Source organism: Protomyctophum parallelum, assembly GCF_964188405.1.
Source record: "Protomyctophum parallelum genome assembly, chromosome: 16".
NCBI classification, from domain to species: Eukaryota; Metazoa; Chordata; class Actinopteri; order Myctophiformes; family Myctophidae; genus Protomyctophum; species Protomyctophum parallelum.
In genome coordinates, this window is record NC_139711.1 from 30,149,572 (window position 1) to 30,221,660 (window position 72,089).

The following is a 72,089-nucleotide window of genomic DNA, read 5'->3' on the forward strand; positions in this document are numbered from 1 at the left end:
TGATCTGCAGGGTCTCATAGTTAGTGCTCACTGCGTTCGCAATCACTGCGTTCGCAATCAGAGGCAAATATTGTAGTTTTTACAAAACATACTGTACACTAACAACAACCGTGCGTCGAGATGCGACACATTGTGAACTAGTAGATCAGCTATTTTCCCTACTTTTGTGCGACAGTGCGACCCTCTTGTATGATGAAGTAGGGCATCCGATTATGAAAAGAAAAGTCTGGAGATACAAGGTTTCTGCCCGACATCAACTGGGCCTACATAAGGTCCACTATATATACACATAAGGTAGATTGATATATACATAAGGTGAGTGGTTGACATAGCAGTGGGATGGGATGGGACATAAAATAGCAGCAGATAGCAGAAAAAAAACCTATAATTTGAGGCAGTTAAATGTAGCGGATATACTTCCTTTGAGACATTTAGACCCTAATGCTGCTGGGTAGGACACTAGGTTGACAATGTCAGTAAAGTGCCAGTACTGTCTGTGGTAACATCTTTATTGCAGTTTGCATGGACACCGTTGCAATTACCTCTCCGTCAGGAGAGGGCGACAATTTACGAGTGTGGCTTTAACCCCTTTCGAGTTAACCTGTCATCCCTATTTTGTCACCGATGTGATGGTTGTGAGCATCATAATAGGTTATATAGGGCCTGCACTTGTTTCCGTATGATTACACCTACTTTAGTTGTTTTATTTGAAGTTTGAAGAGTAAGCAAGAATACAAATGGTGTGTGGTCATTTTATTCATCAGGGGATGAACAAACCTGAGGTCTAATATAACAGAGTCTATGAAGCATCATTTTTGACTACTCAAGCAGACAACAGTGACATGTCTTCAGAGGAGCTAGGAGATGCCGCCAGAGGAATTCTTGAATATGATATTTCCTGTGAATTCAGATACTGTATTCTTGGACTTGAATCATAGAGGTGATTAGTCACTGGCATGTGGAGAGGTATGCCTGCAGGCCTTATTAGTGGACACCGCTAAAAACGAATTTGTACTTTTTCATACTAGATGTTGACTTGTGATGTGCAGCTTTATAAAAGGAGGCAAACCTTTCGATGATATGGCTATATTATTCAGTTGTCCAGTTAACTCAAACATTTCCCTTAGCATCATTCACTGATGTAAATGTAATGCCAATGTAATGGATTTCAATATTTTGAAAAGGGTAAAAATGAAGATATTCCATAAAATAATAAAATTATCATTTTTTAACCAGAATTGCAGCTTAAATGCTATACATACAACCATGCTAACACAATGTATTGGGGCGGTTCTGGACAACCGTGGGTCCGACCTGACTGGGCCAACCCATAGCTCCATAGAAGTCCATGTATTTGGGCCTTCACCTAGACTGTATTACCTTAATAAACATGGTCATGAATACTTTCTGCTTCCAGTCACTATTTAAAGTCTCATTTCTCATGTCATAATATTATTTTTGGAAAATGATGGTCCCATTTATTAAACGAATGTCGCGTATGTTCTGAGGGGCGTGGCTACCGTTACAGTTTATGATCGGGAGCCACCCCGAAGTTCAGTCAAAATAAAAACCAACGAAGAAGAAGGGGGGAAGTCCCGCCTCGTTGTCTGGGCCAGCCAATGGCCAGCTGGGCCCAAAGGGAGCCATAGCCAATGGCCAGCTGGGCCCAAACGGATCTAGAAAGATGGCGACTTACAGTTCAAGGACTTACAGGCTTCATTTTCCGTCCATATCAGACCTGGAGAACGCGTGTGTCGAATTTGAAATCTGTGGGGTGAACGGTTCTCGAGTTACGTGGATTACACACACACAGACAGAGACTTGGTGCATTTATAGATAGATAGATAGATATTTTTCATAAAATAAACCAATACCATAAAATAAATGGAAAAGGGAATTGAAAAAAGGAGGACAATATCAGTCACCACCAAGCCTGCAGAATGGCTGGGCAATGTTGAAGACGCCGTCTCTACTGGTCAAAAGTGGTACTGCAGGCCCAGGTTACATTTATGAATGAATCGTGACGTAGGACGTGACGTAGAGGTACCACAAGAACAGTGTGAAGGGTACGATGATAGGAGCCAACCAATCATATCAACACTCGAGGGGTACTACCCGGAAGACTTCGTCGATTTCAATTTGTCGTGGCTTCAAAACGCCACTGCAGGGCAACTTCCACTGAAGTGAATAGCGGGGGTCGGGGCTAACGCTCCTCAATCCGCTCTCTAGTTATATTATAGCTCTATGGTCATCACCCACCAGAACCAGGGATGTGTGTTTTCAAGAGTTGGTTAAAATGGAGTTTGTAGTTATGGGTTTATAGGAATGGGACATATCTGATGAAAGGAATAAATATATTTAATCAAGCTACTTAAAAACTGTACACAAAAGCTACGAGTGTTTTAAAGTCACATATCGTAATGACTAATCGACTCTCAAATATTAAAATTGCCTAATGGGTGACGGTGGACATACTCATTCAAGAAATACCCCTTTAATGGAACATCAATACAGACAGTGAGCACATCAATCTTCCTCTACTCCCTTTTACACAGAAGTATGTGTACAGTACATGTTTGTCAAGGATTTCTGGGATCTCCAGCAGTACTAGTGTAAATAGTAGAAAACAGCATCTTCTTTCACCGTAACTCTTTCTCTCTGAACTCTGTGCCAGCTCCTATCTGATCAGCTGTCTGACGTTTGCCTTTGATTGTGGATTCATAGAGGCTTCAGAAAAGCCTCCTCTACGCAGTATCAGTGTTGTTTGCAAAGCTGGGAAAAGCTAGCATTGATATGAAGTTGTTGAAGGTCAGTTGTACTCTTATTCAGCTACTTTAATTCTTATGTGTCTAGTTTTATGTTATCTTTATGTCTAATGGATAGGAGCAATACACACACACACACACACACACACACACACACACACAACAAAGTGCACAGGTCAGTTAGGTTATTGTGGGCCAGCATCGACAATCAGGATGGAATAGAAAGATGTTTTACGCTCACATCTAGCGTTACAAAAAAAAAGCGGTGCAACTGTAGTGTGTGGGGGTCCCCGGGGGCAACATCCAGACCCCCAGGAACGCGCCCAGGGGGCTGGCCTGGTTCCGGCGAACTTTCCCATGTCCGAAACAGTCGAGAAATGACACAGTTACCGTGTGGGGGCTCCCGGCCTTTCAGGCTGCGGTAATTGAACAGTACGCAGACATTCTGGAATGAAGTGAGTAATGGCGGATTTGAGAAACGGAAGCTGCAAAAGCTGGGTTGAAAATGCAAAGTGAGTGACGTCAGAGCACAGGCACAGCACAGGACTCAACGGCATACTCCACATACCACTGTCTATGACTTGGCCACCCGATTGTGAACACACAATGTGAGCAGCATCTCTCAATTGTAATATAAGATGCAGGGCAGACTTTTAGTAGTAGTAGTGGTTTACAACATAAGTCTATGGTAGTTTGGTAACTCTCTCTCTCTCAATGGCTCTAGATAGGAAGTAGGAACTATTCAGCTGTGTTGTCTCATTTGGTTAAGACAAAGTACAACACTATACTGGTTTAATAGAAAATGTAATCCTATTCTCGTCAGACTGAAGTTATTATAATCCTTGGGGTTTAACTGTCCACACTTGATCTCTTTCCATTTCAATTTGTCACAGTAAAACATGAATAATACCACCGATTTTAGAAGATTGAGGATTAGCGAGGTGGGGACGAGGTATCACTTATAGGCCGGCTGTTAAACGCTACCACTGAACACCCGTCCTTGATTCATGTGGAGTGGAAGTTTGTACGTAGATTAGCGTCCACTCCGAAACTATAACACTGTGGTCTGTCATCCCGTTTGGATAGGCTTTTCGGGGTTTTGTTGTTATTTCAAGGTGGAGTCTTCATGCGTGCTGCTGGCTGCTTGTGTTAAACGGCTCGGCTCTTTTTCTTGTTTGTAGTGGAATGATGTGCCGTTCTGCTTTCGGCCAAGGGGATTTCCTCCCAAGCAGAAGCACTCTAAAGTTATTACTGTGTGCGGAGGAGGATGGCTGCTGCTCTGCCACGCTTGTTTGAAGTTCCCCCACAACATTTTTAGTATTGGTAACGCTCCCAGAGAGAGATATCACTTTGAAAACAGCCACGGCAGCAGCAGCAAAGCTCAGCAGGAGCATTCATTCGTTTCTCACCTGACTAAATGCATCTGTGCTGCATCACAATGTTTGCAACAACACTGTCAGTAGATTTACTAGTTAATTACAGAAGCAGGGAGTATTTTTTGCTTATTTTGGGGGACACTGTAGCCAAGTTAAAATATGGAGATTGGAGGTTTCTGCCCTACAGCAACATGTTAACACGTTATTGATCAGTAATAATTCCATGTTAACAGATGTATTGATATATATTGGTCAATCTACAGAGCTATTGATATGTAATGATTACATGTTAACAGATGCAGCCTACTGTGTTTATATCTAATGATCCCATGATCCCATGTACACAAATGTATTGATATACTGATTCAATGTTTACAGAGCTTTATACATGTAATGAAGTGTGAAGTGGTTTGGCTGCTGGGACTCGGGCGGTACTCCTATCCTCTCCTGCTGTTGACTCGCTGGGGCTTGTTCATGTTTAGCCCTGTGATTTATAAAGAGTAACACTGTAAGAGACAGATTAATAATAAAACCCTGTTTATACTGTATCTATGCACTCATTTTGTAAACTCCCTTCCACCTAACATGAGACACAGTTGTTTGTCATTCCAGATTAAGTTTTATAGCGTAGCGTAATATTATATTGAAATAGTGAAGGAATCTTAAAGGCAGTGCATGCTCTGTGCATAGCCTCTAGCTGTTGATAGCAGGATAGGCTATAAAGAATATTTAATAAAGATTCCCATGACACATGACTCCGATTGGAACTTAGATTTTAAGTCTTAGAATAAAGGCACTTATTCTCTGTTAGAAATTGGAGCAGAGGAATATTAGGACCAAAACAACAAGCCTAAACAATTCGTCTTCATTAATTATCTGTAGGCCTACTGTATTATCTGTAGTTTTTCTCTCATTGCATACACTCGGCTCAATTCAGTCTATTGCTGTTTTTACCACCAGAATAACAAACAACATCCTTTTGAGCCTTTAAGAATGTTCTGTGGTCACAGGCACGAATAATTAGTGTTATTCTGCAGAGTTGGACGCTCGCCAAAACCCCGCATTTCATCTGCCACTGTGAGCTAAACGTATACCCGGGGTCTACTGAACTGAAATGGCCAATAGACATGGAAGGTTTCACGGTAAATTCTTCTCGCGTATCGTTTTTCTCTCTCCCTGTCTTTAAGTCTCTCACCCTCTAAGCCCTCTTTTCTCTCCGTTCTCCCCCTGTTTTGTTTTGTTATTTTACCTGGAGGAGCAGGTGTGAGGCGGTGTGTAAAGGGGGGTGGGGTGAGGCCCGTGGAAAAACATTCGATTCCGTAAGCTTGTCATGAAGGAATCCAATGACTGACCTCTACATCTTGGCACACAATGACAAATAGGTTAGCAATTTTCCGCCTGACTTGGGGGCAACAAAGCAAGTTCCCACTTTCACTGGTGGGCTGAGAGAGAGAGAGAGAGAGAGAGAGAGAGAGAGAGAGAGTACTCATGACATACAGTATACAGTATGTGGACATATAGAGTGCATGTATATTCACTAGATTTGATCAAGTGAAAGCTTACATAATGACAATATGAAGTCATCTATTGTCACAGAATGAAACATTTGCTTTCCTTTCTAAACTAAGGGATCTGGTTAGATACAATGATATTTGTTTAATATCAAACATCTGTTGGCTCTTGTTTATTTTCTCTTACATGACATCATCATTTTGCCTACATGTATGGTACCTTATCATAAGCCATCAACCGTACTTCAGTTATATTGCATATTACATACAGTTATATTTGTGGCATTTAAATGCACACTTCAACTGAGAATCCTATCTGTGATTTTGATGTGAATGATTCATATTTAATATTGCAATCACTGAAAACATTATTATTTTCTTATCCTTTCCATTATTTAGATTTGTGTCGCTTGTGTCTCCAAGCTTAGCCACTTTTGGGTTTTTTTCAGAAAGCTTAGGCCAGGATTTAGAAGTGGGTTTTTTTTGTTAGTTTTATTTTTATCTGCCTCAGGTGGGTTAAATGGTTATAGTGCTGTTGTAGATTGTCTATTTTCGGTGCGACATCGGCGCAACTAAGTATAATTCAGGTGTTATACTTCATTGGACATAATCTGTCACATAATCATGTTTGCTTAAAATGTGTTGTGTGCCAGAGTCTAGGAGTTAGGAGGGTTTAATGATGGCTGCTAATTCCATGCTAAGCAGTGTTTTCACTGCTGATTGAATTGCTTCCAAAGCCAAGAAGAATGTTTAAAGTGGGAACTATATGGAAATGAACCAATTGACCCCCGCGCTGACCTCGTGGCTGTGGGAGCCAGTGGTAGAGGGAAGTGTCAGAGCTGCAGACATGCCATACATCACTGTCACAAACACACTCTGCTGACCCTGTCACACTGCTTCAAAGTCAGTGCAATTCACGTCAAGCATTTATTCACAGTATGCCTGTGTGTTTTGAGAGGAAATAGTTTTACTGTATGTCCTGCAACGGTCAAACAATCGTACGTGTGTGTGTGTGTGTGTGTGTGTGTGTGTGTGTGTGTGTGTGTGTGTGTGTGTGTGTGTGTGTGTGTGTGTGTGTGTGTGTGTGTGTGTGTGTGTGTGTGTGTGTGTGTGTGTGTGTGTGTGTGTGTGTGTGTGTGTGTGTGTGTGTGTGTGTGTGTGTGTGTGTGTGTGTGTGTGTGTATGTCTGTCTGAGTGTGTGTCTCTCTCTCTCTCTGTCTGAGTGTGTGTCTCTCTCTCTCTCTCTCTCTGTGTGTGTGTGTGTGTGTGTGTCCAGACAGGTCAGTGTAGCTGCATGGTGCGTCAGGGCGTTTATGTCCTATAGGGATGACCTGTCATGGTTCTGGGAGTCTAATTGATGCCTCATGCTTTTCAGGGGGCAATTATGGCCACCGAATGTCAAGAGCTAATTAGTGTCTTTGTAATGTGGACACATGGGCCTTTAGGGGGGGTGGGGGGTGGGGGACGCACAGACCGCTGTGGTCAGCAGATGTGAGGGGGTGGACTGGGTTGAAGTCAGGGGCCGGGGGCGCGGTGGTGTTGAAGTTTGGGCTTTGAAAATGAAAATTAATGAGCTGTGATGGTTGAAGACTAGGGGATAAAAATAGACATGAGATTACCCACTTAAGACCTATATAAATTGTTGAAATATGGGATCTACACGCTTGTAAAATTGTTTATATATATGGCCTAAAATAACATTTTCACTTATAATGACATGCCCAATATAAGGACAGCGGGTTGAAAGTGGTTAATGACTTATGTAGTTATTGGGTGATTTGTATACAGGCATAAGTACACGTGTGTAGAAAATAAGAGACAAGCAGTAATAGAACTAATTTGATGAGGTCATAGCTTGATCCTTTTTTCTTTAAAACCTTGAAAAATTTGTTTTCATTGTGATACCGATAAATAGCAACTTAAATTATATTATATTACATTGATCCAATTTGGAACACAAATTGAGTGATTGATTGTTAAAGTAAACAGGCTCTGGAAAATGGCCCACCCATCAGACCACTTAATGCAAGTGGGCGTTAAGTGGTCAGATAGATGGGTGGTCACTTTCAAGATTTTCAAGTGGGCCCTGATCCAGAAAGGGTTGAGAACCACTGAGATCAGCCACAGTTACAGATTAGATAATGTTATAGGCACTCAGAAACAATCATGGATTTCAGCCTGAACTACTTAAACCCTAGACTAGTGCGGCTGCCACTTCTACTTTTGCTTTACTAATACGTATCTCTTTCACTGAATGCTCGCATCACAATGCGGACTCTATGGTAGGCCTAGCCACGGTACCGGCACCCGCCCCTCTACACCAGAAAGCACAGGCTGGGCCAGGCTATGGTAGGTCTGACACAATTATTACATAATCGCCTAATCGCAATTATTTGTCATAATGAAATCCATGTTGAAATAAAATAAAATGTAAAAATTGTGGAAATAGCAGATCTACAAGCTCACAGCAATGCGTCTTTTATTTTTATTTTTTATATAAAATAATAAAATATGTCATATTTGCTCTGTGCAACATAAACGCCTTAAAGCCAAACAGAAATGTAATTTTGTAATGTAATTGTAATTTTTTATTTATGTTGTTCCACGACAAAAACACAATGAAATCGTAAATCGCAATAATCCGTGTGATAATGAATCGTCATGTAAATATCATAATCGTGACACAGCCTATACGCTAGGGTTCAAGTAATGTAGAACAATATGTATCATAGATACCGGTACAAGCACAGGTTTCCCGTGACTATAATGGTGTGGCTTAATTCATCAGATGGCAGCTGACATGTTTGTTGTACCAGCGCTGTTTCCTCAGGTATGTTCTGATGCCCCGAGATTAACAAAACACTGTCAGTCACTCTGCGTTCTGCAGCATGAGAGGGCCTTGTTAAAACCCGTGGCGGAAGAAGTACTCAGATTTATTTTACTTGAGTAAAAGTAGGAATACTGCAGTGTAGAAATGCTCTGTTAAATGTGAATGTGCTGTATTCAAAACTTTTACTTGAGTGAAAGTGCAAAAGTATATGCATCCAAGTACCAAAGTAGCCTAAACGCACCCACTTTTCAACAGTTGTCAAAAGCGAACTATAAAGAAATAGGGCATAAGTGGTTAATTACGTTTTGTAATAATAATCTAAATCTGCTAAGTAACTAATAAATAGAAAGTATACAATATTTCCCTCTAAAATGTACCGGAGTAAAGTACTCAAGTAAAGTAAGAGTACCTCACAATTGTGCTTAAGTGCAGTACTTTAGTAAATGTACACAGTTACCTTACATCACTTGTTAAAACCCACAGAGAGTAAATGCCCTGGCTTTCTATCCCCTTCAGCAACACCTAAACTTTGTTGTTTTCTGCACAGGTCTCCATGGAGACCCTGCAAACACTCAGGCATATTTTCCACAGTGGAGTTGACAGCTCGCGACGTGTGGTGTCAGTAAATCAGGTATGCACGCCTAATTGCCGTTTGCGGAAGGGCAGACCACAAAATCCTCTTTGCTATGACATTAAAACTGATTTAAGGAGGAGCACAATATGCAATGCATGTGCACCAAACAAGTGCCAAGATGATTTTATTCAGCCAATAAAAAGTAGGTGGGTGGGTGGATGGATGGGTGGGTGGATGGATGGATGGATGGGTGAGTAAAAGGATGGATAGGTAGATGGATGGGTGCATGTAGGGTGGTCTCACGTGGTCAGACCTATACCATCTTACGTCATTAGTTCCAGAATAAGTGTCAGAATAAGGTTTGATACATGGTACGTCGCATGACTTTCGACCTACAACTCACAACATGTCACGCATGTGACACATTGTGAGTTCTTAGATCAGCCAGCGTTTGGCATGTGACAACGTTGTGCGACGAAGCATGAATCGGTTCTGTCTACTGTAGTTGTACAGATTATTATTTAGAATTGTTTAGACTGATGCTATAGGTTCTTAGTTTACTCATGATCCTAGTTTACTGAGGCACTGCACTGTCTCTCTGCATTCGTGTTTACGTTGCTTATTGCAAGTCGCTCTGATTAAGAGCGTCTGCTAAATGTCTAATATAATAATATATGTTAATGACGTTTAGAAGATTTAGAACACTTTACTGGGGTCTTTGTGTGTGTAATACGTGGTTTTAGATATTTTAGATTTTAGCAGTGCATGTCCATGATGTCATGGACACTGGGCTTACTTCCTTCCTGTACTACAATTCCCATAATGCTCCTCCTTGTGGATAGGGGAAGGGCTGTCTTACTGAGACAACATGTACCGGTAGTAGAAATTGTTCTAAATCCTCTCAACGTCATTAACATAATTTTGCAAAAAAGGGTGAAGTGTCCCACGTTTAACAAGTCAGCATGTCCGGGTTTTGCTAGAGAAAAACTCAGGTAAGCCTCTGATTGGCTGAGCTGTAACTGAAGTTGGTGGTTAAGGAGGAGTAACGTGGTTGGTCAATATATCAGTCACATCAATAGTTCTGCTGTTCAATATATCTACTGTGACACTAGAATCTGATGGAGCGGGGCGATGGACGGACAACAATCGTAATATTTATTGCAGTATTTCTTTATATCTGAATATATCTCTGGACATGAACCTTTCAGGGTGTAAAATGCTATACTTACACTTCTACAGTAATCCCTATAAACAGCCTCACAGCTCATAATTTGTGAGCATGGCAATTTACTTAAGAAATAAACACACAACAAAGAGCCTGAAACCAATAGTTGCAGGATTCAAATGACACAAAGAGGTGCAGACAGCGTCCCTTAGCAAACACACTGTTAGAACCACGCACAAACGCACATCACGCACACACACGCATGCACACACGTGCGCGTACACACGCATGCACACACGCACGCGTGCAGCGCTGTTAGAAGTGGCTGTGGCTTTAGAACAACAGGTGAGTGTTGGCACCGCCCCTGTCTTCCTCAAGCCAGCCTTTCTAAATATAGAAATTATGCTCTCTGATAATTGGGGCCAGACAACAAAGCGTCCTGCTCCTACTGCTGCTATGAGCTGGCTTCGCCTCGCCACATCCCCGGCCGACAGACATCAGAGTGAGGGAACACCTGCACCCTCTGACTGGACTGTGAAGAGAGACATGGAAGATCACTGACTTCCACACCTGCTTTGCAGACCCAGGATGCGCACGCACGCACGCACGCACGCACGCACGCACGCCTGTATTACTATACTGGTGATGAGGGCATCAACATTTCAGAACGCCACTTTTAGCTCACGCTCACAATGCGTCGCATCCCTTTTTAATCCATTTCCCTTGTGAGGACCAGAAAAATAATTTCCTCACAAATGTCTGTTTCTCAAATTGTTCAGTACTTCTGCAGATATTTCGCCCTCTCACACACACACACACACACACACACACACACACAGCGCATCAACGCTTGTCGGTTAGGTTTCCTCAAGAGGCCTTTAAGGCCGCCGGCTGGCTGAGGAGGTGATGAAAGTCAGGGAGGTCCATTAAGTGTGTGAGATGGCCCCCGGAGTGGGAGCGGTTGAGGGGGGTTGAAGTGTTTTCAGCGAGGAGGAGACCACAGGCACAGTGTGCAATGAATGCATGCACAGAGGGAAACAAAAGCAACTGTCTGAGACCAGCTCCACTCCAAAACATCACCAAAGAGCACTTCTGGGCATCAGGTGTCACACGTCACGATTTCTGACCTTCAAAATGAAATTGTTGGTTGGGGGGGGTTGTGGGTGCATTCACACAATGTCTGTCCGTCATGAAGTGAATGGCTATTGGTGAGGAGTCTTGGTTTGAAATGTTAAGTCAGTTTGTGCAGGAAATTACTGACTCTTAACCTTTTCAATTTCAAGGACCCCCACTTTGATATGAATTAGGGCAGGCCACGGTCCCCCAATTTGATCAAATGTTTTATCTTTAATCTACACTGTAAAATCCTTAATGATATTTTAATTAACAAATCCATCCAATCCAAATTCTATTTGTACACCAACTAACTAACAAAATCCTAGTTGATGGAACAACTAACAAGTAAATTAATCCTGGTCCCTCTCAGAAGAACCCTGCAGAAACAATGCTGATGACACTCCCTAGCCAAGGGAGGAGAGGACAAAATAGAGCAAGGAACCATCAATACGACCCTGATTATTATTGTGCCAGTTAGTGTGTTTTGGTTATTAGCCGCAACACTGAAAGGCTAAAGACTTATGAATTAAGATCTTTTATTCTTTTGAATAACAACAAAAACTGTCTTTTGCATGTTGTAACCACAATGCGTGTGTTTACGTATACGTGGTGGACGGAGGGGAGGGGGATGTACGCCGCGAACAACGCAGGTTATAATAGACGCCTGCTGCTGTCATTAATGGAAGCAGAAGGAAGAGGTGTTGATGTTCAAGGTGTTCAGGTGGGAAAGTCCCCACAGTATCATACGACCAGGGAGGGAGAGAGTTGGCAGCACGGGAGACTTCCCATATCAAGACACCCGCTGGCTAACCATCACACAGATGCTGAGATCACAGGCCAGGGCTTTCATGCTTCAACACAGATCTCCTCCCAAGCGTAGAGGAAACTGTACAGAGATATATAAGATAGTGTTCTTTCAGTAATCACCCAGCTTCGGCTATTGTTTAAGGATCATAAGGCTCCGCAACCTCAGAATCCCATGTATCGTCCTCCGTGACATTCTTTTCTTTTGGTTGGTTGAGCGTCTCCATGCAGGCACTTAACATGCTGTATCTCTGCTCCCTTTGAGGACAAGGGCCCCTATAAATATGTTGGGCCCATCAATGGAAACACAGGGGATGTTGTAAGACAATCTCACTGTGAAACCTTTTCCACAACGAGGATTGGAGGACACAGCCTTTAATGCATTTAAGCCAGTGGTTCTCAAAGTGGGGTCTGGGTACCAGGGGGTCCCCAGCTATATGTGTTATATAGCATCAAAATCGGTTTAACCGGCCTGGGCCATGGCTCAATGGTCCAGGCACCGTGGCTGGTAATCCAATCTGGCAGTGTGCCGCAGGTTCGATCACGGCCGATTACTGCATGTCTTCCCCCCCATCTCTCTCCCCATTTCCTGTCAGCCTACTGTCTGTCCCTCCATAAAGAAATGTAAAAAGAAGAATCGGTTTAACCACTTTAACCCTAAATACATTGGCTATTTGAAAATAGCTGACCTACAAGGTCACAAGCTCATAGATCTTCGATCTCCAAAATATCTAGATTTCTTTTTTTATGTAATCTTGTAGTGTGTGGGTCCCTGGCACAACATATTTAATTTTCATATGGGGCCCGTGGCCAAATCCATATCAATTTGGGGGTCCTTGTCATGAAAACATTTGAGAACCACTGACTTAAACTATTGGCAAGATAAGCTTAGAAGTCAAAGAATACAAAAGGTTTGCGTGTCCAGAGATGTTCCGGCCACCTTGACGTTCATTGTTTAATAGCACTTTTTCAGTGAGTCTATCATTTTGAAACTGTCAACAGAGATTACTTAATCCTTATCGCTGTGACCTCCAGTTTTATACAGCTGCCAAGTGGCTGGGCTGGGAGTTAAAGGTCAGTTTTTATTTGGCCCTACATGTGTCACTGTGAGGCCACTACATTCAGAGGACTCCGAGGGAAAGCTTTGAAGTTTTTATGCATGCATGGGAACTCCGTCTTGTCTCTCAGCGTAATGGGAATCATAAAGAAGGACAACATTGGTCTCGTAACTTGGGTTTATACGTTTGAACTCACAGAATTTGAAAGACAAAGCGAACCATCAGAATACACGTTACTTTCAAAAAATCTGCTAAAACTCTTTAAAATTACACAGTTCAAAATGCATAGCTTAGCTGGGGGTGCAGTACCGGTGGTGAACAAAATCACAACAAAATCTTGTCAAATCAAAAGAAAGCAACAACAACCTGATATGTCTTCCATTTCAAACTCAAGTTCAGAGATAGTCAGCATTCTTTTGGTGTGTTTTATTGTTAGAGGACGACAAGCTACGTCTGTCTTTAGCTTGATTCTGTTCTTAAATAACATGTAACAGATGTCATCAATCATGACTTTTGATTATAATTACAATGTCCAAAAAATGTAATGAGTCCCTGGCCGTCCCCACAGGTTGTATAATATATATGCATCTGGGTTGAGCCGGGCGTCTTTTTAAAATGTCTGTGAATACATATTTGTCTGGATATAGTCATGACTTGTGGCGCCAGATTATGTGTGAGAAGGCTTTTCTCAAGGATAAAATACATTTGTCTCAGTCTTTACATATCACTGATACAATTCCTAGTGGTTTTCTCTATGCTGTATGTGTTTAACTGCAAAAATATATTCTCAAATAAATAAATATATATCATAAATATGTGTATCTAAAAAAATGTAATAAATTAAAAAAAAACGTTACATTTTGCTCTTTTCAAGCAACTCTAATCACAGGTAAAAGAAAAACATGAATTCCTTCAAAGTCCTTCGGAACAAACGGCAGTCACAGCAGTCAAATAAAAATACCACTCCAGTGATGGGACAGATTCCCATGGTTTCCATGCCAACTGAGAATCTGTCCAACAGACGCATCTGACCCCGGCGCCTTGGCTCCGTTTGCCGTGCAGCATCTCTCTCTCACTCTCTCTCTCTCTCTCTCTCTCTCTATCTCTCTCTCTCTCCATGCTCTTCTCCTATTCCACACAGGTACTCTTGGGGTCGGCAGGCCTCTGAAACAAACGACCCCCTCATGCTTTGGCGTGCAGGTTGACAATGTCAGACATTCTAGACTGTCTTCCTGGCCGCTGAGAGATTGGCCCATGCATTCCGAGGAGAGGCCTCCCTCCTCCTCCTCCCGGAACCCTGGCCCCCTCCGGTGGCTTTACGGTACAGAGTGGGCTCACCAGCTCCACTGTCCCCCCCCCTAGCCGGGAGAGCCGCTGCCGCATCCCGGTAGGGTTCCACCTCTTATATCCGCTCGCCCCGTCAGGGCTGTAAGCGTTAGCAGCTATTCCTGTTCCTGACCCAGACCAGCGCTGGTTCTGGAACGGGCCTCAGCTGTGGCCCAGGATGTCTCTGTACAGCTCCGGCACGCGCTCCGGGTCCACGGGCCGCGGCAGGAAGTGGGTGAATTTTTGATGCCGACGGGACTTGGCCCCATCGCGCGCTGTCCCGTCTTTGTTCAGCGCCACAAAGTAGCGCGTCCCCTTGTCGCCGTGCTTGTACAGGTTGGACGAGTAGGTGTTGTACCAGTTCTCCTCAAACTGCTCCCGGAAGACACACTCCGCCGTCAGCTTCTCCTGAGAGGTGCACAACAAAATTAATACGTGATAATATACAGTCAGTGTGTATAATAATAACCTACACTTCACTGGGACTCGACCGTAAGTTGTGAAGCATGACTTTTCAGAATGTGCATTCATTTGTTTCAATGTTTTCCTGTTTAGACAAATGATTTATTCTCCATCCACAGTCTACCAGTGGAAAATGTTGTTCATAGCAGATCTACAAGTGATTTATTCTCCATCCACAGTCTACCAGTGGAAAATGTTGTTCATAGCAAATCTACAAGCCTATTTCCTATTTTCAGCTAACTCTCTCTCTCTGGTGTAGAGCAAAACACTATAGCAGATCTAGTATAGAGCCCTGGGGGACCCCAGTCAACTAAGTACATAGGGCTTATGTGGTTAAGACTGAGTGATAATTCACTGCATGACGGTGTCGCTCACCCAAAACTGATTTTCAAGCTAACAACGATGTTAGCTTGACAGTAGGCTACAGTATGATCTTTTTTGTTGAGTGCATGACACGGGTGTGTTGAAGTATATCGTCTCTGTCATGCAGGAACCTCTTATCTGCATGTTCTAACTTTTTGTGTTTATTTTGTAAATTAATGCCCTACTTAATCATATTATGCGTCAGTAGTACGTTTACTACAATAAGTACTATAAGTAACAATTTTGAGGCGCTTTTACTTTATGTGAGTATTTCCAAATTTCTATACCTCATACATTCCACTACATCTTGGAGGCAAATAATGTCATTGTACTCAATTACACAATTATTTGAAAGCTTTAGTTAGGCTACTATTTACTTTTCAGGTTTTGATAATTATTACAAAACATACTCAACCAATTAAGCCCTGTTTTACACAATGGCTATTCGGAAATTGCCTACAAGCTCATAATACACTGCCTCACAACGCATTGTGAGCTTCTGGATCGAAAAGGTTGGACACATTTTGAAAAAACGTTACCAGTTTTACTTTGGTATACATTAAGTATATTTTGATGACAATACTTTTGTACTTTTTACTCGAGTCAAGATGGGAAAGCATGACTTTTACTTGGAGCACTTCTACATTATATTGTAGGCATACTCTTACTCAAGTAAAAGTACTTACGTAAAAAAGAGTAGGCTACTTTTGGTATACTTACAGATCCATACAGCTCTCCTTTGTCATTCATACCCAGGTACAATCCACTGTCCACTCCTCGAATGCTTATCATCCCCACCGCCAGGCTTATGAATTCCAAAATACCTGCAGAAGAATACAGCGGTTGTTCTGGATGTATTTTCACAAGGATGAAAGACTGCATGTCCATGTAGGCTGGGCGAGGAGCCCCATCCAAAACCATTTCACAGCAGGGAAGCACTTTGTTGTTGCAATAAACTGAAGCTAATGAATAAGTAGCCTAAAGCTGAAGGGGAACATTATTTTATAGGCTACGCCAAATATTAAATAAATACATAAATATATAACAACAATAATAATAATAATAATAATAAATTGGATTTAAACGATTTAAGCTATTTCTAAAACATTACCAAAGCGGCTGTGGTCCTTCCTCGTCCCCTGCACTGTGCCGTCCGGCAGTATTTCCAGGTGAAAGCCAGTCCTGCAGTACAACTGTCTCCTCCTCAGGATCCCCTTCAGATGCATTAGATCCGCTGCGGTGCTGCGGGACAGCCTCTCCCCGGGGATGAGGTGCTCATACCCGGGGAGCAGTGACGCGCCGCCACCGCCTCCGCCGCCGCCACCGCCACCACCACCACGACCACCGTCCCCGAGCGCGCTCATCAGGAACTGGGACCCGAAGCCGAGGTGTCCAACCCCGGCATCCATGCCGTGCAAGAAGCCTCCAACTTCACCCAGAGCAGCAGCAGCAGCCATCGCCTCAAACCCTCCCTGCGCGTCAAGAGTCGGAGGAGGATACAGCGGATAAAGTTCAAGAGTGGATGTCCTGGATGTCCTTATGCCTGGTCGCCACTCGCCACTGTCACTTCACTGCATGTTTACTCCCACATGAGGTACTTTATAGCATGTCCTCCTCGTTGTGCAAAGGCAGACGGACTGCTCTGCGTTCTCCTTGGCATAAAACTCGCGATCGTGCGTAAAAAAGGGAGGAAAAAGAGCTCCACAATTGTCACCTCTCTACTGTCGTTACGTCTTCATCGGTGTACCAAACTGTCACACTGATGATGATGATCAGATGATAGCCCCCGTTTGATTCAACTCTGCTTGCGTCGCGTGTACCTGTGCATAGCGAGATGCGGGCAGCTCAGTCAGTGTGCGTCTACACAGCCGCGGTTTTCGTTGCGTTCTGCGGCTTAGGACCGTGTAGGACAGTGTAGGACAATCACAGTGTGGGACAGTCACAGTGTAGGACAGGTAAAGAGGTTTGTGTTGTAAGTGCAGAGGACAGAGGTGGCGCGAGGCAGGTGCAAAACCCACAGCAAGAGTAATAGGCGGGGCTGTCTGTCACTGTGCTCAGACCAGACTTGCCCCGGCAGAGAGAGAGAGAGAGAGAGAGAGAGAGAGAGAGAGAGAGAGAGAGAGAGAGAGAGAGAGAGAGAGAGAGAGAGAGAGAGAGAGAGAGAGAGAGAGAGAGAGAGAGAGAGAGAGAGAGAGAGAGAGAGAGAGAGAGAGAGAGAGAGAGAGAGAGAGAGAGAGAGAGAGAGAGAGAGAGAGAGAGAGAGAGAGAGAGAGAGAGAGAGAGAGAGAGAGAGAGGACAGACAGACAGACAGACAGACAGACAGACAGACAGACAGACAGACAGACAGACAGACAGACAGACAGACAGACAGACAGACAGACAGACAGACAGACAGACAGACAGAAAGAGGGTATAAGTGAGAGGGGCTAATAATCTTAGAGTATAACTCTATGCTAATAATAATGATAATATCAAATCTCAGTTTCACCTCGAAACCAAGAATCAATTCTCTAGCGAATTATTATTATTAAATTCTTCTTATTCTTCTTATTACCCTTCTTCTTCTTATTATTATTATTACCCTTATTATTATTATTATTATTATTATTAAGCACGCGCGCGCGCGCACATGAAACACGCACGCACACACACACACACACACACACACACACACACACACACACACACACACACACACACACACTATACACAAACGGCAGTTCTCGCGATGGAACAGCCACCCCCATAGCTCCAATAGCGCCACTCTCCCTCCTTAACTCAGCTGTAACTTGAACACAACAACATAAACAACAAGCATGTCTGCCGCTGCTGCCGTGCGCCGGTGGCTCGTGTCCTCATTTAACAACAGCATCCCACAGACGGTTCGGAAACAGCAGCACGCGTCGAGTATAAAGACAACAAGGAAGTGGAAACTGGTGGCTGCTGCTGCTGCTGCTGGGACGTGCGGTACAGCCTGTTATTATTATTATTATCATCATCATTCATGTGAAGGTGGTTCTACTAGCCGCTTCGGACTGAAGCGGCATGTCGAGGCTCGGGTTCTACAACATCTGCCATTGCCATCAGTTTCTGCTGCTGCGGCCAGTAAGGTATAGAGTGCGATATTTTTGCTGACGACGAGACAGTTCAAAATATTAAAACGCTGATATTTTTACTGTATGATTAGGCTCTATCGTTTCCTACACACGTGGCTGTACATGCATTTATGGGAGCTATCCACGACCTTTGGTGCTGAAAGGGGGAAACGACCCAAGGCGTGTAGCCTACAGTAAGGAATATGTACCACGTGACTTCATTATTTGCATAACAGTAACCAAAACTCATGCAGTCTGCAAAAGCTGCGAATTTATTTTTGTTTTATTTGCAGGCCTATGTTTGCCAACGAGGGGGAATATAGATTTCCACCAGAAATAAATAGAGGATCTATTTTTTTCATTTTTTTTTCATAGATCCTATAAATAGACAGACAGACAGTCCTATGGGACCTTTATTGATCTCATGGGAAGTAAATCACATATTTCTTCTCGTCACTATGTGAAATTTGTCCCATCCTAACTATTAGGAGCAGTGGATGATAATTGAATACATTGATACCTAACTTTTAGATGCAGTGGGCGCTGCCGGGAGCATTTAGGGGTTAAGTGTCTTTCTCAGGGCCATTTGGACACATAGGCGGGGCGGGGCGGTGAACCATGGACCTTGTGATTTCCTGACAACTCTCTACCCACTATGGGCAGCCCCTGGTCTGTTCAGCTACAGACTATACCAGTGGTTCTCAAACTCTTTCATGTCAAGGACCCCCAAATTCACATTTATTTGTCTGCTGATCCCCATCTTTAAATGTTTTGTGCCAGGGACCCCCAGAAGAGAAGATTTGTGTTAAAAAAAGCTAAATGTTATCCAGAATGTTTCAGCGGGCCCCCCAGCCAAATCAGTTAAAATATCAAAATCAGCTTAACCGCTTTAACCGTAGATTCATTTGCCATTTGAAAAAGCCGATCTACAACACGTTTACGATGTTTCGCTAAGCCTTGAGCTTGTAGATATAACTGGAAAGAATTTGGAATATTTCGTAAACATTTTAACAGCGCAAAACGTACATGGGCATCCCCTGGTACAAAAGTCATTCCGGGTGGGGGATTCGCAGGAAAATACATACCAATTTGGTGGTGCTTGGTGTGGAAAAGGTTTTGGAACCACTGCATTACATGGTGTAATTGAACTTGACTGGGGACTAGAAGAGGCAGTCAGGAATCCATGGACATAAACGGGGAACTGGACGCACAGGGACTTGGCCAAGGGAGTGACATTTGAGGAGACGCAACGGGGGGTGGGGGGATGGGGGCCTTAGAGGGACTTAATGGTTAAGCAAGAGGGGGGCACACATTCCCTGGGCGTTTGCTATCCATGCCCGGTTGAGCTGGCATCCTGCCACCTCACAGAGAGATGGACTCTGTCTTCACCCGTCCAGCCTTCAGATCTGCTCTGGGTCTAAACATTTGTAGGGACATTATCTGACATAACACGCAGCCAGTCCCATTACTGGACCCAAAGCACTGCAGGCCTCTTTGTTGGGTCCATGTGATGTGATGTGATGTGATGTGATGGAGGCTTTTCGTGACAAGAGAAGCCTTACTTTGGGTTTTATGAAAAGTGGAGTCCATCTTTCAGGGTGTATTATCGCTCCTGAAATGCTTTTGCAATGTTTCATAAAGTGTGTGCGTGTGGTGGTTCAAAAGTGTGTGTGTGTGTTTCTGTCTGTGTATGCGTGCATACATTTCTCACATCTTCTCACGGAATATGACAAAATGATGGAACCCATTGGTGCACGCACGTACCGACAAATATACCCACTTCTTTACATCTGTAAACCTGTGATGTGACAATAAAACCTAAATATTGAGAGTGTGTGTGTGTGTGTGTGTGTGTGTGTGTGTGTGTGTGTGTGTGTGTGTGTGTGATATCAGGTTGTGGATGATGGAGAGACACACATGTCTGCTCATGAGAGAAGGTTCTATCAGTTCTGCTCCGTGGAGTTAGAGGGTCAACTCTACATGACTCCACTCAACTTCATCGAGTCTGTCACCATGTCCCAACCCAAGGGTGAGTGTCACCATGTCACAATCCATAATTTTTTATGAAATGATCCATTATGGATTTCTAATACATTAAATCATTCGGTATGTCCAAAGACCCAAACTGTTACTATTTAGGATTAAAATAGCAAAAGTAGCAAATTGACAAGCAAAAACAATGTCATTTCGTGCCGCATTTTGAGCTTGTGGAACTTTTGATACTTTTGTGTGATTCTGTAGAATGATCATAATTTACCAAAAAACACAAAAAGTTAGAATATGGTGATACGGTGAGCAACTTTATGATGGTAGATGATGTTCAAAGTGTTGGTGTTCTCTCATCTCTGCTGGATGTGGACAAAGTTGCTTATTTTAGGAAGATACGCCATCCCACGCTTTGCCACTAGGTGCAAAGCGTAGTAGTCCTAAGAGGAGGTACACTATCATATGAGATCTGGTGTCAGATCTCACAAACATCCTATGATTACTGTTGCTAAATGCTAGATCTCACAAAAAGTAGATTTTCTCCTGTTTTGTCTCTTTGAAAAAAGCAATTTTAGTGTCTGAAAACATGTATGGAATGGGTCCAATATTTAATTCAGTGACCATGCATGGGAATGGTCAGACTCAGAAGCTGTGTTCACGTTCAAGTTTCTCCCATTGGAAACAATAGACTTACAACCTACAGTACTTCTGGTCTCTTAAAAAGAGGTGACCACCTACATCATAGAGTAAAGCGGAGTCTTGCTTTTCTATTGTTTGTCTTGGGTGTAGAGGACAGGAGTTGAACTATTAATCAGATGTCAGTGAGGTCAGATGTAGAGTTGCTGGCCGGTTCCATATATGCAGATCTAGTATGTCAAACCATGTATGGCTATCCAGGGTTTGATGAGGTCAGTGTCGTGATCTTCATATTATGAAGATAGGTAGCTCCACATATATGTGTTGTACCAACTTGGTTCATTTGCAAATGTGACTCGTGTCGCGGCAACCGCGTCGCAGGGTGGCGGTGGCTCAGGGGTAGAGTGGCTGGATGGTAACCGTAAGGTTGCCAGTTCGAACCCAGACTCCCCCAGAGTTACTGTCAAAGTGTTCTTGAGCAAGACACTGAACCCCTAATTGCTCCCGATGTGATGGTTGGTGCCTTGCATGGTTTCCGCTGCCATCGGTGTATGAATGTGTGTGTGAATGGGTGAATGTAGCTCTGGTCCATAGCCAATGCTTCTATGATTCTGCCCTGCATTGGCTATGCTACTTTCGTTGTAAATCTCACATGGAACTCAGACCAGCCTCTCCTCTTTAGCGTATTTAAAAAGAACGTTTTTGCTGCTCACCAAAACAAAGGCGGGTTGTGTCATTAGAAAGCCTACTTTCCTTAGTGGACGTACTCTGAGCCCCCAACCACACATATAAACGATACTTCTTTTGGCTGAGGGAAAATATTCTCTATGAGACAGTTCTCTTGGCAATATCGGTAGAGGGCGCATTGGAGTAACTAAGTATTTTTTTCCGGTGGAAACAAAATCCCTTTTTCGCCAAAAGGTACCGTTTATACGTGTGGTGGGGGGTTTAGAGTGCGTCCACTAAGGAAAGTAGGTTTTCTAATGACACAACCTGCCTTTGTTTTGGTGAGTAGCAAAAACTTTTTTTTAATTTACGCTAAAGAGAAGAGTTAAAAGCGAAAGTATGCAGGGCAGGATCATAGAAGCATTGGCTATGGACCAGAGCTAGGGTGAATGTAATGCACAATCTCTGTAATGTGCCTTGGATAAAGGCGCTATATAAATGCACCATTTACCATTTTACCATTTACCAACCACACTGGTTATCATGAGCGAAAGAATTGTAGTTTGATGATTATTGAACTTTAGCACACAGGCATCGGAATACTGGTCAGGGTATTAAGTCCAGGCTCAGATTGCTTAAAAGCTGTCGTTTATTTGGATGGCATGCAACATTAACAGATATGGTGGTGATGAGTGGTGATGAATGTAACGGTGGAATTGATGGTTAACTGAACAGGAAAGGAAAGGTAGTAACAATCAGTACCAAACAAAGGCATAAATAACTAGGGCATAAACTAACATCAAATAAGCAACATCCAATAAGCAAATACTTCAAATCATAAACAAAAGTAATAAATAATCATAAAGATCATGGAACAAACTAATCGTTTAACATTACAGGATGCATCGAATAAACAGGGTCTTCTCACAACTTCATTATATAAACAACATTACAGGGTCTCAACACAAAAGATACAGTATGTATGACATATGGAGACAGCTATATGGAGTGTGTCATGAAGCGTGATATCATCATTTTTCGACTGCAGTCGAGATCATGGATTTCACAATGCCACGCCAGACTTTCCGGTCTTTCATTGCCATCCCCAGTTCCTGCTTACTGAAGCATGCATGTGTCCCTAGCGATGACATCAGGGAACGACAGTTTTCTACCTCTGGTCTGCTTTGAGGCAGGATTCCAGAGAAGAAAGGACGATACGTTATAACCTCATGATCAGCTCTGTAGCAGTTGCCGGCAAACTGTGTTCTTCTGGATCGGACTAGTGAAGAAACATGGGGAAGGTTGCCGTATATTAGATTTGTATACCTATATATAAGTAAAGTAAGTAGCCTTGCCGAGCCATGAGGCCTGAGGCCCATAGGGCAGGAGCCTATCTCCTGTTTCTGTAGCGTGAGGCAGCTTGATGTACAAGTACACACCCTGGACATGACGCTAGTATGTCGCAGGGACTTACCCCCAATCCAACCCTTGATGCTGAGTGTCAAGCAGGGAGGCACTGGGTCCCATTTTTAGAGTCTTTGGTATGACCAGGCCGGGGATCGAACCCGACCTCCCAGTCTCAGGGCGGACACTCTAACCACAAGGCCACTTGGTATATACCTATACATATACCTATATATACCACGCCGTATATTAGACAGAGGCATGATGTGTCGTGACGTGTCACGAGGCATGACCATATATGGAGGCGTAACGTGATACGACACCACAATACTGATGGGAAACTGAAGGTTTTCATAGTAACTGCGACCTACCGTCGCAATAAAACAAATTGACATAATCAGGGAAAGTAAATGTAAGTCCTCAAAACTGTACTTAGACATAACGGTACCAGAGTAAATGCACTCATGTTACTTTCCACCACTACAGTCATAACACCTGCATAAAGATACACATCTTTACCAGCAGACTCTCCTTTATGGCTCATTTATGTGGCAACAAGCTCACAAAGACCCGCACACCAAAACAAGACGTGAACATGTGCCGTTCACCTTTGAATCGTACATATCAATTGTATGTTTACAGTTGGCTCGTTATAATTGATATCCTGTGACCTGTTAATAGTTTAGACGCGCGCCAGCATGTATAACGGGAATGTGAAGAATAGCATCCGTTCGTTTCTGACGCGAGCGTGTGAGGAAATAGCACTGAGTGTGGTGTTTTATGGTTATTGCTGTGGTTGTAAAAAGAGAGAATTGTTGACGTTTAGGAAGGCCTTGAACATGGCCATGTTATGGTTTCATGTCTGGTAAAAAAAAGAGCCATGTAGATTTAGGGATGCAATTCTGCAAATCGATTATTTTGAAGCGACGTTTCTGTTGATGACTTTTTCAATTAATCAAATAATAAAGAAGTGCTTTGAAAAACTATATATATATATACTGTATATATATATATATATTGTTGCTGTTGGGTGGAAACCATCTATGTCCAAATCTGTTCCTTTTTAATTATTATTTTTCAAACGGTTTAAAATAGTGTATAGCCAATCTATAAGCACACAATGACCCGCATCGTGAGGTGTTGTTTACGATTTATTTTTATCTTGCACAGATAACTAAGATAATTAATTACCTACATTACCATTTGCCCATTGAGTGCATGCATCGTGCGCAATGGTTTCTCAATAATCCGTTGCGTTTGAACATATTTCCTTAAGAATAACAAACACTCACAAGGTACATGCAGTAATCCTGGTCACTAAACTGCCGGGGCGCCTGATGGAGGGGAAAGGAACTGGTTGGAATAACGTGTTCCTTCCATGCGCTACGTCCAGCCAGGGAAACTCCCCCCTGTCAGGTGTAAAGGAGCAACTTGGACACTCGGGCATGAAGGAAGCATGAGTTCATGTCCGTTGCTCTCCCCTTGTCCCCCATATATGGGGACTAGGTTGGTGGAGGGTGTGTAGAGCCCAGGATCACATTAGATGATTGACACAGGGGTGAAACATGGGTTACAAAATTGTGGGATATAAAATAAAACAAAAAAACAAAAAACAATCACAAGGTAGCCTACTGCACAAAAATGGGTACTTCAGATTAATTTCTTATTACCGGTAATTACATAACGTGGCTCAGCTGACTGTTGAGGCAATACATTATAGTCTACTCATACAGCTTATACTGTAATAGATACAGGCAGTGTATTCCAGTAATCACGCAGCGGTCTGTGCGACCGAACATGCTCAAACATGTGGTGCAGGGCCCCACCCCAAGCGGTAGGCGGTCCTCCTTGCTCCGAAGCCGCTCTTGACACATTTTAAAACCCGCTTTACGCTCTATTCAAAATCCTTTCACTCTGCTCATAATATGCTCTGTTCCGGTCTTACTTTCACAATAAAGTGTCTCCCGTTTCCAATTCAGAGAGAGAGAGAGAGAGAGAGAGAGAGAGAGAGAGAGAGAGAGAGAGAGAGAGAGAGAGAGAGAGAGAGAGAGAGAGAGAGAGAGAGAGATTATAATGGACTGCAGTGTCATTGTCAACGGGTCACGATGTCCGATTTATATTTTCTGGTCTTTGTCATAAAATATCGGTCAAAATGTCTAGACTGATGCAACCTCTGATGTGTGTGTGTTTGTGTGTGTTACAGTATGACTATGATTAACAGTCAGATAGAAAAAGGAGTGTTCATTTTCTTTGAGTTCACCTTCCGCTGCGGGGTGCGGGCCCCGTCAAAAAAAGAAATTACGTGGTTAAATGTCTGAAAATACACATTAACACAAATCCAACATGATAGTGCTGTCAAACAAGTCTATGAAGCTATGAATGAAATCTATGAAAAAGGGCGTCCAAAACGGTAGAGAAATGACAGTTACCGTGGGGCGGTCCCTCTACTGTACCCTCTACTGTACTGTCACTGTACGGTACTGGCACACCCGAAAGAATCATATATACAGTTAATACTTGCGTGTGTGTTTGCTTTTTTCGTGCTGATACCCAGACACCCACCCAGCCAGCCAGCCAGCCAGCCAGCCACCCACCCACACACATAGCTCCACTCAAAAAACACCCTGCTTCATCTCTCTCTCAGCTAGGGGGTCCTTTGCCTGAAATACCAAGGGCTCTATCTTACACCGTGCCTTACCTGCTAGCACTGCCCGCCACCCGTGAATTACGCATTTAGCAGCAACCACTATCCGTAAACGGTATCTTGCGGCCACACTACCCACTATACATTATGCCGACTCCTTTATTTGTGGCTGGAGGCCGCTATCTTACCCAATGCTAACACACGTCTGGGAAAGCACACAACGGGTCCTCAGACCACCTGCTATGCCGATATAATTTGATAGAATTCACAACTGTAATGGACACGTCTGGAGTGGAGCTGCCTGGACACAGCAGATCATTCACATGCATGTCTCTCCTAGTTCTCCACGAATCTCTGATTCTAATTTCCTATAGTCAGCAGAAGTGTGTGTAAATTCCTTGTGTCAATTGTGAAAAGATGATAGTCTATTCAAAGAAGATGATATTTGTGCCATGCGCAATTGCATTCGGTCTGTTAAGTTTCATTTATTAATTGTGCATGAAATACTGTATGGATTACAATAACATTCTATATAATCAGTAACATCTACTGTAGGTGATATGTATCACTATCAAATATGGTTTTATTGAAAGGCAAATAAAGTATGAAACATACCTCAGGTGTCCAATGTTAGATCGCCTCAGTGTGGCGGACTCTTCCAGAGAGAGAGAGACACTAGCAACTCTCCTGGAAACACACAACAACCTTCTGTATCAAATAAATGTATTCCAAGGCAGCGACGCATCGCTCTTCCATGAGAGCCAAGATTTCACTGGGGGTAATGGGTATTGTATATTGGGTTGCGCAGTCTTCTTTTAGAGGTAATGGGGGACCGTGATTGGTTTCATTATTGTAACACACAAGGGATAAAGGCTGGTGTCCAAGACTTTCTTTTTACGGGGGAACGCCTCTTTTACGGGGGAACACAAGGGACTCTGATGCAAGATAGGGCCCCAAGTCTCTTTGCCAAAAGCTGGGTTTCAGGTGGTGAACGAGAGTACCAGAGTAAAGTTACTGTATTCCTTCACGTTGGTTCAGCACAGTGTCGACACCCACAGTCATCATAAGTCATTTCCAGTGTGTCAGTAGAGAGTAATAGTCATTGTTATCAGGATGGTCGTCATGTCATTGACCCCGCCAGGTGGCTCTTATCAGCGTTTATAGATCACTGGAATGCATCAGTGCTGCAATTACACACCTCATGTTGTTGATGCTGTGTGTGTACGTGTGCACTCTCTTTAGTGTTGCGCACGCACACACACACACACACGCACACGCATGCACACACACACACACACACACACACACACACACACACTGAGTTGCACCTGAGTTGTCTCTGTTGTACTTGGATCGCTTTTTTTTTTCTGTCTGCCCCCAATCTCTTTGCCAAAAATAGCCGATCTACAGGCTCAAATTTGCTACCCCCAGAATATGGATGCATGACATTCAAGTGGTTAAATGTACATTATCACCTGCTGCACTGACTGTTCATCCCTTGTTATTTCCAGGTAGCAGGTCATCATGGACGAGCCTCACAAGAAAGGTGCGTTTGTTGTTCTGTTGGACTGCATAGCTGTCTCTCCTATGTCTCACCTATTCATAATGAAAGCACTTAAAAAGTACAAGTTCATCACTGTTGAACTTGAGGAGAAGAGGCTCATCGTGTGTGATTACTACACCAGAATAGGAACGCTAGTGGTTAAAGGGGAATTTCACTTTGAAACATCGCTTGAAACATTTAGATATTTGTTATAAATTTTTATCAGACTGGTTTGCAGCCCCTAAAAGCCTGTGAATTAAGCCGGGCCAAGGGGAGTGTGTTTTCAATGAGTCTAACATGGTTAAAATGTAGTTAGTTAGCACAATCTATGCCAACCACGATATATCTCGTGTTTAGCTATTAAAAACCCTGCTGTGCCAAACACGAGAACACGAGATTTGATAAAAGAGTATTAATGAAGAATTCATTATATTATTTTTACTGTATTTTAGCATCCCGTCGCTGGGCAACGCTTCTATGGTGTGATGACGTCACACCATAAGTAAAAATCCGACCTCCCGGTTAGCATATTAGCCTTTCTATCGCTAGATCAATGATCAATGATCGCTACATGAATGACTCTAGCTCGAAAATGGCCAGTTACTACTTCCGGTTCACAGGGGCGCGGGTTCTTCTTCATGGCCTTTTGTCGTGCATTCTGTTCGCACTGGCGCCAGATTCCAGGCACTGGCGGTGGGATGATGGGATCTAATCGGTTCATGGAGGGGAGGATGTAGGGCCTTCGTACTTATCCCGGCCAACCTACTGCCAGGTGCCGCCTCAGCCCGTTGAAGTATGTGCAATGACCAATATCACCTTCCCCGCCCGGCTTTCATGCCCCGAAGGCCAATTGTGTTCGCATAGATGCCTGACAAATCTGTGATGAACCCACAACCTTCTTGGTGGTCGGCAGGCACCTTATCACTGCGCTACATGAATTCCTCTTTTAAGATGCTTTCTTCTCTCCCCTGTTTAAGGAATTGGAGAAGATGCTGGCGGACACCCCGGCTGTTTGCAAAGGATCATCCAACATGTTCAGAAACCTTCGTGAGCGAGGTAAATTAATCTATCTATGACATTATGTATTGACATACTGTATGACGTAACGCAGCTGCACAAATAAATCAGATTACCTAAGAAATCATATCCTTTAGGCTTTGATTTCACTTTCTCTTTTGTTTTGTTTTTTTGTGTCCCTGGATCCTTGCAGTGTTTTATATAATCCAGAACAAATCCAGATTGTTAGCTATATTTGCTATTTTTGAAACTGCAAAATCTTGAAAGATTGTATTTTTAGATTTTTCACAATGTTTGACCATATAATGACTCTCCAAATACCTTCAAACAAATAGCTCCAAAGCACAATACCTACTTGTAGATCTGCTATTTTCACAATATTTATCTGTGGAACCAAGTCAAACTAAATGTAATTTCTCAACTCCTACAATTCCAAGTACTTGTGAGGGTGGGGGTCCTAGTTCAAATATGATTATTGTGGGGGTTCCAAATATGATGATTTTGGGGGGTCACGGCCTGAGAAGGTGGAGAACCACTGCCGTAGATAGTAGCAGATTGTGTGTGTGTGTGTGTGTGTGTGTGTGTGTGTGTGTGTGTGTGTGTGTGTGTGTGTGTGTGTGTGTGTGTGTGTGTGTGTGTGTGTGTGTGTGTGTGTGTGTTCAAATGAGATAGTGGTGCATCTTCTCTCTCTCTCTCTCTCTCTCTCTCTGTTGCTTTAGCTAAGTGCCAACGCTGGGATGTGGGGGCTTTTAATCCTTGGCTGCTAAACGTTGCGGCTTTGTTGAGGGGAAAAAAAGGAGGACTGGATTGATCTGCGAACAAAGCTTGGCTTTAAGAGAATGAAGGAGCTGTTTGAACCTTGTTGTGTCGAGGCATGTCCCACCGGCCAGCCCCCAGTCGCCCCCCACCCCCGAACGCCACGGACATTATGAAGCTTTAAGAACGGCGTTGGATTACATCTCCGGGTCCGACAGCCACTCTGTATGAAGTGTTTCTGTGGAATCCATTGTATTGTCTAAATAACATCTACTTGGGCTGGTGGTGATGGTGGTGGAGGGGGGTGCTTTTCTCTCTCCCACAGTGAAGGTGTGTGGTATATAGAAGATGAGCCATGGTTGGAATCTTAAAAGTTATTTTTTCTCCTCCCCCCTCCTCTCCTCTCCTCTCCTCCTCGACTCCATTTGAGCTTTAGGAAAAGTTCTTTGAAGCCTCAGAGACGTGTTGTCACTGTCAGGCTTGTTCGTGTCAAACAGAGATGAGCGGATTGTTGCGTCTCGTCACGGCTGATTTTTAGATTAACTTCTCCACTTATGAGGCCGCACCGCTGTTCATCTCTGATGTGGATTTATGTCACGTTTGGGTGCCAGCTGGAGCTGCTATATCACTGTGTACAGCAGATGCCCCAACCATGCCAGGGTTTTGGGTTCCGATGCTGATCCTGATTTTGGAGTCCTAGACCACTCCTTATCTATATTTTAAACATGAAAGAAAGGAAGAAAGAAAGAAAGAAAGAAAGGTACAAGGTACAAAATATTAAAAAAAACATTTTGCTTTAAGAGTTGAGACGAAGAACCATTTAAGTCCATAATTTATCCTTACCCCTCCCACTAAAGTCCCATCTGTCATAACCCTTTATTATCCATAATTTATAAATGGCTAGGGGCGTATTCTCTCCTCCACGTCATCAGTGCCCATACCCGAGGCGGGGTTGGCGAAAGGGCCTTTCTGTGTGGAGCTTGCATGTTCTCCCCGTGTCCCCTAGGGTAGGTAGGTACCCCCACAAAAAACATGCAGTAATCCTGGTCTCTAAACTACCTCCTCCTGGCCAGCCGGGGCGCCTGATGGAGTGGAAAGGAACTGGTCGGAATAACGTGTTCCTTCCCCCGCTATGTCTGGCCGGGGAAACTCCCCCCCTGTCAGGTGAAAAGTAGCAGCTTGGACTCCTCATGCATAGAAGGTCAGTCCGCTGCCCCCCCCCCCCCCCCCCCCCCCCCCAGGTTGTCAGAGGAAGTGTAGCGCCCAGGATTACATTCGATAATTGACGCTGGGTGGAAAAAATGGGTTGCAAAATCGTGGGATAAAAATAATAAAATTGGCTAAACATTGGCTGCTCCCGATGTCATCAGAAAAGTCAAATAATGGCTGATATATTGTCTAAACCAATATATCGGACAGGCTCTAGCATATAACATGAGTAACACTCAGGCATCGTGCTGTGGCCTCCCTGCACAATGCACAGTGCTCTGTGCCTCTGCCACACATCTACAAACATGCATTTGTTGTCTGATGCGTTCTTCAGTAGACTTCGCAAACAAATTATGGAAACAGAGCATGCAAAAGATCAGTCTATCTTTGTTTATTCAGGGGGGGTATTCCTTTCAGGATCCTCTTAAAAAAAGAAGGAACAAAAAAGATCTCCCTGAAGCAAAACCCATACCTGAATCTTTTTCCCATAACACCTTGAGCAGTCACCCAGAACTATCTGTGCTTCAATTCTCTATCTTCTGCAGCAAAACAAAGGCTTGGGAATGCTTTCAGAGAGAGAGAGCAAGCGGCTAGGCGGCCGGCCCCTCCTCAGTCTGCTGAGATGAGCCTCTGACAGTTACTCTTTCCTTCTCGTGTGTGTCACATACAACAAAGGGGGCGGCGTGTCTAGGACACAAAGCCCGACACAAAAGCTAAATCAGGCGGTCTCGATCGGTGACAGATCACTTGAGAATGTTTTACACAGCGTTATCCAAACAAGAAGGTGATCAGAAGGCTGCAGGGCTTTGAATTTGTTTGGGTTTGTGTGCAAGATAGATCAGGCTGAGTTGTTAAAGCCTCTGTTTCTCTGTCAGAGAGGAGGGGAAGAGCACAGGCCATGAGTAAAAAAAGGCACCTTATAAGATGTTATCAGAGAGAGAAAGAGAGAGGCGGGGTATTCATTTGAGGCTCAAACCTTTTAATGTCAAGGACCCCCAAATGAACATGTGACACTATTTTTGAAGTATAAAATGGGTGGTTAATAATTGACATTATAGTCCAATAACATCATATATGACTCTGAAATGGACATACCGGTACTTTAAAATACAGTTTAAGTATATATGCTTGATAATACATTTATAAATTTTTACTTGTAAAATAAATATTGTTTTCCCACTGTGGTATTATACTTTTACTTAAGGCTACCCAGAGCCATAGAGTAAGACAGAGTTAGTACGCAAACTCCGTTTACTTTATGGGGCCAGTCCAATGGCAGCTCTTCTACATAGACTTCTATTGCATGGGGATAACCGGAAGTGCACAGAATGCATTGGAGTCTATGGGCTCACGCGAGTACATGAACCACTTGACCGTGCTGTTTTCTGCCCCCTCAACATTGCAATTCTTCTATTAGATGGCTCTGAGGCTACCCTTTGTAACTTTCCTGTTGTACAGAGATTTCAAACCCGGGTCTTCTGCGCAAGTTCTGAAATTTCAACCACTGAGCTAATACAGTAGCCTGCCTGCTTGCTCAGAGCAGAAATCATAATTTGACCTTCAGCCTGTACCTTATTGTAGACCAGTCATGTCAAACTTTACCAGAAGCAGGATTGAATGTCTCAATAGAAGAGCAGAGAGACCAATTCAACCACCTCATTTGTATATGTTTTATTGTATTAGCATAGATTTGATTATAATCACACGCAAGTTATAGAGTGCAACTTTAAGTCCAAGGTCTGAGTACTTCCTCCTGCTCTGTCAGGTTGCATGGTTGTAAAACGACGCTTATTGACCTGATATCCATCTTGTCTTCAGGCATCGTCAGCTACACAGAGTACCTGTTCCTGCTGTGCATTCTTACAAGTCAGTAAGCTTCATGAATACATATAGGATGACTTGTTTTACGTTAATTTGTAAACCTATATTATGTATACTATATATTATGTTTTTCTTTTATGGAAAAGGATTAATGGATGTTGTTTTCTTCTCAGAGCCCCTGGCAGGTTTTAAGATCGCCTTTAACATGCTCGATAACGATGGGAACCAGATGGTGGACAAACGGGAGTTCTTTTTGGTAAGGAAGGTGTCTTCTTTTAACCATTTGAACCCAGCATCCATATTCTGGGTGGGAACATTAGCCAAAAATGCCAGATACCAGACTGGAAAAGTGGTCAAAGTACAGTTATTACTCAAGTCCAGTTTTCTATGAGTACAGGGGGTTTAAGGACATTGAAAATGGCCACTCTTTGCGGCATTTCCGCAGTCTTTTAAGACCCTTTTTTGTCTCATCTCCTTCTCCTCAGCTGGAGGACATTTTTCGGAAGAAGAGCGACAGAAAGGAAGCGGCCGTGGCGGAGGAGGATCCGGATACACCTGATGAGCAGGTGGGAGGAGGAGAGGCGGCTTTCTGGCAGGTTCTTTGCAGTCGTGGACTTTACCGCCATGACACGCAGTATTCCTGGAGGGAGAAGAGAGAGAGTGTGTGTGTGTGTGTGTGTGTGTGTGTCTGGACAGACCTGGTGCCTGAAGGGGGGGTACAGGGTCAAACATGCTCCAAGGCTTTCATCTGCGTTGGGGTTGTTCTTTACGGCAGCATGCAGGTGGATGTAAACAACAGGAGATGTGAACGGGGCGATAGGAGCGACCCCTTTGAGGTCTTATCACACACAACACAGCAGAGTCTTACTGTGTGGACCGGGGCCAAACAGCTGAGACCCGCATCAGCCATCATAACATCATTATGGGGCACTCCAGATCACCTCTGGATCCCAAACGGGACCCTTTTTCAGTTTTTTATTTTTATATTTTATTTTTGTCTATTTAGTTTCAAAATGAGGAAAACAAATTGCAGAAATTAGCAAAAGAAAAAGTCTTAAAGAATCTGAAAATGACACATTTTGGCCCTGGGTGGGCGTTTTGCAGAAAACAAAAAGTGGAAGAGCCAATCAGTGTCTGTCAATCGCAGGGCCCTGACAGGGCAGACGCTGATTGGATCTTACACTTTTAGGTTTCTGCAAAACACCCACCCAGCTCTTGGGGACAGACCGGTCTGCAGAAGACACATGACAATGTGAATTCATGTGACTGGGATGGTTAACAGGCACACAGATTTCCAGTTCCCCCCCCCCCCCCCTAAAATAGTGATTTGCTAAGCTTGTAGATATGATATTTTCACTATTATTGCAACAGGGCTTAAGTGATTAATTCATAATGTATGTTAGGGCCCGGGGGAGACACCAAAGTCATCTTTGGAGTCTTGAGCTGAAAGCTCTTTGAAACCCTTGATCTAGATGATTTGTTAGAAGAGAACAGAGCTGAGTTGATGAGCATGGAGACTCTGAGCCTATTTTTAAAGCTCAGGGGCAATCCGGGTGGGGCAGAGCAGTGATTCTCACAGTACATGTAATGGGGGGAAAACAAATTATTTCCGTCAGACAGTTCCATGTTCTTTTTAACCCCAGGCTTTATATTTTTTTGCTCGTCGGACGCATGCTTGGCGTCAACAAGCATGTTGAGCAACACTTCAACAGAGACTCTGCAAAAGATATGTACTAGCTTTGTCTCTTTGTACCTTAGAGTATATATGAATAGAGACGGCACCGGATTCCTCCTCCCATCCACTTGCATTAAGTTGCTCAAAAGCGCATGAGGCGATTTCACTCATTCATTCCTTCCGTGTAGGAACAGAGTGCATTCTGGGATGGATTTGCCCCAAACACATGAACGCGCTGCCGTTGACTATCATTGTGCCGTTTGTGCGCGTTCACGTATGAAACATTCGTTCACGTGTCATGGCCCCAATAACATGAACGTGCGCAATGATAGTCAACGGACCAGCGCTGGCTCGAGCTGCAATAACAAATTCGGCCACTATGTCCATTTCGCCTCAGGGTTTCCTCCGGGTGCCGTCTCTTTTCAAGCTCTATACTAAGCTTTGTACCTGTACCAGGTTTTGTGGGTGGGAAACCAGTCCTTCGAAGCACTAGGGACCCCTGCTGGTTGATCGGGACACCTGTTAAAGGTCCACTTCACCCCTTTTGCAACCAGAGCTTATTTTAACACCCCGAGCGGCAGGGACGGAGTTCTCCGTTCTTTCAATTAGTAACGCCCAGCGCTCAGGACATAGATTTATTGATATAAAAACGGATCACATCGCTCCACAGGCTGGGAGCGTCTGTTGCGCAACATTCAATGTCATTTCATGAAAATGTTCTCCCCCATTTTAGTGGGTCTGATTTAATAGTCCTTTATACCCCTGGGTGTTCTAGGTGTTAATGAGTCATGACGCCATGTTCATGACCAAAAACCTGTCATGAAAATGTGGTCTCACTTCCTGGACTACAAAGTCACACCTCCATGCAGCCTCTCCTCTACACAAGGAGGGGAAGTGCACTAAAGCATTGTATGAATTCAGCAATCCAGTCAAACCCTAGTAGTCACACACAGACTACATAATTTCTCTGGCCATAGGGTGCAAATTTCAAATTGTGTTACTGTTATCTACTACAATTACTATTAATATTGAGTGACTGCAGTTTCTTCTAGCGGTGAAATGTCCCTTTAAGCAGGGAGGGCATCAGGTGAAGATTTAAAAAAAATGAAAGGTAAATGGTGCATTTATATAGCGCTTTACATAGATTGTGCATTACATTCCATTCACCCATTCACACACCGATGGCGGAGAAAACCATGCAAGGCACCAACCTGCACATCGGGATTAATAATTTGGGGTTCAGTTTGTTGCTCAAGGACACTTCGACACTAACTCTGGGGGAGCCCGGGTTCGATAACTGGGAACCCATCCGGCTACTCTACTCCTGAGCCACCTCCACCCCAAGATGGCATGAATCGCCATAATATATTGATAATAAATTGGAGAGCAAATTAATTAAATAATGAATGAACAAATAAATAAAGAATCCAACAGAAAATACCATAAAAAGAGTAAATCTAAGCAAAACATGTGCATAATGAATTGATGTCTATTCTAAAACGCTTTGAGTAAGCACGTAGTGCATAGAAAAGCGCAAAAAAATGCAAGCATTATTATTATTATTCTCTGTCTCATTTCAGACTTTGCAGCTGTACGGACCATGTGGTGGCAGACCCGGCGTACGTATTCATCATGATCTTTCTGCAGCACCAGCTACAGTATGCTACTTTACTTTAGGGTTCTCAACCTTTTTTATTTCAAGGACCCCAGCTTTGATATGCATTAATCTACGGACCCCCCCTTTGATGCAGATCTGTTTTTAATTATGTCTGGGACCCCAATCTACACTGTAAAATCCTCAGTGTTCATTTCACTCTGAGCGTGCACTGTGGCTCATTTGTACACTGTGTGTGTGTGTGCGTGTGCGTGTGTGTGTGTGTTGTGTGCGTGCGTGTGTGGAGATTCCCAGCAGCAGTGCAGATGATTAATGTCCAGGTCTTCTGTCACAGTTGGGTTAGTCATCATGGGAACACACACACACACACACACACACACACACACACACACACACACACACACACACACACACACACACACCTTGAAAAGGCTCTTCACTGCAGAGTGACAGCACTGCACCCCCTCGGAGGCTCGGACCCCCATGTTTGATTTTTACAGTTTCTTCAAAAGTGGTATTTGGGCTCCGGTTACCTTTTGTAATGGATCTGACCATGAACACACACACACACACACACACACACACACACACACACACACACACACACGGGTCTACAAGCTAACAGGAAGAGCGCCCACGCTTTTCCAGACACCGTGTGAAGACCTTAGGGTTTAGGTGTGTCGTTTTGTTTTGTTTTGTTTGGATTTGCGCTGCATTACTCACGGCATCGTTCCAGCGAAGGTCCAGAAGTCACATCGCTTCAAATCCACAGAGCAGGCAGAACGTCTTTTTAAAACACCGCTTCTCAACATGGGGTCCGGGGACCACCAGCAGTCCAAATCGACCCTTATTAGGGTCTGTAAATGGGCCCTTACGGCCTGTAACTCAGAGTGTACACATATCTGTACACTTTAAATAAGCATTAGCACTGAGGATTTTTATAGTGTAGATCCCCCCCCCCCATCTGTCAGACCCCCAATCTACAGTATAAAATCTGAAGTGTTCATTTTTGCTCCACTTGCTCCCCGTAAGGGTCCCATTTGTGGGACCCCTGGCGGGGCCCCGGACCCCACGTTGAGAACCAGTGTGTTAGACTTGCGGTTGAACCCCCCCATCCCCTCCAAGTATTCTAATTACAAGCATATCAAGGATCTTTTCATGGGACTGGATGGGAATAACATTAAAGGATCGTCCGTAATTAGCAGTGGGATCAAGTCGTAAATCTCTTGTCTCTGGTGAAACGCGACGAAGCGCAACGTTTAGAGATGTTTTATCAGCTGTCTTAAGCTTTTAAACATTCCCCCTGCAGGCGTGGAAGATGGAAGAAAGAAATCCAATAGGATAAATAAATATTATGAAATGAGGCAAGGCTACATGTTACAGAAGACTCTGCTGTCTGTTACGGGGTGTTGTTTTGGGTTGTGAAACTCCCCCAAAAAACTCTTACTTAATTGAAAGTATTAATACCACAATGAATGTAGAAGTTTACCCATTTACAGATGTCAATAATGATAGTAGCCTACTAAACAATGTTAACGCTCAATGCTCCCAACTACTGTTGGTGCTGTGTGGAGCGTCAGTGGAATCTAGTAGTCAGCATCAGAAATGACAGGCTGATATAAATAGATCAGAATCAAAATAGTTTAGTTTATAATTGGAAGTGAGAAATCACAGCTTCCCCAAAACCGCATGCAAGTCACATTCCAAGTTTAAAATTTTTTACTAGTACTAGTAATTGAGTGCTTTTTCTTGACATTTCATTCCATATATTTTAGTTTTTTTACTTTCTACTTCTGCTCCACTACATTTTAGAGGCAAATACTGTACTTTTCACTCTACAAGATTTTTTAAACTAGTTATAAATTACTAAATTACTAAATACACATTATTAACCAATTAAGCCTTATTTTATACTTTGTCTATTATTAACCAATTAAGCCTTTGTCTAATCTAATCTAAATCTAATCTTTGGTACTTATTTTGTAAAAGTTGCAATACAGGACTTTTACTTGTATTCACAGAGTATACAAACAGAGTATATTCCTACATTGTGGTAACTTTTACTAAAAGTAGCACCACTGCATTCCAAGTGGTTTCTGTATCGTGCATGTCAATTACATGAACGTTTTCTGCTTTTAGCACATTAGAGCAGGCCCTACTATCATAATAATGAAAATAATAGCCATGATATAATTCTAAAGACCTCAGAGAGAGATATCATTACTTCGAGTTTTACTAGACAGTGGTGGAAGTACTCAACCAAATTCTCAAAAGTACAAATTACAGTACATAATGTGTTTTTATTTATCAATGTAGGCCTATTGCTGTATTGACATTTAAACATGTTAATACAAAAGTAAAATGAAATATAATAAATATATAAAATAGCAGCTGTACAGCTTAAAGGTTTTTTCTTTTTGTCCCAGGAGTCCCTTCCTATAAATGTAGTGGAGTCAAACTTGCAATATGAAATGTATTGGAGTGAAAGTCAATAAGCTCAATAAATATAAAATTCAAGTAGGCCTAAAGAACAAGTTACTCAAAAAAAGTAAATCTTAGTAAGTTAAAAAACAGCTGAAAAATAAACAATATTACATAAATATTAAATACATTTAGCATAATAAGTAAAGTAAAAACTTTATTACTGTCCTGCCTCAGAACACGCTTCTGCGTTGTAAATCTTTGTTGGGGAACAAAAAAAAAGAGAAGTAACACAAAACATCCTCTGAGGTTTCTGGCAAAGAGCCGGCCCGTTCACCGCTTACAAACAATGAACAAAAGAAAGACGTAATTCCAGAAAGAGTGTTTAAATCAAAGCCCCGAAACCCACGTGACCATCGAGAATGAAAGAAAGGTGCATGGTTACTTATTAACCTACATCAAGCGGTTTTCGATCCACATCGACCCTTACTAGGGTCTGTGAATGGGCTCTTACGGGGTTTGTAACTCAGAGAGTTTACAGATGGTTCTATCTGTACACTTTAAGTTAAATAAGCACTAAGGATTTCTATAGTGTAGACTGGGGTTCCGGTATAGTTTAGTTACGTGATTCTTCACGTTTTTAATTTCAGTCCAGTGGGGTCATCAGCAAAATGATTTAATATGCTGTATGCATCAGTTTGACCACTTTTAACACTATTTTATATGCTTCAGCCATTCAAAAACCTTTAAAAACTTGCAATAATTGTGGACATTTTTAACACAAAATCTTCTCTATGGGGTTCCCTGGCACAACACCATTTCACCCTGGGGCTCCATGGCCAAATGCATATCAATTTAGGGGGTTCATTGACGTGAAAACGTTTGAGAAGGAGTGACCTACATGTCAGCTCTCAGCTCGGTATCGGATGATGTTTGTTTGGGTGGATCCGGTTACAGATCCAAACTGGCATGGCTCCCCCGCTCCGCTCCGCTCTGCTCCCACCCAGGCTTCACGCCCTGGGTTCCAGGGACACACACACGCATGCAGCTGTCTGTCTTGGCCTGCGTTTCTCTTCCAAGAAAAGAGTGCATGCACCACTGCTAGAGCAGCCCCACTCCACTTCATGGTCCATGGACCTTCTAACGTTAGAAAGCCTCCTCAGATATGTGGGTGTCAATCCCTCTAGTGAGGAGAGAGGCCCTGTGTGTGTGTGTGTGTGTGTGTGTGTGTGTGTGTGTGTGTGTGTGTGTGTGTGTGTGTGTGTGTGTGTCTGATTGAATGGATGTCAAATGCTCAGGGCTTATTTAGATTCCGTCATACGAGAAAGGACTGAATTTGGTAAGCAGAAAACATATTGTGTTCGCTGAAAATCTGTAATTCTTTTGGGGGGTAAATGCAGCTCATTAGTCCGATGTGTGTTTTTCGTGATGTCGCCTTATGACACAAATATAAGGGGTGTGTGTGTGTGTGTGTGTGTGTGTGTGTGCGTGTGCGTGTGCGTGTGCGCACGCTCATGTTTCCGTTGTTTGCTCTTTTAGGGCGTGTGCTTCTATCTATGTGATTCTGTCACTAATCCAGACAGCGTTTTTGCCAGATGTGTGTGTGTGTGTGTGTGTGTGATCTAACAGCTGTGTGCTCCCACTGACGCGGCTGCAGGTCCTTCCAGACGCCAGTGAGCAGCCAGGGGCGGAGCCCCATGCCGCCAGGGGGCGGGGCATGTGGGACACGCTGAGGCGTGGCGCCAGTCAAGTCGTGTTCTCTGATCTCTCCGAGGTAGTAGCGGCGTCACCTTTGATGGCCTCATTTACACCCTGTCCTTATGACGGTGTCACTCGCCCAAAATAGCCAATCTACAACTACGTTGGGAGCGTGTAGATGGGCTATTTTTAGTTTGGAGATCTTCTTGATCTTTTTAAAGTTTTATTTATTGATTTTTTAATGCCTGATTGAATACTGTACTTCATCATATGACAGTGTCCCGTAAAATGAACAAGAATAGCTATTCTACAAGATCACTTCGTCTTTAAAAGTCAAAGTCTTAAAATATTTCAACATTTTTTAATGACTTTCACCTATAATTACATGCCTATCCATTGGAGGAGAGTTCTTTTTTTTTTCATTTTCTGAAAAGTAAGTGCATGATGAATTCTGAACAAATGGGGGGGAAACTTTTCCACTCCAACCAGTAAAAAAGGTTAACCATTAACTGTGAGTCCTTGTCTAATGGCTGCAACTGGCGGTGGCTTTAAACTAACATGGCGAAATTAACGAATGTCAACTGTAATAATATGTTTTAAGCGGTTCTCAAAGTGGGGTCTGGGGACCCCCAGGGGTCCTTGAGGGGAGTTCCAGGGGTCCCTAGTAAAATGAGTTAACATAGCATCAAAATCAGTTTAATCGCTTTAACCCTATACATGATATTTTCAAAAGAAATCTTGCACAATGCGTTCTGGCACAAATATTGGAGGGCCTGTGGCCAAATAATACATTAATTGGGGGGTCCTTGACAGGGAAAAGTTTGAGAACCACTGGTTTTAAGTGCTCTTGCCTTGTTGTGCTGCATAATAGAGTCGTAAACACAAAAATACATCCCGCCTGCCAAGACCATAATTTATCTACAGTATACATAACATAGATGTAAGTTCAGTTCAGGGTACTATATTTTTTATACCTTGTTGTTTTAATGAACTTGTATTGTACATAATTTGTTTTGGTAGGATTATAGATTTGATTGAACACTCTGGACCTTTATCTGTACAGCATGTGGACGAAAACAAAACGGACACCACCTTACTGGTGCATTTCTTCGGGAGGAAAGGCAAGGCAGAGCTGAACTTTGAAGATTTTTACACGTGAGTGGAAGTAAAGACACTGTGTACGGTTTTAAATGATTTCTTTTATATTTACTATGTCGGGTGGAACCCTCATATATCCAAAACCGTAGTATCCAAATCCAAAAGTAGCAGAAGTGCAAGCTCAAGACACGTTGCTTCCCCCCATGTTGCAAAGCTTGCAGATCTGGTAGTTTTTCTGTGATACTGTAGTATGGAGGTATGATGAAATAGGGCATTAATTTACGAAAAAACACCAAAAGGTTAGAATATGGAGCTGAGAGGTTTCTGCCCGACAGCGACCATGTAATCTTTCACAGGTATATTTTTCACAATAAGCATGCATTTTTATTTTTTATTTAATTTGTTTCAGACACGTGTGTCCACCAATGACTTTGGTACTGGTACTTTGGTACCGGAAACTATTTTTATATCTTCAGCACTAGAAACCGGCAACATTCCTTTTTGAGGGCTACTTCTGTGGTTTTGTTTCCTACTGAATTCAGAAAAGAATGGAACCGTTTTTGGTGTTGCCCAAAAAAAGACTGCAATTATGATGCAATGCAATTCTGAATTATGGAGTTATATTTTGGGGTATATTACCTCATAAGTAACCTTTTGATGACACTCTCAGTCTTGAGGTGTGTATGCTTGCAATTTAGATTATTCTTCAATTATCAATTAAATTAAGCCCTGTTCTATACTTCAGCTTTTTGAAAATGGCCATCTCCGGCCGATAGGTGAGAACAGGTTTTCCGATCGACGTGCCAATGGGGGGATCATTGAAAACAAAGGCGGCTTGCATGCTGTGGTTTGCTAATAACAGAAATGTACATGCACACGGGCTGCCCAAAGTAGGCTATCTTTTGTTGTTTTTTCGCCACCTCTCTTCGAAGTTAGACTGGCAAGCTCTAAACTGTCTGGGCATCTGGACCATACGCCGTGATCACACACACACTCATACACACACACACACACACACACACACACACACACACACAGGCGCGCATTCGAAGTGAGTGCACCAACGCTTTCTATCAAGCCGCAAGATTCCTGTCCCCTCTCTTAAAAGTTTCCTCCCATAAACTTCACTTGAAAATTACGTTTAAGAAACTTTAATAATGATGTTGCTTCAATGCTTCAGTGCCAGGCACAGCGCGTGTCACTAACTCCATGCAGAGAGATAGGTCAAGCCCACAACACGTCGCTGATGCAACGCGATGTAGGCTTGTAGATCAGCTCTGTTCCCTGCGCGTCTATTAAGGGAAGAAAATAAATTAATATCGTGTGACTGCGTGTATGTGGGACCCGTGCAAGGGTAATGGGTACCCGGTACCCAGGCACGTTCAGTTCGGTACATACTTGGTCCCCACGGGACCCACCCCTAGACATGTTGTGAGCTTGTCCCATTTAAAAGTGAAACGGGACATTCTGCATAATGAGTAGTCTTGCATTGGCACCTCAAGTACATTTTGATACCAATACTTTTGCACTTTTACGTAACGTAAGTAACGTTTTGAATACAGGACATTTCCAGAGAATTTTCTACCTTGTGGTATTGGTCCTCTCCTCTGCAGGTTCATGGACAACCTTCAGACCGAGGTTCTGGAGGTGGAGTTCCTGTCCTACTCCAAAGGCCTGCCCGTCATCAGCGAGGAGGACTTCGCTCAGATCCTGCTGCGCTACACCACCGTGGACAGTGTGGACTCCCACCTGGAGAACCTGAGAAACACCATGAAGAATGAGCAGGTAAGAGAACCTCGAACCCAGTGGTTCTCAAACTTTTTAATGTCAAGGACCCCCAAATTGACATTTATTAGCCTTAGCATTTGAAAAATATATGCCAAGGTCCCCCATAACTTCCATAAGGTCCCCCAAATGGACCAATGGGTCCTCTGTCAAGGACCCCTGGGGACCCCACTTTGAGAACCAATGCTCTAACCCATTAAGACCTGAGGCCCATTCTAAAAATGTCTTCTACTATAAATCCTAACAGTTTCTTAAAAAACAAACAACAAAAAGTATGTTGCTACTGTACGTGGTTCTCAAACCTTTCAGATCAAGGACCCGATTATTTGGCCGCCGACCCCCAGAAGCAAAGATTTGAGTTTCAAGATTTAAAATAAATGTCAGATCTACAAGATCATTGCGTGGCACGAAGTGACGTGCTATGAGCTTGTATATCTGCTATTATATCTGCTATTTTCTGTTACTGTCGTGTTTACTGTTTTCATGATACCAAGGAAGTAACTTCACATTGTATGGATTGCAGAAAACCTAACCCACACATTCACGGTAGAGAAAAGCATGCATGCAATGCACCCACCTGCTCACTGGGTGTAGTTGGGGCATTCAGTGTCTTGCTCAAGGGTACTTTGACACAGCCACGACACAGCCAGGGGGAACCTAGAAGCTTCGGTCTCCAAGCTCTACCCTCCTGAGCCACTAGCGCCCAGAGTACTACACCAATGCTTCCCCAATACCCCCTCTGGCTGTTTGACACTCCCTTGGAGAGGGTCTGAATTAGCTGCTGAGTGAAACTTTAAATTTGTTTTCTTCTGTGTGCGAAGTGCCGACCCGCTCCTCAGTCGCGCTGAGGAGCCTGTTGCTAGATCTCCATTGACGATCAAGTGGGTCTCATCGTTGGGCTGAGAGATATTTTATGGCCCTCGCCTTGTTAAAACAGCAAAGAGTCACACGTTCACTCATTGCCTCATTTGTTAAGAAGCTGTCTGTATGCGTGTGTGTGTGCGTGCGTGTGTGTGTTTGTGTGTGTGTGTGTGTGTGTGTGTGTGCTCACACCTTGGCCCAGCTCGGCGCGGGGGCCCCCAGGGGCCGACAGGAGAAGCTAGTAGCGGCGGCACGGTTGACTGGAGATCAATGGCAGCAGTGTTGCTACTGAGATGTTTGAGCGTTCATCTGGTTTTGTTTTTGTTTATTTAAGTGTCAGGTTAATCTGCTTTAGAAAATTCTGCAAACGACCTGACCTCTCACTAAAAGATACAATACATGCCCCCCCCCCCCCCCAGCACGCAGGCACGCATGCACGCACACACGCACATGCTTTTCTCTGCTACTTGTAGGTACATTTCTCCCATGTTTGTGCCCATTGCAGGGAATCACCTTTGAAGAGTTTAGGACCTTTTTCCAGTTTCTGAACAACTTGGAGGACTTCACCATCGCCATGCAGATGTACAACTTCGCCAACCGTTCTGTTGGTCAAGGTGAGTCAGATCGCCTGAGTTCATCCGGTCATCTGGAGTCTGGTGCCGCTACATGTTTTGTGTGGGACTCTTAACTTATGGCTGCACTCTCATTCTCCGTTTGTCCATCCAAGGAATTTGGTCCCAAACAAGATATCTGAACATCTAATGGAGCGGTTCCAAACCTTTCTGCATGAAAATCTCAAATTTGTTTGTGGCCCACCCATCTGACCACTTGGACATGGCAGCCTTCAGTCAAAACAGTTCAGTTTATTTTTCTTTTTTTCCCCACCCCCCATACCCCACCCCCCTCCCCCCGTCCAGAGACAGCAAACAGATGCAAGGATAGAGTATATATATGCACAAAATGTATATAGAGAATAGGATAGCACACACATACACAGAAGACAAAAAAAATAAATATATATATATATATAATATATATATAATAATTTTACTCTTGACAGTGTAAAATGACACCAACTGTCCATCATTTAGCTGGGGACCACCTGGAAGCCCATCAAAGACCACTGGTGGTTCCCGGGCCACTGGTTGAGAACCACTGTACTAGAGGTTCGGGCTGCTATGCAGAGCTCACTGCTACCGATCCATCAATATGTCTGAGTCTGTCAGAGTATTAGCCATTAGCCAATTGTAATATATGATTGTATGCTTGGGTCTCTAGGGGGCACTAACAGGGCAGATTGGTCTGGTTTTCAGGCTTGTGTCCACCAAAACTCAAGGTTGAAAACATTTCAACTCTCAGAGTCCGGATAAAAAACTCCAGACGTGAACGCACAGAGCAGAACAGACACACTCAGCGTTTCGTAATGGTGCTGTTTCCAGCACAGCGTAAATACGTAGTGCTCCCATTGAAATAATTCAAAACCTACTCAGGGGAAAAAAGGCTTGAACCCACCCCCCCAAAAAGTGTCACGCACACACGCTCTTTATTGCGTGGCCACAGCGGACGTCTGGTCAATGAATTTCAATGAGAAAATGTTCGCGGACAAACTTCGTTCCTGCATTGAGTGGAGAAAAAGTATTCACGTGCGCGAGTGGAGCGTCCATGCGCGGCTGGCCAGTGAGAACGGCTGCATTCATTAACATGGAACAGGAAACAGGAAAGTCGCCGTCTGTGCGATTTATGCTCTTGCGCCCGGTGGGTTCAAGTGCTAGTCTCTTTTCTTCCATTGTAGATGAGGTCACAGCTCACCAAAAAGCTTTGGGTAAACGTGCTTGTTTCTTCCTCTTCTTCTCCTGGTCTTAGACGAGTTCACGCGGGCGGTGTACGTGGCCACAGGCCTCCGGCTGACCCGTCACGTAGTCAACACCGTGTTCAAGATCTTCGACGAGGATCATGACGGTCAGCTGGGCCATAAGGAGTTTATCGGCATCATGAAGGACCGGCTGCACCGCTCCGAGAGGGTGAGAGGCCTCTCCCGGGCCGCGCCGGGGACATTTAAATGTTCTTTATCTCATGTTTACAACGGTACGCAGGTGATATGGACACCTTAGACTAAGGTGTTCATATCTGCCTCGTCACCAAGGCTTAGACAGACTAGAGCATTGGTTCTCAAACTTAATTTCAAGGTCTCACCTTAACTCTGACAGTATACAAATGGAAGGGTCAGTTCAGTGTGCAGAGAGTTCCAGTGGTTTTCAACCCTTTTCATGTCCATTATTTATTCTTCATTTACACCACAGACCACCACTTGATGACATTTAGCCTCTCAGACCCAAAACTTGGCTTAGAATATTTTGTTGTTGTTGAAGAACATGTTGTCCACAGTTCCATGCTGTATTGATATCGTACCATCCATACGAAGTATAACAGTCAAAATACCAATTATTCTACGTTCTCTAATTGTGTAGACAATAATTTAACTCTTGAGAGCATGAAATTAAACTAAATGGTTTCATTTCACGCTATCAAGCGTTAAAGATCTATAAGGGTCCATTTGGTTACCAACTCTCCATCATTTGAGTTTAATTGGGGACCACCTGGAACCCCCTCAAGGACCACTGGTGGTCCCCGGAAAACCACTGCCTTAATCTATTTGGAAAACCACTGCCGTAATCTATTTGGAAAACCACTGCCGTAATCTATTTGGAAAACCACTGCCGTAATCTATTTGGAAAACCACTGCCGTAATCTATTTGGAAAACCACTGCCGTAATCTATTTGGAAAACCACTGCCGTAATCTATTTGGAAAACCACTGGACTCTAGAACATTGGCTCCCAAACCTTTTCAGCTGAGACCCAAAAGATAAATCTGGTGACTCCCGTGGGACCCAAACCTACAGTACATTTGTGAGGGGCACTAGCCTCTCCTATGCCCAGCTTTGTGTGTTTGTGTGTACCACATAGTGATGATTTGATTGGCTGAGCACGGAATGTGATGTATGATGATAAGAGCTCCCCTCACTTCACACGAGTGTGATTTAACTATTAGTATATCTATAATATTACTAGTGGAGTAAAACTCACAATACTGAGATGTAGTGGAGTAGAAGTATAAAGCATCAAGAAATGGAAATACTCAAGTAAAGAAAAAGGTAACTTGAAATTGTACTTAAGCACAGTACATAAGTAAAGTACTCAGTTACCCTGTGTGCCATGTGTGCCATGTTTCTGTTTACTGACATGACTGCTGTAGCTGTGATATTTGTGAACTTATACCGCCATCTTGTGGGTCTACGGTAGAACAACAGCCTTAGTTTCATGGACTCTCCCTCTGCCTCCTTACAGTATGTTTTTCTGTCTCTCTCTGGTTCTCTCTCCCTTTTACACACACACACACACACACACACACACACACACACACACACACACACACACACACACACACACACACACACTTTCACAGGGCCTCAAAATGGATGAGAAGTTCACGTCTTTCAAGTCTTGTATGAAGAAGCAGCTTGCAGGCAAATAGATGCGAATGGGTACGTTGCTTTGTATGGAACACAAATCTAGACAGACCACCCTACAGTAACACAGATACTTAATACACACATACAGCATAGGGTTGTTGTCAAGGCATATAAGCCTCATAAGAATCTCTTAAATTTTTGTTTTTTAGTTTTTAGTTTTTTAGGAATATTTTAAAATAATGTGGATTCAATGTAGTTATTATTTAGTCACAAGCTCTTTAATAGTACTTTTCATTGGTATAAAATCCAGACTTATATTTGCAAAAATGGCAACAAACAAAACAGCCAATCTATAAGCTATTTTGCCTGTGGAGGTGCAGGACTGTAAAGGTACAGATACAAATAATCATAACTTGCTTGAATTCTCAAATGATTTTCAAGCAGTGTGGTTTGTTACAACAATTATACTTTAGTACCCTGACCGTTACAAATGATAAAACTGCAAAAATAGAAATTAATAATAATAATAATAATAATAAAAAGAGAATTCTGTGTCAGCTTGCAGTAAGTCAGCTCAGTGGCTGTCCCTGCAACATCCCTGCAACATACTAGCATCATGCCACCTCATGATACAGCAACAACAGATAGGGTCCTACCCTATGGGCCACATGGCTCTGCAAGGCTTACTATGACTACTACTTACAGTATGTAAGACTTGGGCGTATTCCTTGTAGTGGAGTTATAGCATGCTGCAATTCATAATGGTGACGTCTTTGACAAGTAGCCCCAGTGGCCAATGCAGTATGTCTACACACTATGTTACAGACTGTGTGTGTAGGATTGTTAGATTGTGGAAGAGTTGTCTAATAGTTGAGAGAGTCTACAGGCGCAGTGTGACAGCGCTGTGACGATGACACACCCTGTGCTGCTTCCTCCACAGCATTGAGTTACACTGTAATATTAACGGCCTATCAGGTGCCACCAGACACCAGCGTCAGTCTGCGTACAGTTGATAAGAGCAGTGGAGCAGTGAGAAATGCTGAAAATGCCTTTCTGTTCCAGGAGCAGAATGTGTTTAATCTCTGTGGTGGGTTTTACACACAGTGTGCCTTACTTTACTTTCCATCGACTTAATAGAACACACATGCATATAATCAATAGCCTCAGTGTAGCCTTCAGTTAGACTTAACGTGAGGAGCCAAAGCAGGCCCGGCGACACGGGGGTGCCAGCCCAGAGGGCACCTGTCCCCTCAGTTTAAGTTTTATGTACTGTAGATATTTCTTTACTATATAAAATGATGTGCGCCCTCACCATTTTCAACTGCCCCCCTCAGTTCCTGGTGTCTTATACGGTTGCTATCAGGCAGACACCTTACCTACATTTTTTCATCTTTGTCGAATATATCAGGCCTACAAGATCACAACATGTGAGCTAGTAGATCAGCAATTTCTTTTCGCTTTTTAATGTTTGGAGAATGTTCGCCTGTAATGACATGCCCAAAATAGGGAGGCCGTCAGGTTGAAGTGTGTCTGTGAGTTTTATAAATATTGAACCAATGACTACTAGAGCTTGTGACAAAATACTAACTGCGTGCGTATACCTTATATTCCAAAAATATATAATAACCTATTGTTGTTATGTGTGTGTCATCACCAGGTGGATGAGTGAGTGCAGCCCTTATGTTCTCGCTACACAACTGTAAAAACGCTCCATCACCATGAAGAGGAACTAACAGGATTATTATATTATATATTTGGGGTGTCACCAGGAGGCCAGCAGCCACACGCTGCCACGGCAGTCTGTTGCAGTGCACACGCAACAACGCCTCCTGTTCTCCTCCCACATGTCTCGCACGTCTTAAAGGAGAAATTATGTAAAACAGGTTGTTAGTTTAAAATCAGCGACTCCCAACATTTTCTGGATCACTATGGAGTGTGGACCACCCATTTGACTGACATGGCCGGCAGCAGTTTTTTTAATATTCATGTTATATTAAGATTATCATTCAAATCTTGCTGTTTTGCCTGTCTTTTTAATGGCCCCAGCCCACAGTTTGGGAGTCGCAGAGTTAAACTAATGAAATACAAGCTACTGTAAAAGATGCTTGAATTGTATCAGATTTACCTTTAATTATCAATCCAATCTGATTGATTGGCAATCCTTGTTGAGCTTTGCACTAGTCTAGTCTAGCAGTTTGACTATCGGACGTCTCCTTGTCCAAAGACAAACTCTTTATTTATTTGTTTGCATAGATAGAATAGCCTATATTTCAGAAGCAATGAATGAAATAATATCATTATTGTATTTGTTTACAAATGTACTGTTGCAGGGTGTTAATCACTGACTGTCTTTAACCAGTAATTAACCAAATGAACCCTAGCGTCCCTATTCTGGAAAACTGTAGCAAGTAGATCGGCTATTTTCAGCAAAGAGATTTTGTGTAGAGGGAAATAATTAGGGGGTCTATTATAGAGCCCTGGTGTAGTCCGGTCAACTAAATATGTAGGACACGGTTTTAAGTGGTCATTTTTATGCTCTGTTGTACAACGGAGTATCAATCAGGTCTTTATCCATTGACGTAAACAGGCTGGGCGCTGCGCTCTCTCTCTCTCTCTCTCTCTCTCTCTCTTGGTGCGTGTGCGTGCACTCAGTATGATGTGTAATCTCTGTACAGTGTTTATTGGGTGTGTATTGTTGTGTGTAATCTCTGTGCAGTGAGCACATTGCTAACATACTTTGTCCTCCTCCTCATGCAGATCAGCTTACAAGAATCCCCCCTCTCCTTCATCTCTCTCTTGCTCTCTCCTTTCCCCTTCTCTCTCTGTCTCTCCCTCTCTCTCTCTCTCTCTCATTCTCTGTCTCTCCTTCCTCTCAGCCCCCGTCTCTCCCTCCTTCCTCCCATCTCTCTTTGTCTCTGTCTCTGATTCTCTGTCTTTCTGTCTTCCTCTCCTCTCCTCTCCTCTCCTCTCCTCTCCTCTCCTCTCCTCTCGAGTATACTCTCAACTCTTATAACTACAGGCAGCTAAACTGTGTATATTATTATATTTGGGAATGCTTTCAACTAAGAAAATAATACAAAAATACCATAAATGAAAATGCCACCCCCAAGGCTGCAAGGCATTGAAGTTAAATACATTTGATGCTTTTGTGTGACGCTGTAGTATGGTCAAGTATGGCGTTAATTTACGAAAGAACACAAACGGTTAAAATATGGAGTTAAGAGATTTCTTGCCACGATATAAACATTATGTCAGTTGTTTTACTGTAAAGCTCTCAGCAGTGTGTTCAGACTGGCTCAGCAGTCAGTAGGCCGCTTGAACATCATTCATCGAACATTTATCTCATTCGTGTGTGTGTGTGTGTGTGTGTGTGTGTGTGTGTGTGTGTGTGTGTGTGTGTGTGTGTGTGTGTGTGTGTGTGTGTGTGTGTGTGTGTGTGTGTGTGTGTGTGTGTGTGTGTGTGTGTGTGTGTGTGTGTGTGTGTGTGTGTGTGTGTGTGTGTGTGTGTGTGTGTGTGTATATATATATATATATATATATATATATATATATATATATATATATATCCTGATTAAGTCCATGTTCTCTGCATGTAGAGGATAGGCTTACCTATGAGCATTTGACCACGTATGAACCCTGGTGTCCCTATTCTGAGGGCGAACATCTAGCAGTCTGACATGTGGCAGATTTGCAAGCTCATGACACACGACTCGTGACACAATCAGCTGTTTTGGGGCAAAGTGATTTGATGTAATAGGGACACTTTGAGTTGACGTAGCACAGAGCCCTGGGGGACAACACCTAACTACGTTTGTACTATAGGGTTCAAGTGGTGAATTAATTTGGACAGCTGAAACTCATCCATAAAACTTATTAATTTAATACCAACAGGCCTTGACTGTTACATGTGTATCTGATGAATAAATTAACTTGAAGTGATGAAGAATGTTTATTCCTCTCTTTATTCAACTGTCTCCCTCACTAACACACGCATGCATGCGCAGACACACACACACACACACACACACACACACACAAAATCAGGTTCACTGCAATTAAGCTCTGCAAACTAGTGCTAACTAGAAAAAGTGCCCTTCTGGGCACAGGTCTCCACCAGGATAGGAATGTAGGACATTGCAGCTTGCCTTCATCTGGTGGTTGGATAAAAGGGCAACAAAAGTAAACTAGGGAGTTGGCATACAAAGTTATCCACAGATCCGTGCAGTTAGAGGTAAAAACACTTTTCGGCCAGTTATAGCGCCACCTTGAGGCTGAGTTGAAATTGTTCATGTGGCATTTCTTCCTCGGCCTAGTGGGAATGTGCGTGCAGAATTTCACGGAAATCACGCGATGTGTTCATGATTTGCAGCATTTTGTTTGAAACTGAGCACTCCTGTGAACTTTGGAAGCCAATCTTAACCAATCAGGATGGAGTCTGAGAAATCTGAAAGACCCGTTTCGTTGAATGGCTCTAGAGAGACTGTGTACCCGTGTACTGCGCGATGTTTGGACAAAATCTGTAGGTGTACTGTGCAAAAACTTGTTTTGCACAAAGCGGCCTCCTGGTGGCGCTATAACAGGCCGTTCTGGAAAGTTTGGGGCAGAGGTTCATCGTTGGCATCCAGGGAGTGTGTGTGCAAAATTTGGCATCGACCGGGTTAACGGTGGCCGAGATTAGCTGCTCACCGACACACACACGGACGGACACACTGACGGACGGACGGACGGAGTGCAAAACATACTCTCCCCCCATGCCTTCGGCCTGGTGGAGACAATAACAATAGGCCTATAGCCTACAATAGCACAGTGAGTCACAGACTGGGGGGTCCGGGGAACCCATGCAGTACCTACCTGTCAGTTGCTGCAGGTGTCCGGGGACCCCCCAGTAGGCCTACCTGTCAGTTGCTGGTGTGCGGGGACCCCCGTTAGGCTACTGGCTGGGGGTCCCAGAGATAGAAATGCCACTAAATGGGGGTCCGCAGTCTAAAGCATGTCAAACTAGCCCTAACCATAACCTCACAAAAACAAGCAGTCCGTGTTGTAGGAAAATTACCAACGGGGTTCGAACCGGCAAAATTAAGAGGCTAAGACTAAGTCAGATGACTAGTCCAGTACACCACCAATGACACTGCCAAGTTAGAGATCAGGCTCTGTATTGTGTATTTAAGTTGTGACGTCAGCCACTTCCGGATTCTACTCCAGGAAGTTCCACGTCATATATTTTCTCTCGCGGGCGTGGCCTCACCCCGGAAGGAAGTGACGGCCGGCACCCTTACGGAAGAGACGCGTGGAGCCGAGTTTGGTCAGTGTTTGTTTGGAAGTGCCACGTCACCATCGGAGCAGGTATGTTATTTACTACTTAACGCTGTTGTTGTTTTTGTGTTCAAACGTCTATCACCTATGAAATTACTTGTTATGATGTTTATATATGATGTTTCTACAAAATTGTAAAACAGTGTTTCAGTGGCTGAATGGTTAGCGTCGACGGTTTATAAACACCGGGCCTGAGTTCACTTCCCCGTCGAGGACCGAGAGTGTTTTTCTACCAAACAAACACAATTGCTTTTAGTCTAGTCGAGGTCCACGGACCACCATGTTACATAAATAGACACAATGGTGGTCAGTGGCTCAGATACTGAATGGACCTCTACTAGATGCAAAAACTTTTGTAAGAAGAAAACGCACTCTCAGTCCTGGACGGGGAGTAGCGGCCCTAACGTTACATTAACGTCGACAGTACCCACTCGACTACCGGAACACGGCTTTGAAGAGTAGTATTCACATATATAAACACAACGAGTAACTTCAAAAGTGAACATGTTTGAGCCACGGACTACCATTTCACATTAATAGACTCTCACAATGGTGGTCAGTGGCTCAAATGCTGAATAAATAATCGACTAGAGGTGAATAGAGTATTGTTTGGTATGTAAAAGGACAAACATTGTGAAAATTGTCGGGAAGCAACAAACATTCTTTGAAATTGGAGGGAAACCATTTCGGGCACTCATGTTAACAAAGCTCAGTCACTAACCACTATGGCTATGCTACAATCAGCATTATATAATTGTAGCGCCAGCCGCAGCTAGAAGAATATGCAGGCTTTAGACTCTCTTTATAAGGATAGATGACAAGGAGTTTATCATTGGAACGCCACCGGTCGCTCCGTTTATTATAAATCCTGTGGCATGTCGCTAGGCAACAGGCCGCCAGGTAGGCATGCGTCCCGAGAGAGCCAGTGGGAGAGAGGCAGAGTGCAGCCGAGAAGACCACGCCTACCACTCGGCCAGCTGGTAGACAGCCGCTACGTGCCCGCCTACATGCTGTCTCAAGTTCATGAATACGAATCAAGGCCACCTGTGGAGCCAGACAGAGAGACAACATGTAGGCGAGGCTGCCTCTGCCCTCACTTCTCCCATGACGCTCACAGAGACAGGTCGGGCCATGCACTGGCGGTAAGCGACTACACACACACACACACGCACAACTCACAGCATTCTGTATGTGAAGGGGCAAGCTCTAATTCACCTCTCTCTATCCCATACAGGCAACACGTTCCTGGTACTAATTCCGTTCATTCATAAAAACCCGCTGCTGAGATTGAGACGGGGAGTGGAAAACCCCGTCAATGTGTCTCAGACAGGAGGAACATTATAACTCTAACACAGACACCCCGTGAGGGCTGGTAGGGAAAGAGCCGGCCAGCGCCACCCTTAGGGAGAGAAGGGAAAGCCTGGAGCTCCCACCAGTGACTGTTCCTATATGATTTGTGCATGTATGATTTGATCAACCTTTCAAACCCACGGGGCTGTATTTAATAAACTCGCCAGTAGGCGATATTCTGTAACATTGAGCGTCTTGAGTGTCTTGGTGTTGTTCAGTCCCCACAAGTGGTGGAGAATAGTGGGATTTTACGAACTGAACCACACCAACCTCTCCGAGACAGATGGATAGGGACCAGGCAATTGACGCGCTTCTCCAGAGCCAAAACAATTTACAAGCCTCGGTCCACGAGTTAGTACGCCACTTCCATAGAGAGGCTAACGTTGCGCGCAACCCAGCCGAAGTACTCACTAAACTCACGCCAGAAGATGACATCGAGACGTACATTGACTTGTTTGAGCGCACCGCGGCTCGAGAGCGTTGGCCAGTGGTTGACTGGGCCAACATCCTGGCGCCGTTTCTCACCGGGGAACCACAACGGGCGTGGGGAGATTTGTCCCTCGCAGATTCCCGAGACTACCAGCGGCTAAAGATAGCGATCCTCGCTCGCCAGGGCCTCAGCTTACCGGCACGCGCACAGCGTTTCCATGACTGGACCTTCCATCTCTCTCAGCCACCCCGTGCGCAAATAGCGGCCCTGGGCCGTTTGACCCATAGCTGGTTAACGACAGCAGGGGACTTACCCGCCGTAGATAGAGTAATGATCGATAAATGTATCAGAGTGTTGCCGCCAGATGCCCGACAGTATGTAGCCCAGGTTGCCCCCGGCTCGGTGGACGAGCTGGTGAACCTCGTAGAGAACTACGTAGTGACCCTGGACGTCATGAAAGGAGCCAGGAGCGAAGCAGCGAAACCCAAACAGGAGGAGCGCACAGGACGGGATAGGAGGGGACCGCCAGCGGGCCGCTCGCCACCCCGACAGCGCACGGGCAAACAGGAGAGGAGCCCTCGGAACCAGGACCAGGCCCGCCGCTGTTACGTGTGCGGCCAGGCTGACCACCTGTCCTGGTCCTGCCCAGATCGTCACGGGGGCGATGTCCCGATGCCCTCTGCGGGCAGCACCGACGCCGGCAGACGCTGCCTGCACACTGGCACCGACCGCCGCGGCCACACCAACCTCCCGGTGAGAATCAACGGCGTCGACACGGAGGCCCTCTTGGACTCGGGCAGCGCAGTGACACTGGTCCACGCCGACTATGCCGGGACCGTGAGCGAGACCACCGTGCCCGTCAGCTGCGTGCATGGAAACCAACGTGACTATCCAGTAAGCAAGATACACATTCAAACCACCCGCGGCACCACACTAGTGTCAGCAGGCGTAGTGCCAACCCTACCGGTCCCCCTGCTGATCGGATATGACTGTGCCCTGTTCGAGCGCCACTGGCGCCCCGGCGTGGAGAGGCCGCCAGGGAGGCGATCACGCCGCCGCCGACGCCAAAACAGACCACGGCCACCCCGCGGGACACGACCCGCATGCCCAGCGTTTGGAGCCCCGTCTGACGCCTCGAGAAGTGACAGCTCCCACAGCGCTGACGACCCCGGCACCGAAGGGGACCCCGAGCCACCCGGCGACCCAAGAGCAGACCCCTTCGCTGAGTTCCCCAACGCGAACACCCCCTCCTCACCGAGGGTAGGAGAATTCGCTACAGCACAGTGGAGCGACACCAACTTGGAGATGGCGCGGCAGCGCGTTGACGTCATCGACGGACAAAAGCAGAGCGGGGTGAGTGTACTTAATTTCCCCTACTTTATGTGTAAAGCTGGACTGTTATACCGGGTGGTTAAGGACCAGCGAGAAGAGGAAGTAGAGCAGCTCCTAGTACCAAAACAGTATGTCACTCGGGTGCTGTATCTGGCACACACGCACCAGTTAGGCGCGCACCTCGCCGTGCAGAAAACCTATGAGCGTATACTGGCAAGATTTTACTGGCCGGGAGTTAAGAGGGCTGTCGAAGCCTTTTGCCAAAGTTGTTCTGAGTGTCAGAAAACGGCCCCGCGGCCTACATATAGAAATCCCCTAGTACCGCTGCCTATTATTGAAACTCCATTTGAGCGTCTAGCCATGGACATTGTGGGACCCCTCCCGAAATCCGCTAGAGGGCACCGTTACATACTCGTAATACTCGATTATGCCACCCGGTACCCCGAGGCCATCCCGCTCCGCTCTGCCACGGCCAAAACAGTAGCACATGAACTTTTAATGCTATTTAGTAGAGTCGGAATACCGGCGGAGATTCTTTCGGATCAGGGCACCTGTTTCATGGCACGCATGCTAAACGTGCTGTATAAATGGCTAAAGATCAAGCGCATCCGCACCTCCATTTATCACCCCGAGACGGATGGCTTAGTGGAACGCTTTAACCAAACGTTGAAAAAGATGCTCAGGAAACTGGTTGACATAGACGGAAAAGATTGGGACCAGCTAATCCCCTATGTCCTCTTCTCTATTCGCGAGGTCCCCCAGGCGTCGACAGGTTTCTCCCCCTTTGAATTGGTATATGGGAGGAGACCCCGCGGGCTGTTGGACATAGCCAAGGAGGCGTGGGAAACGCAGCCGTCACCGCACAGAAGTGTGATAGAGCATGTTGACAGGCTACAGGAGAGGGCGCGCAAAATCTGGCCCATGGTGCGCGAACACATGGAACGCGCACAGCGGGATCAAGCGCGCATCTATAACCGGGGGGCACGCGTGAGAGAGTTCCAGGTGGGCGAGCAGGTACTCGTCCTCGTGCCAACGAGCGAGTGCAAGTTTCTGGCCAAGTGGCAGGGGCCTTATGAGGTGGAGACGCGCATTGGCCCGGTCAACTACAGGGTGAGACAGCCAGGCAGGCGAAAACCACACCAGGTATACCACGTCAACATCCTTAAAAAGTGGCACCCGCCTAGCACTGTTCCACCCCATCTCTCACTCACAACCTTCTCCCCGCCTCCCCCTGTCCCCATAGGAGAAGACCTATCACCGACGCAGCGGCAGGACGTGCAGGAGCTGCTTAGCCAGTGCGCGGATGTGTTTTCGGAACGGCCAGGGCGCACGCACGTCATCGAACATGACATCGAAACCACCCCCGGTAAGGTGGTCCGCCAACGGCCGTACCGTATACCCGAGGCGCGCCGCATAGCGATCAAGGACGAGGTAAAGCAGATGCTAGAACTTGGCGTGATAGAGGAGTCCTATAGCCCCTGGGCCAGTCCTATAGTAATAGTGCCCAAGCCAGACGGCTCACTGCGCTTTTGCAATGATTTTCGGAAGTTGAATGAGGTGTCAACTTTCGACGCGTATCCGATGGCGCGCGCAGATGAGTTGATCGAGCGGCTGGGCCCCGCCCGGTTCGTCAGTACACTAGACCTCACAAAAGGGTATTGGCAAGTCCCATTATCGGCACGGGCCAAGCCGAAAACCGCCTTCTCCACCCCGGAGGGCCTTTTTCAGTATACCGTCCTCCCGTTCGGTGTCCATGGAGCGCCCGCCACGTTTCAGCGACTAATGGACCGGGTCCTTAGACCCCACCGGGACTTTGCCGGGGCATATCTGGATGACATCGTGGTCCACAGCGCCACCTGGGGGGCACACCTACAACACCTCGAAGCAGTGCTTGGAGCGCTGCGTAAAGCCGGGCTTGTAGCCAACGCCAAAAAGTGTCGCATCGGCCTGACGGAGACCGATTACTTGGGCTTCACGGTGGGAAGAGGCTGCGTCAAACCTCAGCGGAAGAAGGTGGAACGGCTGAGGGAATGGCCCCGACCAATCACCAAGAAGCAGGTGAAATCATTTATGGGGCTCATTGCCTACTACCAAAAATTTATTAAAGACTTTGCCACTCTTGCAGCGCCACTCTATGACCTGACCAAGAAGAACCTGCCCCACCACGTAGGGTGGACCCCCGAAGCGGAGGAGGCTTTCCACACGCTGAAAGCGGCTATATGTGAGGAACCGGTCCTCATTGCCCCGAACTTCAGCCATCCGTTCATCCTCCACACCGACGCCTCGGGAACGGGGGTAGGAGCCGTGCTCTCGCAGGTCATAGACGGAGAGGAACACCCGGTAACGTATGTCAGTCGGAAACTACTCAAGCACGAGCGCAACTATGCCACGGTGGAGAAGGAATGTCTCGCCATCAAATGGGCTATTCATCACCTTCGATACTACCTCTGGGGGAGGCAGTTCACCGTCATCACAGATCACGCCCCCCTGAAGTGGATGTCCCGCAACAAAGACAGGAATGACCGCGTCACCAGATGGTTCCTCGAGCTGCAGAACTATAGGTTCGACGTACAACACCGGCCCGGGAAGGACATAGCGCACGCTGACGCGCTCTCCAGGAGGTACGAGGAAGAGACTGAAGCTTCCGGAGCCACCGGCAAGCTTGGAGGGAGGATGTGTGGCATGTCGCTAGGCAACAGGCCGCCAGGTAGGCATGCGTCCCGAGAGAGCCAGTGGGAGAGAGGCAGAGTGCAGCCGAGAAGACCACGCCTACCACTCGGCCAGCTGGTAGACAGCCGCTACGTGCCCGCCTACATGCTGTCTCAAGTTCATGAATACGAATCAAGGCCACCTGTGGAGCCAGACAGAGAGACAACATGTAGGCGAGGCTGCCTCTGCCCTCACTTCTCCCATGACGCTCACAGAGACAGGTCGGGCCATGCACTGGCGGTAAGCGACTACACACACACACACACGCACAACTCACAGCATTCTGTATGTGAAGGGGCAAGCTCTAATTCACCTCTCTCTATCCCATACAGGCAACACGTTCCTGGTACTAATTCCGTTCATTCATAAAAACCCGCTGCTGAGATTGAGACGGGGAGTGGAAAACCCCGTCAATGTGTCTCAGACAGGAGGAACATTATAACTCTAACACAGACACCCCGTGAGGGCTGGTAGGGAAAGAGCCGGCCAGCGCCACCCTTAGGGAGAGAAGGGAAAGCCTGGAGCTCCCACCAGTGACTGTTCCTATATGATTTGTGCATGTATGATTTGATCAACCTTTCAAACCCACGGGGCTGTATTTAATAAACTCGCCAGTAGGCGATATTCTGTAACATTGAGCGTCTTGAGTGTCTTGGTGTTGTTCAGTCCCCACAATCCCCACAACAACTGATCACAGCCAACACTGGCGCATCACAACACTGCGTCATCAAAGCACGCCAGCCTTCAGGCAAAAGCAAACGATCCTCGAGCCTACATAATCAAAGGATCAAAAGTAGCAATCTTCTACATTCTCTAATTGTGTAGTTTTTTGGAAATTAAGCAGATGCTTAACAACAATTGAACTATTGAGAGTGTAAAGATCTACTATTGGGGTCCATTTGGTTACCTAAATTAAATTGCTCTGTATTGTGACAGTAATCATTGCTATAGAGTGTGTTCAGTAACAGTGTTAAATAGCTCTATAGTGTGACAGTAATCATTGCTATAGTGTGTTCAGTAACAGTGTTAAATAGATATTGTGACAGTAATCATTGCTATATTGTGTTAAATAGCTCTATATTGTGACAGTAATCATTGCTATAGTGTTTGTTCAGTAACAGAGGTCTCCCGGTCTCTCCAGCTTTTTGTTAAACAGAAAAAGCATTTTCTGAAACTGCAATTTTATCCAATCAGGAACGCAGTCAGGATACAGATTAAACAAGTGGAATTGTAATGACTGTAACAGACAAAATTAGAACTGGAACATTATAAGCTCATAAATAGCTACTTTCTCCTGATTGGCTGAAAATGTGTCACCTACCTGATTTTTTTTTTAAATATCGTCACCTTATTAAACTAATTGCCTTCAAGGTTTTCAGGAAACACAAAAAACTGTGCCAAATGTAGAATAGGCCTATATTATATTTCTAAAATTATTTCAATTCCAAAAATATGAAAAAATATGACTTGACATACAAATAAAGGTGTATGTCAATCATGTAACATGTAAGGATAAAATGACTTAGGCCAATATCTGAACATGCCATTTTAACTTAGGCAATTATAAACGTTATTTAGGCCAAATTACTTCTGCAGTAAGTGACTTAGGCAAAATGTTTTATTCCAATTATTTTTAATAGACCATGGTTTAGGGTCAGCCTCAGAGTGTTTAAAATAATATCAGAGCACAAAGACATTTGACACTGAAGGGGAGTTAATGGGAGTGAATTTCGAGTGAATGGGACTGAAAGGGAGGTACTGTTACTATGGGAGTGATTGGGAGTTAATGGGACTGAATGGGAGGTACTGTTACTATGGGACTGATACTATGGGAGTGACAGTCCCATAGTAACAGTACCTCCCATTCACTCCCATTCAGTCCCATTCAGTCCCATTCACTCTGAATGGGAGTGAGTGGGAGTGACAGTCCCATATAGTAACAGTACCTCCCATTCACTCCCTTTCACTCTGAATGGGAGTGACAGTACCATCGTAACAGTACCTCTCATTCACTCCCATTCACTCCGATTCAGTCCCATTCACTCCCCATTCACTTTTATTCACTCCCATTCAGTCACATAGTAACAGTACACCCCATTCACTCCCAATTCAGTCTCATTCACTCCCATCGTATCGTCCCATATTAACAGTACCTCCCATTCAGTCCCATTCAGTCCCATTCACTCCCATAGTATCAGTCCCATAGTAACAATACCTCCCATTCACTCCCATGCAGTCCCATTCACGCCCATAGTATCAGTCCCATAGTAACAGTACCTCCCATTCACTCCCATTCAGTCCCATGTACTCCCATAGTATCAGTCCCATAGTAACAGTACCACCCATTCAGTCCCATGCACTCCCATAGTATCAGTCCCATAGTAACAGTACCTACCTTTCACTCCCATTCACTCCCATTCTATCAGTCCCATGGTAACAGTACCTCCCATTCAGTCCCATTCACTCCCATTTTGAAAGGTGTGTTAAAATGGCCTAAGTCACATTTTATTATGACTTAGGCAAAATAATATGGCCTAAGTCTCCCTCTTGACATAGGCCATTGTTTGAATAGGGTGTAACGGAAGGCCTTTTACATTAGGGCTTGGGCGATTTTACCAGAGGTGGCCAGCATCACCAGGTGGTGATTTAGGCCAAAAGATTACTTGTTCCATTCAGTCCCATTCACTCTGAATGGGAGTGAGTGGGAGTGACAGTCCCATATAGTAACAGTACCTCCCATTCACTCCCTTTCACTCTGAATGGGAGTGACAGTCCCATCGTAACAGTACCTCTCATTCACTCCCATTCACTCCGATTCAGTCCCATTCACTCCCCATTCACTTTTATTCACTCCCATTCAGTCACATAGTAACAGTACACCCCATTCACTCCCAATTCAGTCTCATTCACTCCCATCGTATCGTCCCATATTAACAGTACCTCCCATTCAGTCCCATTCACTCCCATAGTATCAGTCCCATAGTAACAATACCTCCCATTCACTCCCATGCACTCCCATTCACGCCCATAGTATCAGTCCCATAGTAACAGTACCTCCCATTCACTCCCATTCAGTCCCATGTACTCCCATAGTATCAGTCCCATAGTAACAGTACCACCCATTCACTCCCATTCAGTCCCATGCACTCCCATAGTATCAGTCCCATAGTAACAGTACCTACCTTTCACTCCCATTCAGTCCCATTCACTCCCATTCTATCAGTCCCATGGTAACAGTACCTCCCATTCAGTCCCATTCACTCCCATTTTGAAAGGTGTGTTAAAATGGCCTAAGTCACATTTTATTATGACTTAGGCAAAATAATATGGCCTAAGTCTCCCTCTTGACATAGGCCATTGTTTGAATAGGGTGTAACGGAAGGCCTTTTACATTAGGGCTTGGGCGATTTTACCAGAGGTGGCCAGCATCACCAGGTGGTGATTTAGGCCAAAAGATTACTTAGGCCATTAGTTTAATAAGGTGACGATATGATATATATGATATGGTACTTTATTGTCAGTTCAGAAATTTATCTTGCAACACAGCAGCCAAGTATGCAGAACACATATACACGCATTTGACATAACACAAACAACACAATTGACATACATAAAGACATGAAGACAAGAGCAATATCCACCGCTTAGATTATCCTGTGGCTACTACAACTCCTGATTAAACCCTTTTATATTTATTAAAGAGCTGGAGAGACAGGAATATTCCTGTTACTGAACACACACTATAGCAATTATTACTGTCACAATAACTTTGTACTTTTGCTACTGATGTTTGTGTGCAACATTTGAGCTGGTGTCAAGTCACCTTAATTCAAGTGATAGATTATATACAGGGGCATGCCATATGGTCTACCTGCACAGCCTTTGTGATCTACTGGTAGATCACAATGTACCTTTTGGGCACCCCTGCAATACAGGATTCCTGTCCAGAATTGTTTTTTATTAAATATAGAGGGTTTAAGTGTAGGTTTTGTCATGTTGGTGTTCTCTATTACTTTTCGTCCTGGGCATGACGTTAAACTGTCCAGTGTAACTCCAAGTTACATGGGGTGGGTATGGTTTGAGAGTTTGTGATGCTCAGTTCTTTTTTTGCGTCTCGGTTCCTCAGGTGGAAGCTGCATAGTTGGGTTTTTGATGGGTTGGGTCTGCTTGTTGGGTCGTAATGCAGAGGTTGTCGGCGTAGATGAAACGCTGGCATTAGGCATTGGGTAGTGGCTGGTCGTTTGTGTAGATATTGAAAAGGAGGGGGGCGAGCACGCAACCTTGTGGGAGGCCGTTCTTTTGGGCTTTCCATTTACTCCTCTGGTCATTTAACTGGACATAGAAGCGCCTGTTGTTGAGGAGGCTTTTCCTGACCATTGTGCGGTGTTGGACAGTGTCGTAGGCAGCAGAGAGATCTCTGAATGCTGCTCCAGTTATTTGTTTCCCCTCAAACCCATCCTCAATGTGTTGGGTGAGGTTGAGCTCTGTCCAGCACAGGAGCGGCTGGGACGGAAACCAGCTTGGTCTTTAGTCAGCTTGGTATCTATGAGTGGCAACGAGGCGTTGGAGTAGCAGCTTCTCATATAGCCTTGTAGGTGATGCAGAGGGAAATGGATCGGTAGCTCTTTGTGGATAATGGGTCTTTGCCAGGTTTAAGGATTGCAACCACTTTGGCCTTTTCCCAGACAGAAGGGATGGTTTTCTGTGCTATGCATGTGTTCAGCATCCCCACAAGCCAGGTCTTTGCGTTGGGTCCCATGTTCTGTAACATTTCTGCCAGTAGGTCATCAATCCCTGCTGCTTTTCCGGGTTTCAACTTTCCCATTGCAGTTTCAAGTTCTTCTAGGTCGAAGGGTTTGGTTTGAGCGCTGGCTGATTGTGGTTGGTCTGATACCACTGTGCGATGGTATTCTCCTGTGGGTCGGTGGCGGTCTTGGTCACAACTGGTGGCCAACAGTTGTAACCAACACCGCCACCGACTCACATAGATTACCATCGCACAGTGGTATCAGACCAACCACAATCAGCCAGCCCTCAAACCAAACCCTTCGACTTAGAAGAACGTGAAACTGCAATGGGAAAGTTGAAACCCGGAAAAGCAGCAGGGATTGATTGGCCTACTGGCAGAAATGATACAGCACCTGGGACATAACGCAAGGACCTGGCTTGTGGGGATGCTGAACACATGCATAGCACAGAAAACCATCCCTTCTGTTTGGAAAAAGGCCGAAGTGGTTGCAATCCCTAAACCTGGCAAAGACCCATTATCCCCGAAGAGCTACCGACCCATTTCCCTCCTGCATCACCTACAAGCTCTATGAGAGGCACTATAATTTCTGAACAGACTATATTTACATCAATATGTCTGGGTCCCCACCTACTCACTCAGGGTTGACGTGTCACACCTGCAGTGATGGGAGGGGCACCAAAATGTGGTATTTTGATTGTTTAATGGGGGCACTCCCTTAGTATAAAAGTGTATGTTTTGTGTACACATGACCTGATGAAGATCAAATAGATCGAAACGTTGTCAGTATTTCAATAAAGAACGTATTTCTTATACCTGTGGTGTGCGGGCTCCATCCAATACCTACACCAGTTGTGATGCAACAGAGTTTGCTGTGACCGTTGTGAATTATGGGTGGTGTGGTTTTTACCAAGACGGTGGATTGTGGCCCATGCCTTCCTGCTGTTATTTGTCATGTTGGTGTTCTCTATATCTTTTCGTCCTGGGCATGACGTTAAACTGTTCCGTTCGAGAGTACCAGCGACCCTCGAATGTAAACAGCCACGAAAGGAAATTATGTGTGTGTGAGGTGTTCTCTATGGGTTGGGTTTCAGGTGGTTGTATTGTAGTAGCTTGACATTTCTTGGAGGGCACTTTCAAGGACAGACTCAATCTTCTGGAAGTCTGCTTGTTGGGTCGTAATGCAGAGGTTGTCGGCGTAGATGAAACGCTGGCATTAGGCATTGGGTAGTGGCTGGTCGTTTGTGTAGATATTGAAAAGGAGGGGGGCGAGCACGCTACCTTGTGGGAGGCCGTTCTTTTGGGCTTTCCATTTACTCCTCTGGTCATTTAACTGGACATAGAAGCGCCTGTTGTTGAGGAGGCTTTTCCTGACCATTGTGCGGTGTTGGACAGTGTCGTAGGCAGCAGAGAGATCTCTGAATGCTGCTCCAGTTATTTGTTTCCCCTCAAACCCATCCTCAATGTGTTGGGTGAGGTTGAGCTCTGTCCAGCACAGGAGCGGCTGGGACGGAAACCAGCTTGGTCTTTAGTCAGCTTGGTATCTATGAGTGGCAACGAGGCGTTGGAGTAGCAGCTTCTCATATAGCCTTGTAGGTGATGCAGAGGGAAATGGGTCGGTAGCTCTTTGTGGATAATGGGTCTTTGCCAGGTTTAAGGATTGCAACCACTTTGGCCTTTTCCCAGACAGAAGGGATGGTTTTCTGTGCTATGCATGTGTTCAGCATCCCCACAAGCCAGGTCTTTGCGTTGGGTCCCAGGTGCTGTAACATTTCTGCCAGTAGGTCATCAATCCCTGCTGCTTTTCCGGGTTTCAACTTTCCCATTGCAGTTTCAAGTTCTTCTAGGTCGAAGGGTTTGGTTTGAGGGCTGGCTGATTGTGGTTGGTCTGATACCACTGTGCGATGGTATTCTCCTGTGGGTCGGTGGCGGTCTTGGTCACAACTGGTGGCCAACAGTTGTAACCAACACCGCCACCGACTCACATAGATTACCATCGCACAGTGGTATCAGACCAACCACAATCAGCCAGCCCTCAAACCAAACCCTTCGACTTAGAAGAACGTGAAACTGCAATGGGAAAGTTGAAACCCGGAAAAGCAGCAGGGATTGATGGCATACTGGCAGAAATGATACAGCACCTGGGACCTAACGCAAGGACCTGGCTTGTGGGGATGCTGAACACATGCATAGCACAGAAAACCATCCCTTCTGTTTGGAAAAAGGCCGAAGTGGTTGCAATCCCTAAACCTGGCAAAGACCCATTATCCCCGAAGAGCTACCGACCCATTTCCCTCCTGCATCACCTACAAGCTCTATGAGAGGCACTATAATTTCTGAACAGACTATATTTACATCAATATGTCTGGGTCCCCACCTACTCACTCAGGGTTGACGTGTCACACCTGCAGTGATGGGAGGGGCACCAAAATGTGGTATTTTGATTGTTTAATGGGGGCACTCCCTTAGTATAAAAGTGTATGTTTTGTGTACACATGACCTGATGAAGATCAAATAGATCGAAACGTTGTCAGTATTTCAATAAAGAACGTCTTTCTTATACCTGTGGTGTGCGGGCTCCATCCAATACCTACACCAGTTGTGATGCAACAGAGTTTGCTGTGACCGTTGTGAATTATGGGTGGTGTGGTTTTTACCAAGACGGTGGATTGTGGCCCATGCCTTCCTGCTGTTATTTGTCATGTTGGTGTTCTCTATATCTTTTCGTCCTGGGCATGACGTTAAACTGTTCCGTTCGAGAGTACCAGCGACCCTCGAATGTAAACAGCCACGAAAAGAAATTATGTGTGTGTGAGGTGTTCTCTATGGGTTGGGTTTCAGGTGGTTGTATTGTAGTAGCTTGACATTTCTTGGAGGGCACTTTCAAGGACAGACTCAATCTTCTGGAAGTCTGCTTGTTGGGTCGTAATGCAGAGGTTGTCGGCGTAGATGAAACGGTGGCATTAGGCATTGGGTAGTGGCTGGTCGTTTGTGTAGATATTGAAAAGGAGGGGGGTGAGCACGCTACCTTGTGGGAGGCCGTTCTTTTGGGCTTTCCATTTACTCCTCTGGTCATTTAACTGGACATAGAAGCGCCTGTTGTTGAGGAGGCTTTTCCTGACCATTGTGCGGTGTTGGACAGTGTCGTAGGCAGCAGAGAGATCTCTGAATGCTGCTCCAGTTATTTGTTTCCCCTCAAACCCATCCTCAATGTGTTGGGTGAGGTTGAGCTCTGTCCAGCACAGGAGCGGCTGGGACGGAAACCAGCTTGGTCTTTAGTCAGCTTGGTATCTATGAGTGGTAACGAGGCGTTGGAGTAGCAGCTTCTCATATAGCCTTGTAGGTGATGCAGAGGGAAATGGGTCGATAGCTCTTTGTGGATAATGGGTCTTTGCCAGGTTTAAGGATTGCAACCACTTTGGCCTTTTCCCAGACAGAAGGGATGGTTTTCTGTGCTATGCATGTGTTCAGCATCCCCACAAGCCAGGTCTTTGCGTTGGGTCCCAGGTGCTGTAACATTTCTGCCAGTAGGTCATCAATCCCTGCTGCTTTTCCGGGTTTCAACTTTCCCATTGCAGTTTCAAGTTCTTCTAGGTCGAAGGGTTTGGTTTGAGGGCTGGCTGATTGTGGTTGGTCTGATACCACTGTGCGATGGTATTCTCCTGTGGGTCGGTGGCGGTCTTGGTCACAACTGGTGGCCAACAGTTGTAACCAACACCGCCACCGACTCACATAGATTACCATCGCACAGTGGTATCAGACCAACCACAATCAGCCAGCCCTCAAACCAAACCCTTCGACTTAGAAGAACGTGAAACTGCAATGGGAAAGTTGAAACCCGGAAAAGCAGCAGGGATTGATGGCATACTGGCAGAAATGATACAGCACCTGGGACCTAACGCAAGGACCTGGCTTGTGGGGATGCTGAACACATGCATAGCACAGAAAACCATCCCTTCTGTTTGGAAAAAGGCCGAAGTGGTTGCAATCCCTAAACCTGGCAAAGACCCATTATCCCCAAAGAGCTACCGACCCATTTCCCTCCTGCATCACCTACAAGCTCTATGAGAGGCACTATAATTTCTGAACAGACTATATTTACATCAATATGTCTGGGTCCCCACCTACTCACTCAGGGTTGACGTGTCACACCTGCAGTGATGGGAGGGGCACCAAAATGTGGTATTTTGATTGTTTAATGGGGGCACTCCCTTAGTATAAAAGTGTATGTTTTGTGTACACATGACCTGATGAAGATCAAATAGATCGAAACGTTGTCAGTATTTCAATAAAGAACGTCTTTCTTATACCTGTGGTGTGCGGGCTCCATCCAATACCTACACCAGTTGTGATGCAACAGAGTTTGCTGTGACCGTTGTGAATTATGGGTGGTGTGGTTTTTACCAAGACGGTGGATTGTGGCCCATGCCTTCCTGCTGTTTTTTGTCATGTTGGTGTTCTCTATATCTTTTCGTCCTGGGCATGACGTTAAACTGTTCCGTTCGAGAGTACCAGCGACCCTCGAATGTAAACAGCCACGAAAGGAAATTATGTGTGTGTGAGGTGTTCTCTATGGGTTGGGTTTCAGGTGGTTGTATTGTAGTAGCTTGACATTTCTTGGAGGGCACTTTCAAGGACAGACTCAATCTTCTGGAAGTCTGCTTGTTGGGTCGTAATGCAGAGGTTGTCGGCGTAGATGAAACGCTGGCATTAGGCATTGGGTAGTGGCTGGTCGTTTGTGTAGATATTGAAAAGGAGGGGGGCGAGCACGCTACCTTGTGGGAGGCCGTTCTTTTGGGCTTTCCATTTACTCCTCTGGTCATTTAACTGGACATAGAAGCGCCTGTTGTTGAGGAGGCTTTTCCTGACCATTGTGCGGTGTTGGACAGTGTCGTAGGCAGCAGAGAGATCTCTGAATGCTGCTCCAGTTATTTGTTTCCCCTCAAACCCATCCTCAATGTGTTGGGTGAGGTTGAGCTCTGTCCAGCACAGGAGCGGCTGGGACGGAAACCAGCTTGGTCTTTAGTCAGCTTGGTATCTATGAGTGGCAACGAGGCGTTGGAGTAGCAGCTTCTCATATAGCCTTGTAGGTGATGCAGAGGGAAATGGGTCGGTAGCTCTTTGTGGATAATGGGTCTTTGCCAGGTTTAAGGATTGCAACCACTTTGGCCTTTTCCCAGACAGAAGGGATGGTTTTCTGTGCTATGCATGTGTTCAGCATCCCCACAAGCCAGGTCTTTGCGTTGGGTCCCAGGTGCTGTAACATTTCTGCCAGTAGGTCATCAATCCCTGCTGCTTTTCCGGGTTTCAACTTTCCCATTGCAGTTTCAAGTTCTTCTAGGTCGAAGGGTTTGGTTTGAGGGCTGGCTGATTGTGGTTGGTCTGATACCACTGTGCGATGGTATTCTCCTGTGGGTCGGTGGCGGTCTTGGTCACAACTGGTGGCCAACAGTTGTAACCAACACCGCCACCGACTCACATAGATTACCATCGCACAGTGGTATCAGACCAACCACAATCAGCCAGCCCTCAAACCAAACCCTTCGACTTAGAAGAACGTGAAACTGCAATGGGAAAGTTGAAACCCGGAAAAGCAGCAGGGATTGATGGCATACTGGCAGAAATGATACAGCACCTGGGACCTAACGCAAGGACCTGGCTTGTGGGGATGCTGAACACATGCATAGCACAGAAAACCATCCCTTCTGTTTGGAAAAAGGCCGAAGTGGTTGCAATCCCTAAACCTGGCAAAGACCCATTATCCCCGAAGAGCTACCGACCCATTTCCCTCCTGCATCACCTACAAGCTCTATGAGAGGCACTATAATTTCTGAACAGACTATATTTACATCAATATGTCTGGGTCCCCACCTACTCACTCAGGGTTGACGTGTCACACCTGCAGTGATGGGAGGGGCACCAAAATGTGGTATTTTGATTGTTTAATGGGGGCACTCCCTTAGTATAAAAGTGTATGTTTTGTGTACACATGACCTGATGAAGATCAAATAGATCGAAACGTTGTCAGTATTTCAATAAAGAACGTCTTTCTTATACCTGTGGTGTGCGGGCTCCATCCAATACCTACACCAGTTGTGATGCAACAGAGTTTGCTGTGACCGTTGTGAATTATGGGTGGTGTGGTTTTTACCAAGACGGTGGATTGTGGCCCATGCCTTCCTGCTGTTATTTGTCATGTTGGTGTTCTCTATATCTTTTCGTCCTGGGCATGACGTTAAACTGTTCCGTTCGAGAGTACCAGCGACCCTCGAATGTAAACAGCCACGAAAAGAAATTATGTGTGTGTGAGGTGTTCTCTATGGGTTGGGTTTCAGGTGGTTGTATTGTAGTAGCTTGACATTTCTTGGAGGGCACTTTCAAGGACAGACTCAATCTTCTGGAAGTCTGCTTGTTGGGTCGTAATGCAGAGGTTGTCGGCGTAGATGAAACGCTGGCATTAGGCATTGGGTAGTGGCTGGTCGTTTGTGTAGATATTGAAAAGGAGGGGGGTGAGCACGCTACCTTGTGGGAGGCCGTTCTTTTGGGCTTTCCATTTACTCCTCTGGTCATTTAACTGGACATAGAAGCGCCTGTTGTTGAGGAGGCTTTTCCTGACCATTGTGCGGTGTTGGACAGTGTCGTAGGCAGCAGAGAGATCTCTGAATGCTGCTCCAGTTATTTGTTTCCCCTCAAACCCATCCTCAATGTGTTGGGTGAGGTTGAGCTCTGTCCAGCACAGGAGCGGCTGGGACGGAAACCAGCTTGGTCTTTAGTCAGCTTGGTATCTATGAGTGGTAACGAGGCGTTGGAGTAGCAGCTTCTCATATAGCCTTGTAGGTGATGCAGAGGGAAATGGGTCGGTAGCTCTTTGTGGATAATGGGTCTTTGCCAGGTTTAAGGATTGCAACCACTTTGGCCTTTTCCCAGACAGAAGGGATGGTTTTCTGTGCTATGCATGTGTTCAGCATCCCCACAAGCCAGGTCTTTGCGTTGGGTCCCAGGTGCTGTAACATTTCTGCCAGTAGGTCATCAATCCCTGCTGCTTTTCCGTGTTTTAACTTTCCCATTGCAGTTTCAAGTTCTTCTAGGTCGAAGGGTTTGGTTTGAGGGCTGGCTGATTGTGGTTGGTCTGATACCACTGTGCGATGGTATTCTCCTGTGGGTCGGTGGCGGTCTTGGTCACAACTGGTGGCCAACAGTTGTAACCAACACCGCCACCGACTCACATAGATTACCATCGCACAGTGGTATCAGACCAACCACAATCAGCCAGCCCTCAAACCAAACCCTTCGACCTAGAAGAACTCGAAACTGCAATGGGAAGGTTGAAACCCGGAAAAGCAGCAGGGATTGATGACATACTGGCATAAATTATACAGCACCTGGGACCTAACGCAAAGACCTGGCTTGTGGGGATGCTGAACACATGCATAGCACAGAAAACCATCCCTTCTGTCTGTAAAAAGGCCAAAGTGGTTGCAATCCCTAAACCTGGCAAAGACCCATTATCCCTGAAGAGCTACCGACCCATTTCCCTCCTCTGCATCACCTACAAGCTCTATGAGAGGCACTAACATTTCTGAACAGACTATATTTACATCAATATGTCTGGGTCCCCACCTACTCACTCAGGGTTGACGTGTCACACCTGCAGTGATGGGAGGGGCACCAAAATGTGGTGTTTTGATTGGTTAATGGGGGCACTCCCTTAGTATAAAAGTGTATGTTTTGTGTACACATGACCTGATGAAGATCAGAACGTCTTTCTTATACCTGTTGTGGTCTCAGGTCATTGAGTGGCGCGCTATAGTGCGCGATTCTTCATCATTGTTGAGGATTAAAAAAAAAAGGTGAAAATCAAGGAAAAGTGAAAGGCTATAGTCCATGGTCACGGACCGCATACTGGTCAAGTTCATTTATACTGGTGAAGATCATTTACTAGTCTTATGAAGGTCATTTATACTGGTCAAGGTCATTTACTAGTCTCATGAAGGTAATTTATACTGGTCAGTCATATACTGGTCACGGTCTTTTATACTGGTGAAGGTCATTTATACTGGTCAAGGTCATTTTGTACTTGTCAAGGTCATTTATACTGGTCAAGGTCATTTACTAGTCTTATTGAAGTTAATTTATACTGCTCAAGGTCATTTATACTGGTCAAGGTCATTTACTAGTCTTATTGAAGTTCATTTATACTGCTCAAGGTCATTTATACTGGTCAAGGTCATTTACTAGTCTTATTGAAGTTCATTTATACTGCTCAAGGTCATTTATACTGGTCAAGGTCATTTACTAGTCTTATTGAAGTTAACTTATACTGCTCAAGGTCATTTATACTGGTCAAGGTCATTTACTAGTCTTATTGAAGTTCATTTATACTGCTCAAGGTCATTTATACTGGTCACGGTCATTTACTAGTCTTATTGAAGTTCATTTATACTGCTCAAGGTCATTGATATTGGTCAAGGTCATTAAGTGGCATGCTATAGTGCGCGATTCTTCATCATTGTTTAGGATTTGAAAAAAGGTGAAAATCACGGAAAAGCGAAAGGCTAAAGTCCATAGTCTCGGAGGGCATAAAAAAATGTGTGGTGCTATACAGGCCGTCCTGGAAAATTTGGGACAGAGGTTCATCGTTGGCATCCAGGGAGTGTGTGTGCAAAATTTGGCATCGACCGGGTTAATGGTGCCGGAGATTAGCTGTTAACAAACTGACGGACACACACACACACACACTCAGAGTGCAAAACATACTCTCTCCCCATGGCTTTGGCCTGGTGCCATACCGTAATTAATCATTGCCTACAATGTAAATTGTGAAATTACTTTACTGTTAAAATGCAAAATTTACATTTCAACGAATGGACCTCGTAAAACAAAACAAAAACCAAGGCACTGGTTGTGGTACTTCTGGTTTACCGGAATGGGGTTCAACTCCCTGCAGTGCTCTGCTCAATTTGTTGTATTTACATGGTTCATTTGATTCAAGGTTCATTAATGTGCTCAGTGGCGTAAAGTACATTAAAGTACACTTTTGAGGGAAATTGGACTTTTATACTGGAGGGTTTGCAATAGTTTTCACTACGTACATCTCAGAGACAAATATAGTACCTTTACTCCACGACAATTATTTGACAAATTTAGTTAGTTTACTTTGCAGATTTTTTATTATTATTACAAAACATACATTGACCACTTCAGCCCTTCAGTAAAATATACATTTTGGCCTTTTTAAAATACCGGACGTACAAATGCATTGTGAGCTTGTAGATCTGATATTTTCAAAAGATTTGTACACATTGAATACATTTGAAAACTTGTAAAATGGGACTTTCTAATCTACAAAATGAGTATACTTTCTATACTTTTGGCTCCACAGATTAACTTTGTTTTCATAGTCAGTAGACATGAATTATAACACAAACACTAGCATCTCTATATACCAGGGGGGCG

The 72,089-nt window shown here is 44.7% G+C and overlaps 2 protein-coding genes across 2 annotated transcripts; one reads left to right on the forward strand and one right to left on the reverse strand.

The window, feature by feature from the left end:
- Positions 1-14,503: 14,503 nt before the first annotated feature.
- fgf20b (fibroblast growth factor 20b) lies at positions 14,504-17,247 on the reverse strand. The gene is made up of 3 exons (XM_083785529.1): positions 16,462-17,247; positions 16,071-16,174; positions 14,504-14,933 (listed from the first exon to the last, which is right to left on the reverse strand). Exons 1-3 carry the CDS (start codon positions 16,805-16,807, stop codon positions 14,688-14,690), a joined length of 696 nt encoding a protein of 231 aa, XP_083641655.1. The 5' UTR covers positions 16,808-17,247; the 3' UTR covers positions 14,504-14,687.
- An 877-nt stretch (positions 17,248-18,124) lies between these two features.
- On the forward strand, positions 18,125-50,698 carry LOC310873891 (calcium uptake protein 3, mitochondrial-like). The gene is made up of 14 exons (XM_083786449.1): positions 18,125-18,461; positions 20,340-20,475; positions 27,294-27,328; positions 28,303-28,381; positions 32,126-32,173; positions 32,302-32,384; positions 32,614-32,694; positions 35,384-35,422; positions 40,601-40,692; positions 42,249-42,420; positions 43,787-43,895; positions 45,145-45,302; positions 46,746-46,824; positions 48,410-50,698. The coding sequence occupies exons 1-13, from the start codon at positions 18,168-18,170 to the stop codon at positions 46,812-46,814; spliced, it is 1,395 nt and encodes a 464-aa protein (XP_083642575.1). The 5' UTR covers positions 18,125-18,167; the 3' UTR covers positions 46,815-46,824; positions 48,410-50,698.
- The last annotated feature ends 21,391 nt before the right edge of the window (positions 50,699-72,089 follow it).

Excerpts from the sequence above, each read along its gene's own strand:
- fgf20b (XM_083785529.1), bottom strand. The coding sequence starts at position 16,807 with ATGGCTGCTGCTGCTGCTCTGGGTGAAGTTGGAGGCTTCTTGCACGGC. Across the intron at positions 16,175-16,461 it reads GAAGGACCACAGCCGCTTTG|GTATTTTGGAATTCATAAGC; the intron begins GTAATGTTTTAG and ends ATTCTTCTGCAG. Across the intron at positions 14,934-16,070 it reads AAGGAGAGCTGTATGGATCT|GAGAAGCTGACGGCGGAGTG; the intron begins GTAAGTATACCA and ends TGCACCTCTCAG.
- LOC310873891 (XM_083786449.1), top strand. The coding sequence starts at position 18,168 with ATGTCTGCCGCTGCTGCCGTGCGCCGGTGGCTCGTGTCCTCATTTAAC. Across the intron at positions 32,695-35,383 it reads CGGATACACCTGATGAGCAG|ACTTTGCAGCTGTACGGACC; the intron begins GTGGGAGGAGGA and ends GTCTCATTTCAG. Across the intron at positions 42,421-43,786 it reads ACACCATGAAGAATGAGCAG|GGAATCACCTTTGAAGAGTT; the intron begins GTAAGAGAACCT and ends TGCCCATTGCAG.